Raw genomic sequence first — 64182 nt, forward strand, 5'->3', positions numbered from 1 at the left:
CTGCAGCAGGGGTGGCCTTCAGGTGCCAGCACGGACCCCAGGAGCTCCCTATAAAGATATTTCTATACTAACGGGAAATTTTGCCCACTCCATAAGCCAGCACAAGTGGGAATTTTGAAGGCATGGCCACTAGGTGAGAAATATTCAGGTGCATTGCCCATGGGATAGCAAAGGCTCCGTGGGGAGTTGCACGTGGCTCCAAAGCCAGCAGTGGCAGTGGGGTGGTGGCATCTGTGCAGGGGGTTTATGAACTTTATCCTCATGTACCAAAGATCCTGGAGCCACACACAAAACTCTTTGGGATGTGAGCAAATGTGTGTTCAGGGGCTGGAGGGGGTGCTGGCAGTGGGACCCTGCTTGAATTGGCCTGGAAGCGCTGGGGAGCTTGGCAGGAAAGGTGCGGAGAAGAGCTTGATAAATAAGATGATGTGAAACTGAATCACTGCATAGAGATGCATCAAAATTATAAAATCAATAGGTATCGATCTGTATATATCATACAAATAACTGTGCCTGAAGAGTGCCCAGATTTAACATGCTGATTATACAGCAGTCAGTAGAAATACCTTGAGATCCGAAGAGCTATTGCATTTTAGTTCTGCGCTGCAGCTGAAACTGATAATATCTTAGTCAAGTCTCTCTTAAATTTTTTCCTGCTTGAAGTTCTTGGTAACAAGTATATTTAATCAACAAACCCAAACTGAAGAACAGATTTTTGGCTTACGGAATACTCCTGAGCCATCCAAAGCTGGAGTCCAAACACTACAAAATCTTCTGAAAACATACACCTTTCATCATAGCTTCCATTCACTTTTGCTGCTGGTCTGGCTCACACAAGCCAGGATCACTGCACCTCCCGTGTGTCCAGTGGCCACTCGGCTACTAACAGGAGTTGCAACGGGACAGCACCACCCATGGCCACCAAAAACCTGACGGAATTAGAAACTGAATACAGGTGTAAGAGGCTTCAGACCAGTTACTGGTCAGACACGAGCAAGCCTCGTCTTTAACTTCTACCACATCACTTCCCATCTTTACTCACAGATGGGTAATGTTCCTTTTCCTTTGCTGGATTATATTTGCTGGGTGCATTTCTGGACATATACATGGTATTTTGGAATGAAAGCCTCAGATTTTATAAATCATTCAACCAATTTAGTTTCTTCTTTCTGTAGTAGAAGCCCTTACTGGTAGGAAGATATCTGTTTTAACACATGTGCCTCACTTTGCTTATATGGACCCCAAACCTGCAGCAGCCCCAAGCCTGTGCCCAAGCCCTGCTGCATTTTCCAGCCCCTTGCTGACACTCAGCAGGGGCTGGTGCTGGGCTGTGGGCAGGCTGCCCCCTCTCTACCCCCAGGGACTGGGGACACTGGTAACATGACATCGTGAACTCCAGCTCACGTTTTTCCCTCAAAAGAGGGAGTTTTGTGTATCCCCTTCAAACCTCCTCCTACAGGAGGAGTTTCCATTTATAGCACCAGGCAGCACAATGTGCTTATGTTCAGAGATCTGTTCCAAAGCATCAACGTCTCATTTCCAACGTTCAAATATTTTCCAGGCTAAAAAAAGGTGATAAAGTACAATTTCTGCTACAGATGAGCCATAGTAAAACACGCGGAGCTGTTTTCGCTGGCAGAGACGGAGCAGACTCCCCCTTTTTGTGCATGGGAAGCTGCGAGCACCAGGGGGGAGATGGTAGTTTCTGTTCAGTAGAGGCAAAGGGAAGAAGTAAAAAGCAGCTTCTCGGCGAAGGAAAGTTATGGGAAAGTACTGCACGAGGTTTGTTCCCAGCCTGTTGCTGATTTTCTCCATGAGCAAGTCTCCATATCCCATCTGTCCAAACACCACGCCGGTCTTCCCCTCGTCGTGCAGCCCATGCCAACTGCAGGCCGGTCAGGGCAGAGACTCATGTTTGTTATTTCTCAGCCCACAAAGGGCCCCTGTTTCAGCCAGGGCCTCTAGGTGCTGCTGTAATGCTAATAATGCTAATATTCATAATTCTGCTGGTGGCAAATTTAGCCCAACATCTTAAGCTTAAATAAGTTATATGGAAAAATGGTTATAAAGCGGCCTCCGTCCTCATTTAAATTCTGCAGGTCATTTTGCATCTGCAGGACTCAGTTTATGGATTGATATGCATCTTATATATTGTATCTTGGGAATGTTTTCTCTATGAATCTCACACAAAATCTGCAGCATGACTTGTATAAAAAAAGCCACAGGAAAAAAATGCCTGGAGCTGTACCACTCACCTCCCTCCTCCTTCACATGCACACATGCCTAACTTCTTTATTTTCCCCTTTGTTTTATCAGTATGGTGCTAAATTACCAAGTTTGAAATTTCTTCAGCAAATAAGGGATGCATGCCAGCACACAAGTGCCCTGAGGGATCTAAGTCTTAGGGGAAAAAGCCCTTAATTTCCAAGTTTATAGGTAGCAGCACTTTCCTGAAATTGGAAAATGTTCAACTCATTTATGAAAGAAATCTGCCACAAGGATATGCTGATGTTCATAGCTATTTCATTAATAACCCATTGTGATCAACACACATTTTTCTGGTTAGCAGAACAGGTTTATTTTGACACCTGTATCAAATACATCCAGCCACCCTCTCCCCCAGAGATTTTCCTGGCAAGCAAAATATCCTCGCTGCTCGTTACTGCACTCCTCAAGCAGGCAGGCAGAGGGATGCTGTGGCATGCTCTCCCTGCACCTTTGCAAGATCCCCAGCGAAATACTGTCTTCTTCACACCCCCTGCTTAGCAGGAGGAGAATTAGTGTTCCTAGGGGTTTGTTTGGGGTGGAGGGGTGGTGGGTTTTGATGGATGTGGGGGTCTTCGTAGAATCATAGAAAATCCTGAGCTGGAAGGGACCCATAAGGATCATCAAGTCCAGCTCTTGGCACCACACAGGTCTACACAGGTCTTTGGTGGACATGCTGGATTTTGGTGGATGTGGTGGGTTTTGGTGGACATGATGGGTTTTAATGGACGGGGTGGGTTTTGGTGGACATGGTAGGATTTGGTGGATGTGGTGGGTTGTGGTGGGCATGCTGGGTTTTGATGGACAAATTGGGTTTTGATGAACATGTTGGGTTTCGGTGAATGTGATGTGTCTCGTTGGACGTGTTGGGCTTTGGTGGACATGTTGGCATTTTTGCTGCTCCTCTGCTGCTCCAACCAAGATCTTTTGTGCAAACCAGGTAGCTCTCAAGCCTTTTTGAAACGAGTGCGTGACTAATTTATGTGCAGAAGCACTTGAGCTGCGCACCGAGCCCGGCAGCCACGCACCACCCGGCTGGTTAAGCATTTACTGGTCATGCGTTCACTCGGGACCCTGATTTCTGCCCCGGGGCAGGGGCACACACGTAGTCCTACCGATGCTGGGGACCCGGGCTGCCGAGCGGGCACCCCGACCCCGAGAGCTCTGTGGCCCTGTCATGGGGAGCCTGCGGGATAAGGATCAACCTTGTGAGCACGTCCCTGGGCCAAATAACTTCACATTCCTGAGTTGCAGTCCTCGGACTTATCTACAAGCGTGACTCGAATTGCTGTCGGGATTTCAGCCTATTTATAGTTTTGTAACGAGGCTGTGACAAAGGGTTGTCCGGCTCCTACCCGCAGGCAAATAACACGGGGTACTATGGGCAGGGCAGCAGGATTTCGGACCTCAGGGGGCTCCTCTCCCCTTGCTGCAGGAGGAGGATAAATTGTGGCTGCTGGAGCCCTTGCAGGAAGGGACGGTGTGCCGCTTTCCTCTGCCTTTCCCAGGGATGACGAGTTAATTCAGCCGGAACGACGCTTGTTCATCGAGTTTTGTGGTTTATCTGAAAATCGAAATCTGGTAATTTCCAACGCCAGCCGACGTAATGCCCCTTTAGTTCAGGTTTTGGACAACTCCAGTCGATTATCACAGTGGGTTTAACGTGAGACGTAGGCGGGATGAAGCTGTGTGGAGACCTTGCGGGCAGGTTTTCCTGGCGGTGTGCGTGTGTGCGAGGCCCGTCCCGCTTCCTTCGAGTTCGTGCTAGAACCATCCACACGTGCACGCTTAAAGCAGCAAATGCAAACCTGAAAATTTTAAAATGAGTGTTTGACTTTTTATTGGGTGATAAATTGCTTCTTACTCTTATAAAGTCCGCAGGTGTTTATGTCCACTCTTGTACGCCTAGTTAAAACTTTGGCTACAATAGGAATGCTTTGAAAATAGCCAGTGGTTCCTCAAATTGATTATTAAAATAGAATTACCTGCCATGCATCACATTAATCTTTGTAGTGTTAAGTTCTGCCCATTAACCCTCCCGATCCCTTTCATCCTGGCGTTTCCCCGGGCTGTTCGGTTCTTTCCCAATTTCCAACCCTTTGCTCTGGGATCGAGCAGGGCCCCGCGCTTGCCACGTGCACCAACCCCAGCCAGCGCTGAGCCGGGCCCTGGTGGGCTCCAGGCCTGCAGAGGTCTTTCAGTGCAGGCCCTGGGATTTTGGGGCGAATGAAAAGTCCTGAAAATTAAACATTTGGAGGGAGTGAAGAGTTAACGGATCCCTGTTGAATTCTTATGCACCTAGATACAAAGGAAGCCTGCAAGATCCTTGCTTGGCTTTCCACCTCCTGGGTATGGTGCCTTCTGGGGAGGCTCCTCGGCCACCTTTGGGGTCATGAGGGCATTTCCTAGAGTTCTGCTATATTTAGAGCAGCTTCTGCCAAAACGTTGTGTTTCTGGGCAGAGAAGGAGCAGCCAAATGTGACGGGAACCTCTGGCCACCCCACGTCCACCTGCCCGCAGGGTCCTACTGCTTGGCCCGAGGAGGAGCAAACCGGGGGAAGCAGCAGTAGGTACACACTCGGTGTGGGTTTGTTCAGCTGTGGTGCACCAAGTATGAGTGGCAGCATGCTAAAAAAAAACAAAAACAAAAACACATACATATCAGACTATTTTTCCATCATGGCATCACTGGTAGAGTTTCCCTGATCCTCCAGAATTTTGGCTTTCTTTCAAAATAGGAAAAGTTAAAGCACAGTAAAACCCCCAGCTCCTTGGACAGGAGGCCAGCATCCACGTTAATCAGCTGGTGCATTGAATCGTCCTGTGTCCAGTAAGTGTTAAAATGAGCAAGATATCAGGGGTGTTTTAGGCGACTTTTGGCTCAGGACACGCACGTGCCAAAGCCGGCTGGCTCGGCTGGGCATTTAGTAACCGGGAGCATGAGAAGGGTCTGAGCTCGGAGGCTTCCAGACTCTTCTGTAATGGAAGTAATGAACGTTACAACTGGGAACAGCCACAGTCCTCAGCATCCCGTGCCAGAGCACGCGCCTTGGCAGGGGAACTGCTGGGAAGGCTTGGAAAAGGGAAACTGGGAGTGCTCTGCCCTTGGGGTGCCCATTGCAGGGCCGGGGAAGGAGTGGGCGTGCAGAGGGAGGGTGGGCGAGCAGCAGCACATCCCCAGCACCTCGTCGTGGGCTGCCAGGGGCTGGGGTTGTTGGCAGCAAGGCTTTGCAACATCACTTGGCCAAGGGATTGCTGCAGTTTCCACAAAGTTTCCAAACCTTCCTCGAGTAGCAAATTGACGCACCCTCCGCTCAGGCAGCTGCACACCCATCATTGACCCATCTTTATGTCTTACTGATGGAGAAGGTAAATCCTCCTTCTCTTAGGTAACCACAGTAGCAGGGATCCTGCAACTTTTTTGGCCACCCACATATCCACCACTTTCTATATTTTATTTTATATTGGACTATGTTTTGTTAATTTTTTTTTCCGCAGAAGTAATTAGTATTTTTAAAGGGGTTGTTGCTCCATGCACACTCCCCATATCCAACCAGCCCCTCGCTGCCCAGCACTGGGGACCCCCAAAAGGGGACCCACTGCTGGGGGGAGTCCCCAAAGCCCCCAAGCACTGCACACCATGCTTGGGGAGCCCCAGGAAAGGGGTGCCAGGGGCGGCAGAGCTCCCCCACGTCCCGCCACCGGCCGGGGTGGGGGGAACCCACCCTCCAGCAGCGCCGGCAAAGCCAGCCTGACCCGAGCAAATGAAAATAATCAGAAGTAATTAGAAGCGTGCTGGACTGCTCCTCGGAGATCTGTGCGAGAGAATAAACATGCCGGAGCCCTCCGAGCCACTGCAAGGCCCATGTCGGAGCTGTTAGGTGCCCTGACCTTGTCCACATAAAGCCGTGATTTATGAAGTGCAGGGCACAGCAGCAGGGCTTCTGTCTTCTCCAGAAGAACCAAATTACCGAGGTGGAGATTAACATGCTTTCAGTTGGGCCCATTTCCAGACCAAGGGAAATTTTTTATTTACATTTTTTTTTTTTTACCTTTAATTTCCTCCTCCTCTCCCTCGCTCCAGAGCTGCCTCTGGCCGGGAGGGACGAGCGGGAGGGCAGGGGGCCGGGGAGGGTGGCAAAACCCCGGCTGCCACCGCCACCGCCGCGAGGGCTGCGCCAGCAGCAGCTCCTCGTCCTGAGACAGGCAGCCGTGCCGGTGGTTTGCTCGATTTGATTTATTTATTATCATTTTTTAAGTCAGTATCTGCAGCGCAGGGCAGGGGGGGGATTTGCATGCAGGACTTGTGCCTCTTTCCCTGCTCGGCGCTGCTTTCCTGGGTCTGTCCTGGGGCGTCTGGTCCGTCGGAGGGCTGCTGTTTGCCGTGTTTGTTTTATTTTCCTGCTCCTTGCCCCCCTCCCTAGGATTTGAAGCGCTTCACCACGGCGTTAGCCAGGATGCTCAGTGTTGTGTTTAGTCACCTTGAGGAACATAACATTAAACCCCACTTACAGATGCGGTTACCAAGCGGCTCGCTCTATAAACGCCCGGCTAACATCGAGCCGAACGTGAGCACCGACGGCCCTCTAAAAAATCACCAGCGGCTCGTCTGCTTTTCCCCCATTGTCCCCGGCAGTGTTTGTCCACAGGAAGCCCATTAAAAGCGGACAGTGCAGTTATTTCATCTGGCTTCGGCTGAGCTGCTTGGCCGTGCTTTAATGATGTGCTGGAATGCGCGATGCCCATAGGGTCTCCATTATGAGAACTTTTACTTCTGGGACGACCATGAAGTTAAAGGCTTAAAAGAGGCATCAGTTTACAGCCTGGTGGGAATTACTAGCAGACTCGAGCACTAACTCCTTACTGCCTCCACTAATATAGCGACTTATTTTAAATAAACAATCGCAAAAGGGACCCTGTGGAAATATCGGGGCCTCTCGAAGCGCCTACCGAGCCGTCCACGGGGAGGGCGGAGAGGCTGCAGATGTGTTTCAAAGGCTCTGGCTGGAAAGAAGGAAAACACGCGGGGGTGCGCGGGGCATCTGCTGGGGGGGGGCACCTTCATCCTCCTCCTCCTCCTCCTCCTCCTTCTCCTCTTCCTTCTCTGCTCCAGCCAAGCCCCCGCGAGCGGCGCGCGGACCCAAAATGGGGTTTTTCACCCCAAAACGGAGAACGGCACGGGGGGGAGGGCTGCGAGCCGCCCGCCCCCGGCCGGTTCTCGATCCCGCTGCCGGTCCCTGCCCCGCTGCCGGTGCGGGGGCTCCGTGTCCCGGCCCCGGGCACCACCTGGCGGCCGCAGGCGGGGCGGCGGCGGCGGAGCCCCGGTGCTGAGCGGCCCCGCTGCCGGTACCGGAGGCCCTTTTGTTTATCCAGCGGCGTTTCCTCCTTTTGTGGTAAAGCCGGGGGCATGGAAGGGGGGGCTCCGGCTCCTCTCCGGGGCCTCCGGCTCGGGCTATATGGGCTCGAGCAATCAGTTTCCCAGATTACTTGTATTTAATACACAATGCATCATAAAACAAATCCCTCATCCTGACAGGAAGAAAATAGAACAGCTCATAGCTCGAGCCGGTCCAATTTATGGCTAAATTAAAAAAAAAAAAAAAAAAAAAAAAAAAAAGAAAAGAGAAAGGGAGAGAGGGAGGAGAAAAGCCGGGCAGCTCCGGCAGCGGGCGGCCAGGAGCGGGGGGCGCGCCCCGGGTCCCCCGGTGCTGTGCGGTGCCAGCCCCCGGCCGGGTCCCCGTGCTGCCCGGTGGCTGTGGGGATGTGAGCGGGGCTCCTTCCCCTGCTCTGCCCCCTCCCCGCCTCGAACAATGGCCATTATCTGAAATAACAGTTCAATGTCACAGATAACAGGCCGCTGAGACGAATTAATCATCATCTCCTGGCAGCCGGCTTCTCGCCCTCCTCCTGCCCTCCCTGCCCGGCCCCCTCTCCGGGAAAGAAAAATCGACTTTTGGTCGGAGAAATGTATTTGGGGAGGAAAAAAAAAAAAAAAAAGTGGGTGGCACTTCGAGATCGCGCAATAAATGTACGGTTCTGGGTTTTTTATATTTTTGCTGCCCTCGTCCCCAAAAGGCGCCCGTGCCCGGGGGCTGCCGTGCGCAGCCCGGACGGGGCCGGGGCCGGGGGGGGTTTGGAGAGGGTCGGGGCCGCCTGGTGGGGAGGTGGGAGCGGGGCCGGTGCGGCTCCCAGCCCGGGATTCGTTACCGGCTGGGTGAAGGGGAGCTGGGTTGGGAAGGGGAGGCAAGCGGGGAATAAGCCGGGAAGCGAAAAGAAAAGAAAAAACAAAAAAAAAAGAAAAAAAAAAAAAAAGAAAGGAAAAGGAAAAAGAAAAAAGGAAGAATAAAAAAGAGGGAAAAAAAAGAGAGAAAAAAAGAATAAAAGTGGAAAAAGAGGAAAAAGAGGAAAAATAAAAGAGGAAAAAAAAAGAGAGGGAAAAAAGTGGGAAAATAGGAAAAATAAAAGAGGAACTAAAGAGAGAAAAAAAGAAAAAGAGAGGGAAAAAGAGGAAGAGGAGAAAAGAGGGAAAAAAAAAAAAGAGGCAGAAAAAAAAGAGGCAACATAAGAAGAGAGGAAAAAAAAAAAAAGAGGGAAAATAAGATGAAAAAAAAAAAAAGAGGGAAAAAAAAAAAAAAAGAGCCGTGTTTCCCGAAGCCTCCCGTGGCAGTGCCGGCGATGTCGGCAGGAGCGGGGCTGCGCTGGCCGGGAGAAGCCGTCGGGGGAGCGCGGCCCCGCTGCCGGCCTCGCCCCCGGGGCGCAGCGACCCCGACGGCGGCCGGGGGCGGCGCAGGGCCGGCGGGGGGGCCCCGAGGTACGGCGGAGCCCCGGCGATTTGGGGATTTGGGGAGGGGGGGCGGCTCCCGGGGAGCCCCCGCCGAGGGGCCGGGCGGCCGCGACCCGGCGGTGACCCGGGGGGGCTGCGGCTTGGAGCGCCGCCGTCCGGGGAAAGGGGGACGGGAGGGGACCGGGCACGGGGGGGGGACACACGCAGGGGGTGGTGGCCGCGGGGACGGGTGGGGGGGGGACACCGGGGCTGCCCCGCCGTAAGGGGCCGCCGGGGGAGCGGCGGGACCCGACGGGGTGGGCGGGGAGGGCGCTGCCCCGGGGGTGGGGAGGGGAAGAAGCGCCGCGGGCAGGCGGCGGGGGGGGGGAGGGAAGGGGAGAGCCGCCCGCCCCCCCGCCCGCCCACACTTTTCTGCCATCCCCGGCGGAGAAGTGAAAGAAGTTTGTTTGGTTGGGCGCTGCGCGGCGGCGGCGGGTTTGTTTGCTTTTTTTCCCTTTTTTTTTTTTTTTTTTTTTTTTTTTTGGGATTTTTGCTCCCTCTCGAAGAGGGCCGTGTGGTGGTGTTTTTTTTTTTTCCCCCTTTCTTTTTTTTCTTTTTTTCCTCTCCCCCCCCACTCCCCCCCCCCCCCCAACTCCTTTCTGCCGCTAACTTTCTTCGCACACACACACACTAAGGCAGCCGATAAGACCAGGAGGGGCCGAAAGGGGAAGGTGATGGCGAGCCGGCAGAAACCCGCCGAGCCCAGCCGCCGCTGACCCCTCCGGGGCCGGCAGCCCCCCCCCCAACACCCGGCCCCCCCTACCGGCACCCCAAGCCCCCCCCCATTGCCCTTTCCCCCCCCCAAATGCTGGAGCCTGCCCCCGCCGGGACCCCGACGGCCGCGTTTGACGCCGAGATGTTGCCTCCAGCCGCCTGAAGGATATTTTGCCCTCCCCCCCCCGGGCCCCCCCCCTTGCCCCCGCAGGCTCCCGGCGACACAAGGTAAGAGCAGCGAGCGCGGCGCCGCCGCTCCCCCCCCCCCCCCCCTTCCACCCCCTCCTTTCAGCCTTGCCCCGTCGGTGCCCCCCGGGCAGAGCCCCCCCGGGACATGGAGGGGGGGGGGGGGGGCGAGGGGCGACCCCCCTAAAAAAATAAATGAAAAAAAAAATAATCCAGGGGGGCATTGCAGGGGTGATGGGGAAGGGAAAATCCTCGCCATCCCCCAAAAAAATAATAGTAAAAAAGCGCAGGGCCCTTGTTGGGGGGGGGGGGGGGAACCCGCGGGGATGCGGCGTTACCGAAAGCTCGGGTTTTGGGGCCGGTTCTTTAGTTTTTATTATTATGAGGATGATTATTTATTTCTACTCTTATTTTTGTTGGCGTTGCGCTGGGTTTGGGTGGCTTTCGCCTTGCTGGAGGGAGGCGGGGGGGGGGGGGGAGGGAGGCAGCGGAGGTGGGAGCCCTGCCTGGCTGGGGCAAGCGGCGGGCGGCCCGACGGGCGGACACACGGACAGACAGCTGGGCGGACAGACAGCCGGACAGAAGGGGCCCGATCCTGCCACCCGCGGGGGCGGCGGGGCCGGGCCGGGGGCGGTGACAGCACCTGGGCAAAAAGCTCCCGGTCCCGGGGCGCATCCCCGGGGCTCTCCGCTGGGGCAGCGGCCTCCGGTTCCCCGTCCTCGCTGTGAGCCGGGGCCGGCACCTTTGGGATGTGGGTTATAGGGTGTGGGATATAGGCTATGGGATATAGGATGTGGGATATGGGGTGTGGGGCAGGCCCCCAGCAGGCAGCATCACGCCGCGATGTGTCCCGGCTGGGCAGGGAGCATCCTCGGGAGCTTGCGGCGAGCGTTTGGTGCCTGCACGATTGGAAGCGGTTCTCGCCGCCGCCACGCTTTGCCTTGTTTTCCCTTTTATTTTCGGGGATTTCGGCGTGGGGAGCTGTGGTGGTTGCTGCAGGAGGGGCAGGGGTGCGAGGGGGAGGCCAGCTGAAGGGTTCCCTGCCCAGCACGGGTCGGGGCGCAGCAGCACAGCCGGGCAGAGCCGGGGGGAGCTGCAAGCGGCGGAAACTCGGAAGCAAAAGCAGCAACCTCAGATGAAGCCACCACCGCCTCTTTTAGTAATTTCTGCGATATTCCCTGACGGATCGTGTGTCATTAAAATCGTAATTTTAACCCTAAATAATCACCGAGGAGTGCCAGGAAAATCAGACGGCTCTTACATTAACAGTGTTTCTTAGCAATAATTAGACAACACCTCGGTTACATGTAGACATTTGTCAAGCCATTTTCCAGTACATTTGTTGTCCTTGCATTAATTTCTGTGTATTCTGACCATTAAAAAAAAAAAATTCCTCACCAGAGGAGCACATTTCTGTATAACTTGCCTAGATTATTATCCATTTGTTTATCTGAAAACCTGTGATTTATCTTTTGATTAGTATGCCCGGACAGCAACAGAAAGATTTACTCTTTCGTATTCTTCCTTTTAGATCTTGGATGAGTTTTGCAATGTGAAGTTCTGCATAGATGCCAGTCAACCAGATGTAGGAAACTGGCTCAAATATATCAAGTTTGCTGGATGCTACAATCAGCACAACCTTGTTGCATGTCAGATAAGTGATCAGGTATGTGGCGTTCACTTTCTGGACTTATTTTTTAAGGAACTTTAAGGTGTCACTGGAAAAAAATAACAGCAATTCACAACAGATTTTGGCCTGTTTGCTGTTATGGCAGAAGATAAGGCACAAATGTGAAATGCAGAATAGAGTAATTTTGATTATGGGCTGCAGACAATACGAATTTTCTATTTTTCCACGTTGCTATTCAATTCATAAACAATCTCTCTCTCCCTCTCTCTTTTTCTTCTTTTTTCTAATCTTGTACCTGATAAAAATTGGGACTGCTTTCTTAGGAAGACAAAGCCAGTGTTTGCTGATTTTAAATTAGCAGCATTTTCTGTTCCAGTCCAACAGTGTTGCTAAATTAAGCCATTGTGTTAAGGAGAAACTTCAGTGTGAAGTTAATGGAAAGAGTGGAGGGGAAGATGCAAAACTGATAATCCTACCAATACAATATCGTCGCCTGCACAGGGCTTGGGATTTGAATGCACACGTGCATAATATTATTATGCCTTCTCGAACACTTTGCTCAAACTCATCATACTTCTGTGCTGAACCGGGATCTTTAATGGTTTTCTTTTTCTTTTCATTTATTGCGCTTAAATCCACTCTTTGTTAGGCTGAAACGTTATTTATCCTTGTTGTGTGGCAGAGGAAGGACTGGGATAGGGGGGAGGAAGGACGCAGTGAGGCATTTTGTTTTCAATTATGCTGATGAGTTATTAGGTGTTTCTTAAATCAAGGTTTGCTTTAGTCTGCAGATAATGTGTGTTGTTATGAAATATTTTAGTGGGTGAAGTTAGGTTAGGAAAGCTACGCTCCTTTAAACTAAAATATCTAAAGCAGCAAAGCAACAACCGATGGTGTGTTCTTGTTTCAAATTTAAACTTTGGTACCTGCGACGTAGCATTTGGTTCCTTTAATCAGTGTTTCATTTTTCACCACTTAATTAACTGCATCAGGTGAATGTTAAAGATTATCTTTAGCTGATTTAATTGCTTTGACAGTATTGAAAGAAGAATCACAACCAGACACAAAGCTTCAATTAAAAATCATTCTTTCCAATCAAATTCCTTACGTAAAGGAAATGAATGTGAGACAGTCTGCTGGTTCCAGCAGCACCACCGCATTATGCGTTTAGCTCCTACGAGACAGTTGATTTAAGCCGGTTTACATGAACTTTTTCAGGAACTATGACAGAGGATTTTTTTAATTTTCAACTTTTAAAATTCACCCCCGAACACATGTAGCACAGAATGAGCCAGCCAACCGAGATATCATTTTATTTTTGTATATATATATAGCAGCTGGTTTAGCTAAAGAAGCCATAAAGATTATTAGTAAATGAAAAATACATTTTGCAAGTTGAAATATGTTTTACGCTGGAAAACGATAAATTCTCTCAACGCAGAGCATTTATGGAACAGTGATACGAAAAGGAAACTAGAGCCTAATTGAAACAGCAAATCCAAATATTTTATGTTTAATAAGAGTTGGCATAAATAGGTAAGGTTAGAAATGGAATCACGTGAATTGGTAGGAGCGACTTACTGCGTTTGCGTCGGCATTGGTGCTCTGCTGATAACTGAAAATACACGCCAGGCTGTAACATCGGCATCTGCCGCTGAGACGCAGACACGCACAGGCGTTTTGACGTTTTTGGAATGAAAGTTATGGCGCTTGTAACTTTCTCTTTTTTAGTGTTTACATTTCTGAGATTTGGTAATGGTGGCTGTACTGCTGCCAATAATTTCTTTCATTCACTGGAGACTTGTTATTTATTTTGCACGGTATCGTGCTGTTCATAATTCCATATTTTTATGGCTTATTGTTGCCGAGATTTGAAAATTAAAAATTGGTCGTCTTTCAAGTAGCGCATTGTGAACTGCGCGCTGTCAGCAAGAGATTGTTGTTCATTTGGCCCTCTGGAAACGCTGCAAATTTACCCACAAAATTGTACACATACTCCAGCGTTTTATGACCAGAGCCTAAAAAGTTAATGCTAAAAATGTGCTCTCCATTCTTAAAGCGAAAAAGCTTTTCTAACAGCTCCTCCTTCTGCTTTCTTCTGGCACGAGCTCACGAGAGGTAATATAAAATAGAATAGGGAGGCAAACTGGGGAATGGACGTTACATGGCCAAACGTGTCCATGTGCAAGGAGTGACAAATGCAAGTCAGGGCTGAGCGTGCATGCGTGTGCGCGCGCTGTGTCAGTCTGCCCCTATAGATCCTAGACAGAAAAAAAAAAATAAGAAAAAGAAAAAAAGCATGGGAAAGGCAGAAGACGTGCACGGGTGCTTGCAGGTAGCTGGAGTGCGGAGGCGATGCAGCCCCGCAGGAGTGCGGGGTGCGGGCTGAGCTGGGGGTGCACCCCTCATCCCAGGGGGACCCTCGGCACCCCTCGAGGCACAGGGAGCATCCCTGCCTTGGGAGCCCTCTTTCGCTCCTGAGGCACGGACACTTGATCAGCAGTAATTGTTCACCTCTAATTGCTTCAATTCATCTGTAAAATTTCACAAGCAAACATTGTGCCGTACCTGAAAAGGTAAAAGATCCTGCCAGCACTCTGAGCCTTGCGCTGGCCACAAGTTTATGCTACTAAATTCAGGCTTGACTGACAGACAGGTATGATTCCCAGACTGCTTGAGGCAGGGTTTAGGTGAAGCTCAGACCGACGTGTAATCTAGTCGCTCTGCTAAGCTGTACCTTCTGCATTTAACAAAAAGAGGGAAAGAAAAACATTTTTTGTTGTTTTCTCTATTAGACTTTTTTTCAGAGACATACCACCCCACCCCCCGATTCATGTTTGAGGTTAGGTTTCATCACTTAGGATCAACTTTACAAAAGGCCTGGGCTCTTTCATATAACTGTATAAATGAGCTTTGCTGAGATGAACAGCTCGATAATGGTGGGATGCAGTCAAAACATGCACGCTGGATGCAACTCGTATTTCATTTGATTGGAGGTGGAGTAGGGTTTAAAAGCTGCATTTTTTTTTTTTTTATTTCAAACAAAGTTGATCTAGGATTTCTCTTTGCTGTCTTCCTATTATCTCCTGTCATGCCCAATCTAACCTGACCGTATGTAATTCAAGATGTATATGAATAATAAAATTCCACAAACAGCACACTCTCATTTTTTCCTTTTCCCTAAAGAGACCTTAGTGTGTGCAGAGCTGCAAAGAGTCTTGTCACTATTATTTCCCTGGAATGTGTTTTTTCAGCTCAAAGTCAGGATTCAATAGCAGTTTCTGCTAACTTGGACGACTCCCCTCTGTTATCTATCATTAAATATCTATTAGTTCAACTTTTTAATGACTTCAGAACGATTAGCACTGGTAGGCTTTCTTGCCGAGCTGTCATCCCAGCAAAAGCATTATTTTTAGATATATATGTTAATGAAAGTGTGGTTGCAAATACAGCAGTAACTATAGCAATGGTGTGTCAGGGACTGTCACACGTTCCAAGCACATTTTCAAGCTGGGACTGCAGTCACCTCCAAGCTATAATTTTTTTTCTTCTTTTTCTTTTTCTCTTTTTCTTTTTCTTTTCTTTCTTTTTTTTTTTTCTGTTTTATTTTTCTTTTTTTTTCTTTATTTTTTTTTCTTTTAGAAATGTAGTAGGTTAGTTGGTTGCAGTTTAAATCAGAGCTCCTGAAGTTGTTTCTATCTTGCTTGTTGCTTGCAAACGTCTGACACTGACATAGCCACATAGTGCTGTAAAAGTGCTCTTAGGTTCCAGGTCTCCTGGAAGATTCCCTTTGTTTTACCTATGGAAAACTGCAAGTGACTCAAGATCGACTTGTGGAGGCTGTGGTTTGTTGTGTGTGATGAAATAGGGTTTTTTTGGTGTTTTTGTGTGTGTGCGCGTTTCCCCCCCTACTCAAGTATATGCCACTGAAATGGGAGAAAAAGCAGTAGAGTAACACGCTTAACAATGTGTGCAATGTCAGAGATATAAACCGAGGCGAGTGAACCTACTGCTGTAGGTTGCACCAGATCTGATCACATCTTACAAGTTTTACAAACTTTTGTAATCTGCAGACACAGCTTCATGTTTCAGGTTTTACTGCCTGCGCCCCCCTGCCACGGCTTGCGGCTCGCAGGCAGAAAAACACCGAGACTTCTCCAGCAGCCCCAGACATAGAGCCACCTGCAAAAGTTGTGTATTTAAGGAATAGTTTTGAGGCTTTGTTGTCAGAGAGTGAAATTAAGGTTTTGGCTGTTATGGGTCAGAAGGGCATGTGCACACTGAGCTCACGCGGGGCCCTATTCCGCCGTGATTCCTCCTACGAATTATTAGTTTATTAAGAAAATAGAGCTTAATCCAGCTCCCACTGAAAACCTGTCTCCAGTGGAGCAGTGTTGTGTCAGCACAGGGCTGGTGGAATAAGGAGCTCGTCAGCTGTGTTTTTCCATTTGAGGTGATTTGGGGTGATGCTGGGCCTGAAACTCCTGCCCAGCCTTCTGTGTGCGCCTGTGCTATCTGCAGCCCGACACTCTGCCAGCGCTGCTGCTCACAGCATCGGCCTGTCCTGACGTGACCTGCGAGGAATTGTTCGGCACCAAAAATGGCAGCTAATTGTCGCCACTTCTGCGGGGCGATAAGCTTTTTATTGATGTTTAATAAAAGCAGTTGGGCACGCCGTCAGTGAGCAAGAACGCCGTTTTGTGATGAGAGCTGTCAAGTCCCACTTGCGTGGGGGGGTCCGGAGGATTACGGATGTCTGCAGAGACAGTGGGGCTGCCACTCACCGAGTGCTTGTTGGGGCTCGTGAATGAAAGCGGGACGTGGGAGGGCAGCGGCGCCGTGCCCTCTCTGCAGATCTGTGTGCAGGTGGCCATCAGCAGGACGAGTGGGACTGTGACGGCATCCGCAGGAGCTCGGCTAGACATGGCAGTTCCTAACCTGGACCCTGGGCTAATATTCACCAGAAAACTACGGTGGAGGAAGACATGAGCATCACCGGAGAGGCAGCAGCAGCTCGGGGGATGCAGAGCAAGGGTGTCTGTGCAGGGACAGCCTGGAGACAGAAAGATGGGGACTGCTGATGCCATTTCACGTGGAATCCTCGCTGTGGCATCTCCTGCTCGAGCTGCCCAGGACACTCCAGGAAGCCAGGAAGAGCTGGACCCACGGTGTCACCTGCGGTGCTCCTGTCCCTGTCCCCACAGTGCAGGCCCCGGCTGAGGTCTGCCTGCTGAAGTGTTCCTCAGGCCTAGCTTGGGGACGACTCCTCACCCCAGCCCACGAAAAAACTCCTTTTCCTTTCAATTTATCACTTGCCTGAGCATGGCCAGAGGAGCCAGGCTCAGGTTTCACAGCGCAGCCCTCCAGCCGCAGCAGTTGGGAGCCAGAACTGAACGTTCGCCGTTCGGACCTTTCCCCTCAGCTTTCCACCATCGTTTTCGGAGCTGGTTCTCCGCTCATCTTCCCACTTGCACGTGACGTGTGTACACTGCAGCTCGCATGCGGGGCCCGAAATGCCACGTTTTTCCCCCAAAGCGGTGTGGCTGTTGGTGACGGCAGGCCAGCAGCAGCGGTGGTGAACGCTGGGCCCCGACGAAGCGGCCTGGGCCCCGCCGGGGAGCTTCAAAGCGCGCGGCCCCGGGCCCAGCTCACGGGGAGCGCATTTTCGCTATTATTTCAATTATTACAACTTCCTGAATAGGTGGAAGGTCATTCATAATTCACGCCTCTGTCATCTTTACACATGCCAAACGCAGTCTATTAAGCATAAATAAAATTTCAAGTGCCTGACCAGGAAAAGTAAACTGGGATTCATAACAATGAGGCCTTATTCATCCATTTAAAAGTAAATTGTGTGTGTTCCTTTTCTCCCCTCCCCTTTCCCTTTATGGCTGGCAGTTTGGGAGCTTTTATTTCTGCTCGGTAGCACGCGCAGGGGCAGGCACGGAGGGCGGACGCGCGAGGCCGCCCCCGGCCGCTCCCCACATCAGACCCCCTGAACTCTGAAAGTGCTTCCAGATCTGGATCCGATTTTGCTCTTCCTATATAAACTGCAGTCACACACCACTGATCCCAGGGCATGTGAAAAGCGCATCTGGACTTTGCTTTTTTCTTTTCTTTTCATTTTTTTTGGTCATTTCTCTACCGTGCAGCAGCTCTTTGTGCACTTCATGGGGTGGGCTGGTGCTTTCCTAGATAAGGGAATTTCTGGGGTTTTATGTGGAAAGAATGGGGAAAAAAAAAAGTCTTCCACGTGAAGTAGAAAGGACATTTATTGAAATCAGATTAAATTTACCTGCATGATCATTTTATTTTAAAGTTCAGTTTGTTTTATTTCAGATCCTCAGTGGAAAGCAATTTGGTATATAAAATATTAGTGCAGGTGTGGGATTTTTTTTATACAGAGCCTAATTTTTTATTTTTTTTTTTTAATAATTAAAGGTGGTATTTTAACAATAAGAATGTCAAAATGCCAAATCTGGAAATCGGACACGTGAATCTTTTTTTTGTAGGGCTTTAGTTGTGAGACACCAAATAAAACACAGCACTCATCTTAATCCAGGGAGTTTTTCCAGTTAGTCCTCTGTATCTTCTCCCTGCTGGGGTACAGAGGGGCTGGACAGGCAGTTCCTGGTGGATAGCTTCATCATCTCTGATATTCAGTATTTTTGAGCACCTACACTAACAGGCTGGACAATTGGCTACAGAGTTTGCACCTTGTTAAGGATTTGTCCCACATCTGCAGCGAGGATCCTGCATCATACTGGGACTTGCAGCAGTATGGGATGCAGCACAGCACAGTGCTCCGCAAACAAGCCCCTCTTTATGTGCCTGTCAGTCCACGTGTCCTTACTCTGCAGCCAGAGGTGAAAAGGTCTATCAAAGTGTCTTTGATGGGACAGCATGAACAGAGGAGGAAGAATAGCAGGGAAAGCTGCACTGTGGTTTCTCTTCATACCTTCGTGCAGATGCACCATCGACCTTGGACCTTGGAAAAACAAGTGTTGCTTAAAGCAGATGTTTGCTGGATGCAGTGTTGACATCAGCAAGGAGCTGCAGGGCTGCAGTGTAAGCACCACCTACGTCCTCTTCTGCGTGACCCTGAAGAACATTCACTAGACACCAGTGGCATTATTTTTATTCAAGATTTGCTGGCAGGGTTTTGAATGTGCTGATTCGGTTTTGCATCCATGTAAATTAGTGAAAAACAAGATGAATGTGAATGTATTAAGAAACAAGAGGAGTGCCCTGAGTCTGACCTGTTTTGTGCAAACATGGCACTACTGACCTCAGGACGAGCCTGCAGTGGCCCGGCAGTGCCTGGAGATGCTGCTGCTGTCGGTGATGGCCAGGGAGGGTGTTGTAGGCTCGCAGTGCTGAGGGCTGCTGTACCATGTTTTGGAGGCTAGTGTACTTTTGGAAAGGAAGCAAAAAAGTCGAACCTGACAAGACAAGAGGTGTTTTGCATTGCTGAAAGAAGCCCATTGTTTTCTAAGGGGAAACAGAATTGGAGAATGAACCGTGCAGCTTTTATACATTTATCTGACTGACAGGCAAAAAATAGAGAGCCCGAGCAAGCCCCTCTGACACTGGGGGCAGGACAGTGTGGAACAGGAGGGGATTTTTGCCACAAGAAGGAGGCTGTGATGCAGTTTTGTTGTGCCCTACCTGGGCCATCAGGAGGGGGACATCGGGTTGTGGGACATCGGGTGGTGGGACATCAGGTGGTGGGACACCGGGCAGTGGGACATGCTGGCTCTAGCTGCCGCTGCTCTGCCGGCCTCTGCCAGAGCAGCTTTGGGGACAAGGCAAAGAAAAGAAAACGATTCAGAGGAAACGTGTCTTATTTAGTTATTTTTATGTGTTTAGCACGTTTCTGTGGGCAAAGGCCGCTTGGAGAGAGATAAACCATTAGGCTATACGGCCACCTCCTGGAGGACGTGGGTATCTGCTCGGCGCCGGGGCCACCCGTTGGGTGCTGTGCGTGAGAGGAATACCCACACAGCCCTCCCTGGGCACCCAGCCTGAGGCCAACACACCTGCTGGGCGTTAAACAGCAGAGTGGATTTTGTGCCTCCCTCTCACGGCACCAGAATGAGTACTGAGAGTTATTTTTTTTTGCGAATGAAACCTTTAAAAATACATTAGATGGAGAAAGCGCAAAGGCATCATTTGTATAGGGGAGGAAGCCTAGCTGTCATGTGTTTTTGTTTAACAAGGCCTGAGGAAGTTACTAATATTTATTTGAGCTGTTTCGTGGAGCTTTTTTAGTGTTCTTCACGTTTCCTGCTGAGACAGAGAGCAGCCAGATGCATTTGGGGAATTTTGTTTGGGCAGAGCCTGGCAGCGAGCACACGACAGGGGCTCGCCCCGGCTTCATGGTACCACCGGGTGCATGGCCCCTGCTCCTCCACCAGGCTAGAGCCCGATGTCACCTGGATGAGGGGACCAGGTGCCATGAGCTGACGTGCCAACAAGCTGCTGTGGGCACACCTTCATCCTGGCCTATGCGTGCCTTTGGTTCCTGTTTGGAGCTGAGGAGTAAAAGGGTCTGCTGGGTTGTGCAGGCTTCTTCCCTCGTGGCTCTCAGGACTGCTCAGGTGCTTGAAGCAGGTGGGCTCAGATGCCTTGTGTTCATCATCAGCATCTCCTCAGGTGTGATTCAGTAACTTTCCACAGTTCTTTCCCCTTCTCCAAGGGGAGAAACAGGTTACATCTTCCCTGCGCCAGTCATTCAGGGATGTATTTTATGGTTACCTTGTACATAGATCTGGTGTAATAAAGTACATGAATTGCTGGTGGTGTTTGTAGTCATCAGGCAGCTCGTTTTGCAGCAGAAGCTGTTGAAAGCAACCTCTCCTTTATCTTCATAGAGCCCAAAGCACAAGGGCTGTGGGGCTGGCAGGAGTCTCCCTGCCAAAGCCCAGCCTGGCACCACAGCAGGACTGCAGGACTCACCTCCCCTCCGCCTTTGTGGCATTCACCTGGCTTTCTCTTTTTTTCAGATATTCTACAGAGTTGTAGCAGACATTGAACCTGGAGAGGAGCTGCTACTGTTCATGAAGAGTGAAGATTATTCACATGAAACAATGGCGCCGGACATTCACGGTTAGTCACTTCTTACCTGAGATATCCAAAAAATTAGTGAGATTTCTCATCTGTTGCAATACTTACAAAATCCAGAATAGTTTGCCTGTAGGGAAGAGAGCTGGACTATGGTTGTATTTGTCTATCTTCCGCCCTTCAGTTTTTCTGAAAGCTGTTCAGTGAATAAACTGCTCCAATACAAACATAACTCCTTCAGTGCCTCTGAGGTATGGCTGTGCTCTCAAAAGCAGTGCCAGCAGTGGCATTGAAGGGTTTCTGTTTACTTTCTTTATCACACCTGGTACAAATAGCTTCCAAAAAAATTGAGTGGTGCATTCCGTACCTGCCAGTCTTCTAAACTTTACTTTGCAGAGTCGATTTTTCTCAGTGTTGCATCCCTGCAACTCTTTCAGGTCTTACCTTCGTGTACGCAAACTTTTCCTGGCAGAAGCAGAGGTCTGCAGAGGTAATCAAGGGCATCATTAAGGCTTCAGAAAAGAAACTTAATTAGTTTTTGGGTACTGCAGAAAAAGGAAGAGAGTCCATATCATTATCTCTGGACTCTGCTAGTTGCTGGTCCTTTAGGACTAAGATGTATGGACCCTGATAATGAGTGTGTTGTATTTTTTTGTCAGTTTGCCAAACAACTGCTCTTTTGAAAAGAGAAAATCTCAGGTTGTTAATGTTGCTGTCACTTTTGAGAACACAGCCATCCTTCCTCCTCGTGCTCATTCATTATTCATCCAACACACAGGCCCTGGATGTAAAACTCCTGAGCTCCTGCTGATGCTGTGCAGATTGGGATGCCTCAGAATTTGTCCCCACTTCCAAATGCTCCTCCTGCCCTGCAGGAGGAGTGGGATAGGAAGGCACAGCGGGCTGTAGGATATCAGCTGGATGCTCATTAGGTTGCAGTTTATGCCAATGTGGCCATTTTACGAATTCTGAGGGATTTGGGGACTGCATATAGGGGTCTTCCAGGGCAGGGCATGGGTGTCAAGGGCTATGCTTTCTTATACCTGCCTGTACATTTGCAGCAGTATCTTCTGCTCTCTGAATAAGAGTTTGGGGATTATTCATTTATTGTAATTTGGTGTGGGTTTTCTTTTTTTTTTTTTTTTTTTTTTTTTTTTTTGGTGGTGGCTTTAGTTGCTAAAGTTGTCACCCTTTTTAAGCATACTGTTTTCCATGCCTATTCCATCTGGTTACATCTCAGATCAGCCTGTATCAAACTCATGAGAGGAGTTCTCTGCAGTCACACACAAATATGTGTCCCACAGGACTAATTTAGGAACAGATTGGACAAAAGTATTGCTAGGGGAAAGCAGTCCTAGTGGTGATTTCTCTGGTGCAATTCAGTCCTCAAGTAGGCACCAATTATATCCATTTGAGATTTCAGCCAGACTCCTTGGCACCTGTGCATTTGTATCTGCAGGGCAGATAACCCTGGAACCAGAACAGGGCATGTGGCTACTCACATGGGCCATCAGTGGAAAATCCAACAAAAGAAAAAAATAAAAAACACACACACACAACATAGGATTCTCTTCTTCACATCTGCATTCTGGAATTTTCATCTCACTCTGGCTCACCTTGAACAGGGTTGAGTGTTGGAGGAGAACTCTAATGGAAGTGAAGAGACTTCTAAAAGTCTCTATGAACACCCTTTGGGCTATTTGAAATGCTGGTGTTTGTGTCAGGCTCCTTCAAACAGATAGGCAGAGACTGACAGCCTCCACTATGTATCCACCTTAGATCCCATGTATCCCTTTTTAAGATATTTTTAAGCACCCTGACTTTTGTACCAAACCAATTTTAGGAATCCCTATTGGTTGTCACCCAGGCAGGTAGCATTGCACTGCCATGTATATTTTAGAATTAAAGTGGTATTAGAAAGTATTACAAAGCATCATTGTTTCTTTAGTGTTCTTCGCAGTCTCACCAACCATTTTGTCTTCCAGAGGAGCGCCAGTATCGCTGCGAGGACTGCGACCAGCTCTTTGAGTCCAAGGCAGAGCTTGTAGACCACCAGAAGTTCCCCTGCAGCACACCTCACTCCGCGTTCTCCATGGTGGAGGAGGACTTCCAGAAAAAGCTTGAGAATGAGAACGACCTTCAGGATGTGCATGAAATCCAGGAGTGTAAAGAGTGCGATCAAGTCTTCCCAGATTTGCAAAGGTAGGAATGAATGCTTAAAATGTGGTTTAATAAGGCAAATTATGCAATGGCTTCAGTCAGATCATGCAGGGCATGAGCCAGGGCAGAATCTTACACCTTTTGATGAATAAAAATTCACTGCTTGTTGGTGTTTTAGAGCATGAAAATTGATGGAGTCTCAATAAATGAGAAATTCAATTTTTAATAGGGACCTTAATTTAAGAACTGGATCTTCTGATAATCAGAACTTTAGATGGCATGAGTTGGGCTGGTGGCAGTAAAATCAGAAGAGTGATTATAGTTCAGATGAAGTGAGTTCTCCTTCCCATTTTTGGGTAGAAGTTACTATGGGCATATGTCCTTGAAATATGCATAGGTAAGAATGTAAATACAAAGTAGAACTTCATATGCTGAAGTTAATTTAAGTGTTCATGTCACTGTATTTTTTGGTGGCTACTTAACACGATGTATTGCAGTGCAGCAAATTTTGCAAATTACTGAAAGGTATTGAGAGGGCACGGGAGCTTCTGCAGTACATCCCTCACAAATCCACACCTTAATGCTCTCACTTTGAGGATGCAGGAGGGTTCTAGCAGTTGTGCTGAGGTATCTCAGCAGGCAGATGCTGGGTCAGATCCTCTGCTGTGATGAGACAGAAGAATATGTCGCATGAAGACAATTGATAGCAGCAGCAGATGTGGGCCAGTATCTTTTGCTTTCAGGCAGGGTCTGTGCAGCAGAATCCATGCTCCTACAGCTTCTTCTTTCCTGTTTGCACTGCGTGGGTACAACTTAGGTAATTGTATTAATTATGCACTTTTAGGGACAATAGTGCATTTATTTGCATTGCTTAAAAATCACATGCCAAATATGGACTTGCCCACTAATAGAGTACTTTGCAAGTTCATGTTTTTTTGTAGAAATCCTTACTAATCCATGGCTCAGGATCTCTTGGTGTCTGCTGAGGTGGGATGCTAGCATGGATTTGTGCATGCACAGGGTTTGTCCCTTGGGCCATCTCGTTCTGGATGTGCCAGGTGCTGATTGTGCAAGGTGGAGCCCCCTTCCCCAAACCCCAGGCTCCTGCTGGCCGAGCAGAGGCTGCTCGCTGTTGTGCAGGCGGTCTGTGATCAGCACGTCATGCAACTTGACCGTTACACCTCCTCAAAAGTAACGACACCAAAACGAGAACACGATGTGCCAAACGTTGCTCCCATAGGTCAGCCACACCGAGTGTGAAGTTGTGCATGCGCAGTGCCTTGCTCGCTGCCTGCTGCTGGGCAGTTTCCAGCTCCACATGTCTAATTTTCAGTCCGAGTGATTGATGCAGAAGGGCTGATGTCAGTAGAGAAGTTGAAAGGGCTGCAGCAGGGTGGGTGCGGCACTAGTTGGGGCTGACATTTCTCTACATCGTGAGTTATTTGGTGTTAAAGCTCTTTTCTGCCCATGAACCAGAGGACAATATCTAACATATGGGAATCATTGAGCAAATGTAAATTTAGCTTAAAATATTAAATATTGAAGAGAAAGGGCAGAAAACAAAGAACGAATCATCATAAATAGATGGGCAGCACTGTGAGAAAGAGTGAAAAATGAGAGAGAATGCAGTCATTCTCCGAACTCTTGAATTATTGAGAGGCTAATACACCACAAAGACAGTTCACAGCAAAAAAAAAGTACAGAAGCATGCTATATACAGATTATATAAAACAAAAGGCCCGAATGAGCCATGCTGGAGGGTGTGCATAATTAAATTGAGAAGAAGCTGAGTGTGAAGATTGAGGTCTGGACATTCGTGTGGGGGCCAGGAGTGCTCTGGTGCTGATGGTGGGTTGTGTACTCACATCAGGTGTTTGGGAGAGCGGGGACAAGGGTCTCTCTAGGTCTGGCTGAGATTGGTTTACCATTGCATGGTGGAGATGCAATTGTTCTAGAAATGTTAGCAGGCAAGGCCCGAATTTTTAATTGCTGCAGATGAATACTAAAAGTCAAATTCAGAGGTGAAAATGGCTTCAAAGACATGCAAAAGAAATCAGGTAGGAATTGAATATCCTGCTAACAGACCGAACAAACTACTAAGAAAAGAACTACATAATTGAACACAGTTAATAAGCATCAAAGACAACTTTACTCTTAATGTGCTGTATTCAGAAGCTTTGTTCTGCTTGCTTTTGCTCATTCTGCCCTCCACCAGTGGAGTTATTCTGGGCTACTCCTGCTGTAAGAAAGATTGACTCCCATCGTAGGAGTGGAGCTGCATCAAGTGATAGGATCCTAGCTGACGTTAGAGTGAGAGCAATAAGGTAGAAATGATTCAGACTGCAGGGAGGAATTACCAGAGTGAAATATTGAGAGGTGGATGGAATAATCTCCTTGGGGAGTGATGGAAGCATCATCTCCTGGAGCATTTGCAAGTGGCCCGGCGAAACATCAGCTGATGTGTTCCTGTGGCACAGAGGAGATGCTCTGCCTCCCAGCAGGGTCAGGCCTGACACACAACGGGCCTGGCTCTGTCAGGGTTGGACCTTCGGGGCTCTTTCTTTTTATTCTGTGGTTATCTGATCTGCCAACTGCTGGTAACCCCTGCTCCTGTTTCTGCAGCCTGGAGAAGCACATGCTGTCCCACAGCGAGGAGCGGGAGTACAAGTGCGACCAGTGCCCCAAAGCTTTCAACTGGAAGTCCAACTTGATACGTCACCAAATGTCGCATGACAGCGGCAAGCACTACGAGTGTGAGAACTGTGCCAAGGTACAGTGAATTTGTAGGCTGCCCGGCATCTCTCGTGTCGCTGAGCCCGCAGGGGCAGCCGGGGTTGGGATACTCGAGGGCGTAGTGCTCCCGCAGTGCTTCAGCCCGTTTCCCAAGGGTTTAAATCTTCACTTTGTGTTTGTTAGCTTCCCACCCCTTTTGATTTGGAAGGACATTACTGCAATATAAAACCAAATAAGAAAAAATCCAGTTTTGGACTGCACTGAGCACAACCATCTCATCCCTAGGGCATCTGTATCACTTCCAGCACGGTGCTTGCTGCACAGATTATTTGTATAAAATTTCGTCGTACCAGATTCCCAGAGCCTGAGCTTTTTGCTTAAGGACTTTCTCACGTTTAAGTACATTTGCTGCAATAATGGGAAATTTGCATTGAGCTGACATTTGTAAGTTGCAGCAAAACCCTAGATACTGGGACTGTGAGTGAGATTTCCTGCTGCCATGTGCCCAGCAAAGTATTTCTATTGCAGTAATGTCTGGAGGTTTCACATAGCCATGGTTTGACTCGTTTTCTGTGGAGGTGTTGCTCAGGAAGTCACTGGCCTCAAAAGCTTGACTTCTAATTGCAGGGGCAAATGCTTCTGCTGTGGTGGCTGCATAGGGGTTAACAGCTCCACCAAATATTTGGCTGATCCTGGGAAACAGAGGCCCCGTCCTGCAGGCACAGCTCCCGCTGATGCCCATAGGCCGTGTTGAGGTGCAACAAGCATCCACCGTTTTTTAATCCTAAAAAGCTCCCAGTAGCTTTGAGGTCTGAATTCTGAAAGACGCTTGTGTTAACTGGCTTCTTCTGCAGTTAAGTTTCTTGGTTAATGAGTACTCATTTCCTAGCAGGTTTTCACGGACCCCAGCAACCTCCAGAGGCACATTCGTTCCCAGCATGTTGGGGCTCGTGCTCACGCTTGTCCAGAGTGTGGCAAAACGTTTGCCACTTCTTCAGGCCTCAAACAGCATAAACACATCCACAGCAGTGTCAAACCTTTTATATGTAAGTCTTCCACTAAACATCTTTGGTTAAGTGTATTTCTTTTGTCGAAAAACAGCATAATCTGCAAGCAGGAGGTTGTGTTGTTCTTCCTTGGCTTCTCCCACTGGTTTCGTGGGGGCTGTGAGTTATTAAATGAGAATTGGGTAATTCATAGTCCGATGCACAGCATTGCTTTCATATGACTTTCCTTTCAGGCAGACACTGTGTGATGTATAAATGTACCCCTTGTCCCTGGGATATTTTTCCACGCACAGATGCAAAAGAGCAAGTGGGGAGTGAGATTTGGCAAGAGGGAGCCGTGCTTTGCACCACGCTGAGCTGGCTGCTCTCCTTCCTGCTCCTCTGGAGGAGCAGCAGCCCCTATGCTGCATATCTGGCTCTGCCGAGCAGGGCAGCATTAGTGCTGGTGCTGGGGAGGGTGGACAGTGCCAGCAGGGGCAGGAAAGGTGTCCCATTCAGCTGGAGGGATGGCACGGTCTGGACGTGTTGGGTGTTAGGCAGAGCCAGCAGGACCTGAAAGCCTGCTTTGCTTTAGAAATGTAATTTTGGGCCACAGGGTCTCTCCAGCAGATAACGTGAGTTTTGCGGGAATTGGAAAATAAACCTTAAAGCCATTGTATATCAGCCAGAGGAGCTTGCCTCCCTGCTCAAGGCTCTTTTACATGCCCTGAATTTAAGTATTGGGTTTAGCTATTAGAGCTTTGCCAACAGCTGCTCCAACAATAAAACTTGCCTGATATGTGGGCCTGACTCTATACCGGGCTATAAATCAGGTCCTCAGAGTCCCAAGGGTTGTGTTTGCTACTTGGCCAGATCCTGGTGTGAGATTGGGGAATCTGGGTGCACAGTAATGTTGCAAGTTGCTTTCTCTCCCTTTCACCAGGGAAGCAGAGGCAAAAAATATTTAAGAATATTGTTCTTGCTAGCGCTAATGTCCTCCACATACTTTTCAGGCACCTGCTATGGCTTAAAAAGCACCTTATGAACACCTCCCTTCCTTGTTCTCTGAACTTCTTCACCTTTTGCTGTTCTCAGAAAGAATTTACCCAGTTTTCATCTTGATGCTTTTTTTTTTTTTTTTCCAGCTGTCTGTATTTTCCAAACTCCTATTTCACACCAAGTCTGACGGGAGAAGTGGCACCCCAGCCAGGCAGCATGTTAGGCACGGCAGGTTGCTGTCGCAGCAGAGGACAGCAAAGCTGCAGCTCCAGCCAATACTGCACGGTCCCGTTTGCTGGAGCGGGCAGCTGCAACTGGGGCATTTGCCTCCTCAGCATATAGAAACCTAGGGAGCTCTAAAATGCTGCTTTGACACATGCTTTGGGTCTTATAATGCCTCGAGGGGAGCAGCAGTGGCTTGCAAGACTAATTTATGGGAAGTCTGTGTCTCCGCCATTGGGTTAGATAGTCCTTTTGATGGGCTTCTTCAGCAAGAAGATGTATAACTAACCCGATCCAATAATAAACATCTCTAATAATTCTTAGACCTAGGATTACAGGTTAAGTAATTACACTTTAAATTTATACTTGTTAAACAACAATAGTTTCTGGCCCACGTAGGGAATCTTCAGCTAGTCCTCTTGCAGCCAGTGCTCGGCATAAAAATGCCAAAGTGGCACCTCTCTCAAATGAAATAATCCTAAAATGTTTTTGTTGCTATTTATTCTGATAAATCAAACCAGCAACCAGTGTTCGTGAAATGCACAGTACGAGAGATGAAAACCCATTGAGCAATCCCTGAATAATAGCCATGTAATTACAGAACAAAAGGGTTTGGAGACCACATGTTGGTAGGCTTTGCTGAGCAATGGGAGGGAGGTAGGGTCACCTCAAGGAGATATCTGTTTTCCACCAGAAGGCCACACACCATGATTTACTCTACCAGTCTGTTTATGGCAACTGTCTCTTATTACAGTACACCGCCCAAGCTTGAGTGAAAACTCACCAACACTAAGGTAATTACTCACTGCCTTCGCAAAATCTCCAGCCTCTCCAAATAGAAACCACATGCCATAATAGACCGAACATATTCAAAATAGTACTTACAGTAATTTTTTTTAATAAGCAGAAAATATGCAAACTTAACTGCTGGCTAATTTGGGGTCCAGAGACGATCGCGGTACGGAGCGTGCTTAAGCACGAGATGAATTTCTGCAATCTGGGAGACAGGCTGGGAGTTTGCGTTAAACCTGGGTCTGTGCAGCAATAAAAGCTGCGAGGAGGGAAGCTTCCCTTACAAGTTAGTTGCTTAAAAGCATGGTGCTAAGATTTAAAGGATGTAATAAGGTGTAACAGGAGAAATCAAACCCAGCTTCTGTTGCTTTGATACGTGGAAGCAATTAAAGTTGATAACCGTCCCCCATCCACTACATTTTAAGCAAAGCTTTACTTGGAAATAAAAGTCATGTGGTGAAAAAGAGGTAGATCTTGTAACAGGGACCTGCCTGAGTAGTCCTGGCTCCTGGGACTCCTGTGGAGGTCGGGGCAGCGCAGGGGATCTGCACAGCTGCTCTCCTGCAGAACCAGAGGGCATTGGGTGAGCAGCTCGCTGCTGCCACATCCCACCCAGCTTCAGGGGACAGTCCCCGAGAGGGAGACTCCTCTGGGGACTAAGGACTTTGGACCTGTCCCCGACATTTCTTTGTCGACCTTGAAAGCCCATGTTTTTAATAGGCTGTTAAATGCAAGAGGCACCTCATTAAATAGCTTTAAATAACTGTCAGCCTCGGAAAGGTGAACTCCTCGGTACAACAGCTAATTGTTTCATCAATATAATAATAAAAAAAAAAAGTATATTTTAATGCTTTTACCATTATCAATTTGATTTTGTTTTAAAGCTGAGATCAGATGCATTAGTCAAATGAATATTTTGCAACTCTCTTTAACAGTTTATAAGGATCTCTCTTTGCATTTCTCCAGGAGTAGAACATACCTCAGTTCTGTTGACTTTTGAGTAGTTTAATGGAGACTAATAAATGGATAATGTATCAAGGCTCTATAAAGGAGAACTTACCAACTCTAGGACAACTACATCTGTGCCAAGAAGCCCCTTTTCCCCCAGTTGCTATTCCGACTGCAGCATTACATTTAATATAATCCTGTAGATAAGGAGCAGGCCCTTAGCACAACCTGGTAGAAAATCAAAAGCCCATAAAATATGATTTGTTTTAAATCATGCACTAACCTAGTTTTGTAAAAGCATGTATTTTTAAAAGGGAAGAGGGGGATTTTCTTTTTTTTGAAGAAAAATACTTTGCCTGATGCTCTACTGTAATGTATTGGGCATAACTCCATCAGTGCAGATGGAGTTTTCCTGCTTGGATGTGATGGGAACTGGCCCGTAATATCCAAGATGAAGGTTGTGCAAGCCTGTGGATGTGCTCACTCAAGTTGTACCGTTGTGGTCAGTTTAATTTTGGTTTCTGTGATCAGCAACGAAATGGGAGGAACTTTTTGTGCAAGAGCTCAGCAGTGATGGTGAGGGCTGCACAAAGCTTCCGTAAGCTTAACCGTGGGGTCCTGATACTGTACCTGAGGTATGGCAATGAGTTTCTTCGGTGTTAGAAGAGATCTTATGCCTGGGATGAGGCTAAAAATAGGAGAAAATAGCAGAAAATGAGGGATTTATATTGCAGCAAATCAACAACAAATAGTTCTATACTAAATAAAAAATAGTTTCATATCAAACAGGCAAATAAAATATTTTCCTAAAAGAGAAACAGAAGGCACTTATTAAGAGAAAATCAAACATTTTAAAGGAACAAGAGCAGCTCTACTCTACTCTACTCTACTCTTTTTTTATTCTTCTTTTTCGTTTTTTTTTTTCCTTTCTCTTCTGTTTCTTTCCTTGTGAATGAAGATTTCCAACAGGAACACTAACTGATATACAGCAACAAACATTCTTCCTGAATTACCGCATAGCAAATTTCCTGTGCTTGGGCCCAATTCTGCGCTCTTTACCCCACGAATTGTCCCAGGGCTGTCAATGGGGCGTGAATAGGGAAAAGGGGTGGGTGCAGCGTGGGCAGGATCAGGCCCTCGAACAATGGGAGCATTGTTGCTGAGATATGGAGCAGCCTACTGAAGAGGTAAACAGTCGAGACATGACAACAAGTGGTCAAGTTTCTCAAGGGCAGCGATCTGGACGAGCAGGAAGGTTAGCGCAGGCCCCGGTGCGAGTGGAAGTCAGGGGACGTGATTGCAGTTCATGGGAACCAACAGTGCAGGATGGGATACATTCAATTCAGTTTCCTTTGCAGGCTGAAAATAGAGCCATTGTAAATTATGTCAGTCTGTCTCAAATCATGAAAATGATTGTTAAAAAGGCCTCAGAATACACAATGTGCATTGTTGTGTGGCTTTGATGTGTGAAAGATGAGAGCCTATGATATAACGCAAATTAAATAAAAATACAGTGGCAACATGCTTTTTCCTGGCTGGGAAAAAAAGGGGGGGGGGATTTATTACAGAGGGATAACACTGCTTACTGATAATGTTGTTGCCTTGTTTTTAAACAAAGCTGGAGCTGATACCAGTAGAAGCAAGTTAGTCCAGAGGCACGGACAAATATTAGCGCGTTGAAGAGCACAGCACATAGCGCAGCTGGGGACTTGCCTGCTGTCCCTGCTAGTCCAAAGGGTGGGAAAAGAGGCCAGAAAAAAATCATAAAAATGGTAACCTACGCTAAATGTAAGAAGGGAAAAAAATCGATGTGAAGATTTTATTGGGAACTAAAAAAATTCCATTGGCTTCATCAACATGATTCAATCTCCGCAGTGGTGCATCTTGCTCTGTGCTGGTGATGGGGTGACTTTCAGCCTCCTGATACCAAAGTTGCTATCTGGAAGCTGTGCTGCAGCACGATGAGTGTCACAGGCCAGCTCAGGCCCAGGAGATCAAGGCAGATCTCCCCTTGGCTTTCTCCAAGTGCTTCTTTTGTGAGGCTGAAGTTACTCTCATCCCAGAGGAGCTTGAAAGGAAATCCATTGAGCTGTTCTGAGCATCGGACACGCAAACAAATACAGCTGCATTTTTAAAGGAAATTGTTGTTGAAATACGGTGTATTTTTTTCGTGTGTAAGAAACAAATAAGCAATATTAAGACTAGTAAAGTTATTAAAACATGGATTTATAGTTATGGCTTCTAAGGCACCTGTAGGGACCGTATGCATTACACGTATAGAAATGCTTTGGGCTTGCAAGAGTACCAGACTGAGGTTACTCGAGAAGCTGTAGCCTGGGCTTTCATGAGATTAACTTCTTAATTGTAAATCAAAAATAATGTCTGTTAATAATAGTATGCCCTTGGGAATACCTGGTTGTCTTCTCCTTTGCCTCTTTCATTTCCTTGGGTCTTGCAGGCTGAGAGCTCTGCCAGGCAGCTCTGTCTGTCTCCTGCCTGGCCCTGCAAATGTTTCTGGCTAACTCACACGTATGCACAGTGATGCTGACGGAGGCATTTGGGGACATGAGTGCCTGCTCATCAGGAGCACCGTGGGTTCATCCGTGTCACAGCACCAAGCCATGGCTCATGGCAGGGCTCTGGGTGCTAATGCAATGCAAAATAATGGTATCGAATGTGCAATGCAAAGAGCAAACAAGGAACCAAAAGCATTATCTTTTAGTGATTTCAGACCTGCTCTGGTTTGTTGGAGGGGGTTTTTTGGTGCTGTCTTTAGACATTTGTCTGCTTGGATGCCTTGCTTTGGAACAGTACAATAGCTTTTGTGCACCCAGACTTCTCCTTAACGGCTTCCTAATTGACATTTGGAGGGTAAAAATGGTTTTATTTGCAAAATTTTGAGGGTGGGGGCAATTACCATAAAGCCTGAGATTTGTTGTTGTTGTTGTTTACATACAGGTGAGGTCTGCCATAAATCCTATACTCAGTTTTCAAACCTTTGTCGACATAAGCGCATGCATGCTGATTGCAGAACCCAAATCAAGTGCAAAGACTGTGGACAAATGTTCAGCACTACGTCTTCCTTAAATAAACACAGGAGATTTTGTGAGGGCAAGAACCATTTTGCAGCAGGAGGATTTTTTGGCCAAGGCATTTCACTTCCTGGAACCCCAGCTATGGATAAAACGTCCATGGTTAATATGAATCATGCAAATCCGGGCCTTGCTGACTATTTTGGAGCCAATAGGCATCCTGCTGGTCTTACCTTTCCAACAGCTCCTGGATTTTCTTTTAGCTTCCCCGGTCTGTTTCCTTCAGGCTTGTACCACAGGCCACCTTTGCTACCTACTAGTTCTCCTGTTAAAGGACTACCGAGCGCAGATCAGACAAACAAAAGTCAAAGTCCCCTCATGACCAGTCCTCAGATACTGCCAGCCACCCAGGATATTTTGAAGGCACTAAATAAGCAACCATCTGTAGGGGAAAATAAGCCAGTGGAGCTTCAACCAGAGAGGTCCTCTGAAGAGAGGCCGCATGAGAAACTCAGTGACCAGTCAGAGAGTAGTGACCTTGACGATGTCAGTACCCCCAGTGGCAGTGACCTGGAAACCACCTCTGGCTCTGATCTGGAAAGTGACATTGAAAGTGAGAAAGAGAAATTTAAAGAAAATGGTAAAATGTTCAAAGACAAAGTAAGCTCTCTGCAGAGTTTGGCTTCAATAAATAATAAGAAAGACCACAGCAATCATTCCATTTTCTCACCATCTTTAGAGGAGCAGACTGCGGTGTCAGGAGCGGTGAATGATTCTATAAAGGCTATTGCTTCTATTGCTGAGAAATACTTTGGTTCAACAGGACTTGTGGGGCTGCAAGACAAAAAAGTTGGAGCTTTACCTTACCCTTCCATGTTTCCCCTCCCATTTTTTCCAGCATTCTCTCAATCAATGTATCCATTTCCTGATAGAGACTTGAGACCGTTACCCTTGAAAGTGGAACCCCAATCACCCAGTGAACTCAAGAAGATCCCAAAGGGAAGCTCTGAGTCTCCCTTTGACCTCACCACTAAGCGTAAGGAGGAGAAGCCCGTTACTCCCATACCCTCAAAGCCAGCAGCTCCGCCTGCGGCAAGCCAGGACCAGCCTCTAGATCTGAGCATGGGCAGCAGAAGTCGAGCCAGTGGCACAAAACAGGCCGAGCCTCGGAAAAACCACGTCTTTGGTGAAAAGAAAGGAGGCGACCTCGAGCAAAGGAAAGCGTCCGAGTCCTCTTTGCAGCACGCCCGACCGACTCCCTTCTTTATGGATCCCATTTACAGGTAACGCTGCTCTCTGGCACCCTTTGGTACAGCAGTTAGGTCTGCATGGGACAACCCCGTCCCCCTCCTGCTGACCCTACAGCGGTCACTGCAGGGGGAAAGGGGCAGGCTGCTTGCCAACCTGCACACCCTGGGTGCGGTAATGCCGTAATTAGCAAATTGTCATTACTGCCCTACTTGCACTGAGTTGTCGGTTTAACCTGTGCAGCCTGATGTGCAGGACTGTAGCTCATAGATGCATTGGCATCAGTAGTAAGTGGTTTTATATTTACTGTGTGTTTGACAGCACTGGTTTGCCACAAATTACTTTTCTTCCAAAATGCTTCCAACCTGGCTTTACTGCCTCCTGCATCTTCTCTTCCCTGGAAATCAGAGTGCATCCCAAAAGGCTGCCAGTTGTGCACCACCCACTTTGTTCTTCCTGAATTAAATGGCAAGATCTCATAAGTACAACAAGAAGCAAATTTATCCGGAGGTGTACAAAAAGTATGGAAATTGAGAGTGATTTCTGCCCCTTTTAGCTTTGATTTGAGTAATGGCTGGATTTATCTAGGCATTTCATTAGTATAATTGAAGGCACAATGTCCCTGTGTGTACAAAGCCTAACCATGGGTTAGTTAATCTGATCTACCTTATGAATCAATGGGAGCCTTTGTGTTGGCTTTGACGGGCACACAAGCAGACACTGTCAGTCAAGCGAGGTTTTGAAAACCAGTTGTAAAATCCCGACCCCTCGGTGTCTTCCAGTAGAGCTGACACCAATCTCCCTGGGATCTGGATTTCACCTACATCCTGTGTACGTCAGCCCCCGTTTGTGCCCTTTGCCTTTCTGCTTCCATATCTGCAATCAGCTGAAGTCATGCATCTAAATTAGTCTAGGGGAATATCAGCCAAAAAAAAATGTTTGTTTATAATCTAAATGACCAATTTTACAGCCTATTGTTAAAAAAGCTATGTCCATGAAAACGATTTTAATTTATTACTTTATCTAAAAAGAAATGCTATGGGCATAGTTCTTGCACAGTGCTCTCACCTAAGACAACAGGTATTCATTGTGAAGAAACATGGTCTGATGCTATTTATTGAGATGATTTTATTTATGTCAGATTGATATCTGTATTAGACCATAGGTGTTTGTGTCACGGTGATTTTAAATGCCCGAAGCAGTGGAAATAATGATTCGTGTTTTGTGGTCCTGCATTACAAACAAACAAAGCCTATAGAAATTCTGGCAACATAGTACAAGGGTGCTTGTTACTGAGCCTTCCTTTGCCACGAATTACATCTATGTAAGGACAACAGGATCTGTCCCTTAAACCGTACACATCAGTGACAGGAAAAGCAAAAAGACCTCAAATTTCCACACTGCTTTCAATCACCCACACTGTGCTTCACAGCCTAAATGCACACATTCATTGATCACAGTCTTGCTTGGTGGAAGGTCAGCTCCAGTGCCTTCCTGCAAGCCTACATTTCTCGTACAGCCCCCCTTAGGGCCACCTTGGCATGCACAGAGAATGGTCTCCAGGATGGTGACGGCGAGGTCTCGCATGGGCAGGCGAGAAGGCACCTCTTGCTCACAGCTCCTGTTGCCCTGAATTCCACTCCTCTGAGTGGAGAGCATACTTGGTCACCTTATTTCTTCATAAAAATCCTCGGTAGTTAGTCACTGGTTTTTGCTATCATTATTGCTGGTCTTTTGAAGTGGGATTACTTCCTATGTAAAGGGCACGATCGCCCTTCAACGGCGGTCCTCAGCCCCCGCCCGTCATAAAGAGCCGTGTGCGGGAACCCGGGGCTGACTGTACTTCCTTATCTCTTACCATTACCTCTGAGAAACAAACTGCTTGATGTATAATCGACTGTTTTAAACATGAGTAGCTGTATAATTATTAATATCTGAGACTGATTCATCATAAGCAAATCTAATTTTAACATTTACAGAGTAGAGAAAAGAAAGTTAACTGACCCACTCGAAGCTTTAAAAGAGAAATACTTGAGACCTTCCCCGGGATTCTTGTTTCATCCACAAGTAAGTATTTTTGGAATTTTGATGTTGTAAACAAGCCTATTGGTGCTTCAAAGCAGGTGCAGAGAAATGAATGCGGTCTTAGTCATTTTTGGATTTCCTAAAACACACAGTTTTTGCTTCACCATTGTGGTGGAAAAGCGTAAGCATTGTTCTGGGCTTCTTGATGTTTTGCAGATGAAACAACATGTTTTGATTATAGAGGAAGCCAGATTCGAACTACATGTATGTTTTAGAAGCGTGTTCCTCCATAACCATAGCGTCGCCACCAACGGTCGCAGCTGCCCATCTTTTTCAGGGCCGCTGCAGTGGAGGCAGTATTGCCTTCAGGGAGTCGGTGTAGATCCAAAGTTGGGCAAGCAAAACTGAGCATCCCAGTTACTTGCTTACTTTTATACAATCAATTGTTTTGCTTAATATTAAAGGACTCCCAGAAAAGAGAGAAAACCTTCTACCCAATACATTCAACCCTCCTAATGCAAACGTCCCATCTAGCAGTCATGGGTGATAGCGTGTGTAGTGACGCTGTAGGGTCCTTTCTCCATGCCTGAAGCCATGCTATATGAGAGGGCTGCTGTGTTGTTCATAGACCAAAATCCTGCTTCTTACTTGCTGAACAACAATTTATGAGGGTGTCCTTGAAGCAGAACAACAAGCACAGTGTGTATGCACTATAGAAAGAGTACATGTGTGCAGTCTGCACGTTTCTTTTCTTCAGCAGCACTGCACATTCATTCTGTTCTCCTCTTCTTTGCTCGAGGCAGTTTTGCAAAAAAAAAAAAAAAAAGTGTGCAAAATAAATAAATATTTTTGCAAAAAAAATATCTTACTCTTGAAATAAAATGCTATGTGTTATTTGCAAATTTAAACCCCTTGCTGACTATGGGCAGTTTCACCCTAATAGTGACACCCACATGGGTCTTGTGCAGCCACGAGCTCCTGTCTCTGGTGCAGCTTCCTCTGAATTCCTGGGCAGACCACATCACCAGTCTGCCACAATTTGCCTTTTTTTTTTTTTTCCCAGTTTACCCAGATTGTACAGAATACATTCTGAAGCATGGGACTGGTGGAGATGTGGGAAGGAGAGCTGATGGTGTGTCTTGTTGCAGATACACTGCCGTAATGCTCTTGCACAGGTGGAGAGTGCAGAAGCACCACAGGTCTTCCCAGTTCCAATGCCTGTAGGAAGTGAAGGGTCTATTAAGTATTAAAATTGTTGAGGATTTATGTACAAGGTTTAATAGCAGCTCAGCACCTCTTGCTGAGTTATCCTATTTGCCAGAGTTCTGAAGTGACAAGTAGAAATTCCCAGTCCGTAGCAGGTAGTATTAATGCACCGATGCACAACTGGGAGCTGAATCCTCTTTGTCTCCCCTGGTGTAAAACTGGCCGGTTCATCAAGTAACTGATCCTGTTAGAACAAAATAAAGGGCTGTACATTAATGGTAAATCATTCAAATTAGGCTATTTAAGGTGCTGTATCAATGGAAGAATTAATAACATTTTGCTGAGTCCTTGCTGGATTTTCAGGTGTAAATCCTTGTTGAGTTAGTTGAAGGGACTGCAGGCTTCAGCACAAGTTGGTCTGATGCCATCAGCAGGTGTGGAAGGAGGTTCTTGGTATAAAATTGCACTATTAGGAGGTTGTTTGGGATGGGAAGGAACTGGATACTTTTCTACAAAGCTTTGTGTGAGTGGGTTGCATGCCAGGGGGAAACCTGGAGGAAGATCTGTAGGGTGCTAGGAGAGGGTGACGTGGGCGTTCAGGTGAACTGGAAACAAGGGGAGTTCTGCTACTAGTGGGCAGGATCTGCCCCCTCCTGCACTGCTTAGACCTCTCCTTGGTGCCTGTGGAAAGTCCCAGCACCGTCACCACACCAGATGCCACCTCTGTGCTGCTGGGGCTGGCCGGGGGCAGAGTCCTCTCCCCGCGGTGCTGGGGCTGTGCCCTGCCAGCCGCAGTGCAGGGCAGGGGGATGGCTGCAGGCTGCTTGTGCTGCTGCAAGTGGCTGCAGGGTTTTCCTGCCGTGTTTCCAGCCGCATTCTGCCTTTTTTGCCCATCCCTCCACATTGCTCATTTGCAATAGAAAAAAAAAATCCAGGGTAAAGACTGGCTTTCTTTTTGCCACTTACCTGTCCGCTTGGTTAAAGTGTGTAACTTGTGAGTTGGGAAGATAGAAAAGTCATCGGCGTGACATGCACTCATAATACACTGTAAAAAAAAAAAGGAAACCACCATCACATGTCCTGTCAAAAAAGTAAATGTCCAAATTTGCTTTCTTGCTGACATGGATAGAACGGAGCCTCCTGTTTGCAAAGGCAGAGTTTGGCGCGGCGTTTATAGAGGACTGGGGAACGGCTCGCAGAAAAGTGTTGTTGTTTTATAGTCCCGTTCGCCCCTGTAAAAGCGCAGGTGTGGACTGCACCACAAGTTTTCATTTTCTGCTGGCAGGCCCTGTCTCTGTAAAACAGGAGCAAAATATTTGTCATTGTTTGCATCCTACAAATTTGTATTTCTATAGGTGAATTTATTTCTGAAACTTTCCATTTGATTAAACAAGAGCTTAATTTTTTAAACTTGCTAATAGGACCACTAACAAGCAGATCTTTAAAATAGGTTTTGGACTAGAGATTAAAGGCATAAACCCTGCAGTCCCTGCAAAACTCCTCCCAGTGCCAGTGGCCAAAAGCTGCGAAAGATTAGGTCACGTAATTGTATTTCACAGTAATTTGCTGTTACAAGTGTTTTTAGAGGGAGAATGCCCCGATGCAACAAATCATCCAGGATAATGTCTTAATTAGTATCTTTAAATAAAATCTTAATTAGTTTGATTGCAATGAGGGTTCCAATGCAGGAATAATGTGTTGTTTTTGTTTCAATTTTGCTCCCAGTTCCAATTGCCTGATCAAAGAATTTGGGTAAGTTCATTGCTTATATTTTTGATTTAATCATTGTGAAATAAATTGCGTAAGAAAAATATAATATGAAAGATAGCTTACCACACAATCACGGAGCATGCCACTCTTTCCTACAGTGTGTTGTAGCTGTAGCGGATAAATATCTGTTATGTCCAATTGGCTTTATTTTCACTCATCTAAGCCTGCAGTTTTTATCTGGTGAAGGCAATGGGAGCTTTACCTAAGTAAGGGTTTCAAAATGAAGTCTTTGTTTATATTTAACTGAAATCATTCCAAGGCGTTTCCTTCAGAGATTGCAGTGAAAATTTTCAGGCTGAAATCTTGTTAGATTGCAATAGTTATAAATATTTAATCTGCATTCTAGACATTAAAATATAGAGCCTCGGAGGGCTGCACGTTTCTGTCTCATATTGGCTTCAGTGGGAGTTAGTCACTTTAATAGCGTTGAAGTTTTGAGCTTAATTGCTCATTGCTGTACTTAAAGCCCAAATAAAACACCCATTTATTTGCGGTGCTTGTGTCAAATTTGTCCTGTATGTGCAGTTACATAGAGTCCTCCTTATGTGAACAGGAATTGTGCTTTCTGTATCTGTGGGATAAACTTGAGCATGCTCTTCTATTTTTATAAAATGTTATTTTTAATATGTCTAAATCGCTCTAGAAAAAAAAAATAAAAAGAGCCACAGCAACTGCTTTTGCAGATGCAAGTGAAATAACACCGTGTTGTGCTCTCCCATTGCTGGCCCTCGCTGCACGGCGATCCCATAAATACTTGTCCCAGATTTTTCCCAACCTCGCAGCTTCGGGTCTCGGAGGGGAGAGCTGGAGCCGGGTGGCTGTGGCTCTAGGCCTGACTCATGCTCGCTCATCACTTGCAGTGAGACATGGACTAATTGCACAAGGTGTAGCCAGGATTTCATAAAACATGGGCTGAGGAGGCAATATGCTCCCTCCCATGTGCATCCCAGCATGGGGTGCCCAGGAAGGGCGCTGTCCCAGCTCTCTTCCACATGCCTGCAGTCCACGAGCAGCCATGGAGCTCTGCTTTGTGTCCACATGGCTTTAAAGCCCTGTTTTCTATCTGTAAAATGATGGCTGCTAGGATCCTGAGGTGGAACGAGGTCAGCAGGCTCCAAAAGGCTCCTGTGAGCACCCACAGGATCTGACTGAGCTTGATCACAGAGAGGTGTCTGGGTCCGTAGGAAGGTCTCTACCCAAAACCTGTTCCACTGACACTGGCCTTAGTGCCCCACTGAGAGCCTCTGCCCCAATAAAACAACGAAAGGGAAGGCTGCAATTATCTTTCATGAATCCTAAGCAAGCCTCAGATGATAAGAAGCTGGGACACAGGGTTAGATGCTGGGCTTGGAGAGCACAAGAGGTGGTACCCAATTTCTTTGTACCAAAGTGAATTTAACGTAGCAATATCTGGGGCCTGTGGTAGGATTTGTGATTTGGCCCGTGCACACTGACTCTCAGAAAAGAGGCTTTGGAGGTGTTTCGCAAGCTGAAAGCCCCAATGCAGTCAGTTTCTTCTGTCTACTTTCCTTGGTCCTCAAATTTTGGTCATCTTTTTTTTTTTTTTTTTTTTTTTTTTTGCCATGCTGGTGCTTGAGCATCAGCAGCCGCAATCAGTATGGAAAGTGCCTAGGGCAGGATGCAGATTCATGGGTGAATCTTCATCTTGGGAGATTTGACTATGTCACATGTGCCTTTCTATCTCAATTCAGAGGTGCATGTGCCACATATTTCAAGATTATTTCACGTTGTTTGTTTGGCAGGGAGGCTGTAGTCCAGCTCAATGGGAATCACCCTCTCTTGGATGGATCCCAATTTATTTACCTTGTGAACTTTTTCATTCCCTTCTGGTCCCATCAAGAGAAGGTTGCTATAAAGAGATTCTGTAATTAGATTTAAATTTTGTTTGCAATACCTTTGTGGAGAATCATTGTAAACAATTAAAATAAATTTTAAAATACGTGAAATGTTATGAGTATATTAACAAAGCTTCATTTTACTGGGCGCATTGTAGGACACAATCCATTCTGTTAGATTAGCTAAATCCCCACCAATGGCATCAACCCAAATCGAGTTTTTCTGGATCTGTGCTGGGGATCAGCTGGAGTTTCTTGCTACTGCTTCATAAATTCAGCCACGTGTGCTGGGTCCTTTGGACATGAATATAGCTCAGCCAAGTTCCGTGGCTGGATGGCCAAATGCATTACAACAAATTCACAAGTCATAATTTTTAGAGAAAGCAGCATAACTTGAACTGGGAAGGAAGAAATCCTGAACTTCAGTAGTTGGATTTTCAAGATTTCTCTAAATAACACTAGTAAAAATAGAAGGCAAACATTTGAACCTTTCTTTTCCCATGAGTTATAGCTATAAAGTCAGTTGTTTTTACGATAATAGCATCGAAGGAGTCTAGCTTCTAAAACACGAGGTCACGTAATTCATGACATTGTCTGCTAGATTATTTCATATCATCAGGTTATTCTTAAAAAGCAGCAACAACAAACCTTGCTTTATTTATGCCATTTTCTCTTCTGCTGGTTAATAAATTTTAAGACAAATATCCAGGGCCCCTGCTGATGGTATCTTGCCCGTTGAAATGTTTATAAATACTTGTTTTAGCCGATTATGGTAATGTCTGCATTTTTGAGCCCGAGCTGGGGAATTGTGACTACATGTTAGTTTGCGTCAGTAGGAGGTTAATAGCCTCTCAGGGAGCGGGAGGGAGGTGGGGGAAAGCTGCTTCCTTTTCCAGACATCTGGACGCAGATAGAATCAACAACGCATCGATGTAAATCAAAAGTTCCTGCTCTCTGTAAAACACCGTCAGTCACCGATCTCAGGTCGGGAGCAGACGCGACCTGTCCATAAGGCAGGAACTTGATGTAAATACAGAATAATATCTCCTCAGTCCCCTGCCTCCCAGGAGAGCTTTCACCTGGGACACAACAATTAAACTAATCCCATCCCTGGGGCCAAGTGGTGCCTTCCTCCCCAGGTCCCGCTGCGGGATGGCTGTGGCATTTGGGTGCTTGCTGGGGTGCAGAGCTTTCCCAACAGATTTTAATTCCTGGTGGTCCTCAGGGACCATCCCTGGAGCGATGGGGTGGCCATGGACACCCACCAGACCTCCCAGCACTGATTCTATAGCAGCAGCATCCTCCGGGAGCTCGGTGGCTTGCTCACCACAGTAACATCTTAATGGTCAGCACAGCTCCTATGGAAGCAAATCTTGCTTTAACAGTGCTTTGAAGCATTGGGTCGTGCTTCGGCTGAAAGGGGGATCCTCACTGAGAGCTCCTAAAGAGGCTGGGCAGAATAGGAAAGCCTTCTGGATTAAAAACCATCTTAATAAATAAATAAATAAAAGGGGAAAAATGGATAAGAATACATAAGCAATTTTTGCAGTAGTTGGAGTTTATCACCAGCTTCACCCAGAGGTGTCACTGGGATCTGGATGATTAAAAATGTTTGTAAACAGCATGGGATGGAGGGTAAACAGGCAAAGAACAAAGAGCCAACAGTTTATTGAGATCAGCTAAATCCAAAGCTGACTGTGAAGATTTTGCAGAGGTTTCACAGAAAGCTGAGTCACCAGGAATTCAAATAAGAATAAAACTCAGTGTCGATAAGTATCACGTAATGCTGAGGGGAAAGTGTAACTCTTAACTCTCATCATTCAGGACAAGGGTCTTGAAGTCAATAGTTTTATGAAAATATCTGAGTGCTTAGCAAAAAGCAATTGAAAGCATCATTACGTGTTATATTGCTCTTGGATCTTGAATACAGCTGAAGCCCCTCTCAAAAAGGACACAGTAGAATTAGAGAAGACACAGAAAAGTGCAACAGCGACAATCAGAGACAGGGAACAGCTTCCACACAAAAAGAGCCTAAGTAGGTTTTGATTTTGCAGCTTGGAAAAGAAATGCCCGAGGGAGCTGTGCCAGAGCTCTGTAAAACCGTGAATGGTGAGCAGAACCTGAATGAGAAATGGTTATTCATTAGTTTCTACAAGACAAAAAATGAGGGGCACCCAGCTGAATTATCAGGCAAAAGGCTTAAAAGGAACAAAAGCCGGCATCTTTTCATATGCACCTAATTAAATTGGTGAACTTCTTGACAAAAATATAAACGGATTCAAAAAGGGCTTAGATTGGAGCCAAAGCCAGCCCTGTTCAGTGCAGTAATCGAGAGGCAACCTCCAGGTAAAGCTCTCACACCTCTCATTTCTTATGTTTGATGCAAGACACCAGGCAGAAGGTCTGCTCTTTGGATGCCCACCTGTGTGTCCTTGGGGCCACGGCAGTGGATGTTGGCCTAAATTTGAAGCCCTACGCTGTGGGGCAGGGATGGCAGGGCTTTCGTGAGCTGCAGCAAGCCTGTGCTGCCCCCATGGCAAATCCTGTGCCGGGTGCTCTGCAGCACTGAGGGCACCCCAAACATGCCGGGGAAAGGAAGCAGAGGATGAGGAGTGAGGAAGCAGCTGGGAGGCAACAGGGAGAGCATCCTGAAGGCCCTGAGCACCGGCCACGTGGAGCCAAGTGCCAGCAGCCGTCCCTCCTCCCAGACCTTCAGTGCTTTGCAATTCACTCCATTTCCTACGCTTTCCAAACCTCTGTGCAACGTTTCCTTTTCCCATCACTGGTATTTTAGCTTTTAGCCTCAGTTGCACCAGGAGAAAGTTTTCTGTGGAGGAGCATCAGTTCCTGCACGGAGCTGGTGACCTTCACGGTGGAGCACAGTCTGGGCTGGGAAGGCTGACGTGGAGCAAACTCACCTCTCATCCTCACCACACCTTCACCGGGGCTGGCTTCTGTGAAGTTGTGACCTTTCTAAAAAAGAAGAATTTATTGCTCTCATTATTCTTAGGAAAACGCCCCGGCATTGTGAGCTGTACCCCCAGCAGCCAGTAACTGCTGTAATTACACCGACAGCAGTGGGGTGATGCTGATTTTTATCAGCAAAGACGTCGGGCCAAGCACTTCCCTTTGTTGCCTTTCGTGAAAAATATAAATCATACCAGGTAACTACATGGATCAGTCTTAAAAAAAACACCACAATAGTCATTCCTATGGTGAGAAATGTATTTTTGGAAATCTTGTAATACTTTAAAATAATTGGAAGTGCTTGGATTTCCTCTGAATGAGGGCTTTAAGATTAGATCCTGATTTCATACCTATTTTGGGACTGATGTAATCCTGGAGGCAGTACGGAGTTAGTGCTGACCTACACCAGTGTACATTAGAGAAGAATCGGTATCAATTTCTCCTCTGCAAAATCCTGAAAACAATAAAAAAAAAAAAAAAAAAAAAAAAAAAAAAAAAGCATGACTAAGCCATTTTAACTGTAAAGGGGAAAATAGTTTCTTTAATATATTACTGTAGGGAGCCACGTACGTGAGGAATGGTGATCCAAAAATGATTTAAAATCACTAGATAATGAAACTGACTTGAATATTAAATATACATAAATAAAACATTTATTATACTTCTCAGTGCCCTTATTATTCTTCACCGTAAATATGTGCTATCATAACCCACGCACTGTCTTGTCACCGCTAATCAGCCCGAAGGCCAAAGGGCGTTTTTCATTCAAACCATTTATTTCCCACGATTGCAAAATTGACAAATGATTTCTTGCAGGGAACAATTAGAAGGAATTAAAGGCAGGGGAAAGACTATTATAAAAGCTTTAAGAATCAATTCTTCCTATAGAAAAATATGGAGTCATATAAATATATGGTAATGTTGAGTTGTATGGGTTGATAATGACATCTCTCTGCCGAGATAGAATTACCTCCTCTCCCAGCAGCATCATCATTACATATCTCACGCCTGTGATCAGTACATGTCAAAATCCTTCATATTGACAAATGTGCTGTCCACTTGCATCTGTGGAGAATGTTTTAGCAGCTGAGTGATTATGAATCAAACCCCAGAGCTTACAGCCCCTACTGCCTCGCAATGCTTTCCCATTTGTTGCCTGACAAGTAAATGTATCTTGACTTCCCTCTGAGATTTTTTTTTTTCTTTCACCATGTTTGATGAAAGACATTTGGCAAATTGGCAGTGGTACCCTGTACATTGCAATTTGTACTCAGCATTAGGAGTCTGAGCATGAAATGAGAGGGCAGGCTACAGGCTAAAGGGAAAAAAAAACAAAACTACACCACCACAAAGCCAGAGCTAACCAGCACGTGAGCAGTCATTTCAGAGACAAGCATGGAATTCTTTCCATTAAAATAAAATTAAAAATAAAAATAAAAATCAAAGCAGTCTCCTATGGATGAATGGGCTGCAAAGGTGTTCTCCCAGCTGGCACTTGGTTGATGCAGGTTTATGACCGATCCGTGTGCCCAGGCAGGGGGATGGTTAGTGAGCACTTGGGAAGTGCTGCAGCACCCAGCACTGCTATAGCTAAGGAGCATTCAGCTTCTTGTCTTCAATGACATTTCCTCCTTCGTTTAACCAAAGCATTTTGCAGGGCTTATGCTGTTGTGGTCTTTAGGAGCCTATCTTGGGTTTCTGTGTTGTTTTTTTTTTGTTTGTTTGTTTGTTTTGTTTTTAAAATTTATTGTATTATTGTTATTATTTTATTTTTTCCATATGTTTTCAGTGACAGGAGGAGGCAGGTGGCTATTCTCACCTCTCAGGAGGCTCAGCAGCGATCTTGAGCTCTCCAAGTGACAATGTTGGTGGTTTTGGAGCAGTTTTTTGTGGTCAGTTCCACTTTAAAGGCAGCCAATCTTCAGGAATGGTTTAATGCCCAGTCCCTGAAAATTAAAGACAGCTACACCGAGAGGTGGCATCCCAAAGTGAGTAGGGCCTGCAAACAACTGAGAGTAGAGCAGAAGTATAAAGACTTTGTAGGAAAACCCAACAGGCATCTAAGTGGTAATGTGAACAAACACATAGCACCAAGCCCACCAAAGCTTTATTTCTTATGGATTTCTCTCATGGTTTGACTTTGATGTATAAGAAGACTTTACTGAATGCTTGGATGTGGCTGGGACAATGACAGAGCCTCTCTGGTGTGTTTCAGTGTTTGGTTGAGCTAGAGTGTTTATAAGGTGTCCTCTATGGTATTTTTCCCCTGCAAGTACTTTATTTAAAATAAATAAATAAATAAATAAATAAATAAATAAATAAATAAATAAAATAAATCAGGAATTCAGTTATTGGGATCTCTGTATTTTCTGTTGATTTGGTCTAAAATGACAAGAGTTCAATAGGTGGTTTGCTCAGACTCATAGACACCCACCCAAAGAACATGACTGCACAAGCTGTATTTCTGTAGATGCTGAGAAGTAAGAAGAAAATAAGAAGAAATACGAAAAAATGAACTCTGGCTAACTTAGATCTTGTATGGAAGCAGCTTTCCATTTTGGTGATTAGGACAGGAGTTGTGCTGTGCACTGGCCTTGCCGAGGAATGCACCCAGTCCAGCAGTTACAGAAGTTACTCCAAGAGGGACAAGGTCATGGCCACCAAGGTGCCTAATTTGCCCGGTAATTTTTGTGACTGCAGCTCTGCATTTGTTTTTTTTTTGTTTGTTTGCTTGTTTCTTGGGAGCATGTGTGCTTTATACCTAGGTTTTTCAAAGCAGGCAGAGCGGTATTCACCGTGACGGGTGTTGTGCCATCTTCTGTTGCAGATGTCAGCCATCGAGAACATGGCCGAGAAGCTGGAGAGCTTTAGCGCCTTGAAGCCAGAGGCCAACGAGCTGATCCAGTCGGTGCCATCCATGTTCAACTTCCGAGCCCCCCCGAGCGCCCTGCCCGAGACCCTCCTGCGCAAGGGCAAGGAGCGCTACACCTGCAGGTAGCCCCATGACAGCTCGATGAATGGGGTGGAAGCTATTAGATAAACAACGCCTTTTCCAAATGTTCTCCTCCCTTTCATATTCACAAGTGTGCTTCGTCATTGAGTTTTTTGATTGTAAACTACAGACCCATTTTTCTCTTGTTTTGCTCTCTTTAATAATCCAAAGAATCAGTGATAAAATACATGATTTACTAGGACATAAGTATACAGACCTAAAAAAAACATACATCCAACCCAAATGTATAAGAGTTTTGCCAACGGGAGCAGAATTAGCTGCACAGCTATTTTGAAGGCTTGCACGTCATGTTGTGAAAAAAAAAAATAAATGGGATGTTACAAGTAAAGGGATGCAACCTTCAAAGTTGTCATGCGAAACAACCACCAGCCTCATTCTCTAGAGAGCTGTGCATGCTCTGTCCTCATGCAAAAATGGGCTCAATGTGATTAACAGAACTGGACAGATTATAACCTGAATATTAATGTGCTACTCAAATGAGTGGGGAGGGCTAACGAGGTATATATTGTTTATATGTAACATATATGTGTGTGTATATAGATATTGCCATTATTGGTCCTATGACATGTTGCAGAGTTTGGAGAATGGTTTTTAAATTGCATTGTTTGGGTCTCTATATCATCTCCAGAATGCGCAGGCGTTTGACACTGGCATATCAGTTTATCTGATCTTTTTGAAAACATGTCACCTTCTTTCAAGACATGTTGTTATAGAAACATACCTTGATGGATTAGGTCTTTGAGTCTTGTCTGGTCTGATCCTATTCAATGCACAGAATGATGTCACATTTGCTGACACTTAGAGTTGGTTGAAAGGTTTGAAATTCGCTTACATCGAGGCTGAAATACAAGGCTTTAATAATAGACTCTCATAATTCCGAATCTGAATGTGACAGATAAGCACTTAGTGAGCTTAGAAATTTGGGGTGATCTTTAAAACTAGCGTGTTTTTATGTATTGCTTGTGTATGCACTAGAAAAGCCACTCAGTGCCAGCAATTCCAATTCCATTCTTCTGTGTGTACGTGTGTGTCTCAATTGCTTCTGTTTACTGCATGCTTTTATTGAAGTGTCTTTACACCAAAGTAATGCCAATAGTACCCTATATCAGTGAGGCTATGCCTCTAGCAGCTGAAACTGGAACGAGGCCAGTGAATGTTGCATTGCCTTATGGAGCCTTTTCTCATCGCAGATACTGTGGCAAGATTTTCCCAAGATCTGCAAACCTAACCCGTCACCTGAGGACGCACACTGGAGAGCAGCCCTACAGGTACAGCAGCCCCTTAATACATGTCGGTGGTCATTTGTGTGGTCAGGTGAATAAAGCAGAGGTCCACATGTTCAACAGCCTTGCTCGTTAACAGCCCATGGACGTTAACAATGGTTTTGGCTCTGACCTCAGGGAGTTTTGGGGTGAGACACCACTGCCATTGCGATGGGCATGTCCCCATGTTGCTTTTTGGTTTCCTACCTGAGAGCAGGCAGTGCTTTCCAAACAGCTTGTGGTCACACAGGTCACTGTCAGTAGAGGTTGGGTGGATTTTTGTCTTGCTGTTAGAAATGTGGTGCCCTTATTGGCAGAACTCTTCTCCCACTTAAACTCACCATAAAATTTCTATTCTTCACGGGAACGTAAAGCTGTGTCTTGGAGTCCTGCTCCAGTGACGCTGGAGAACGTGAACATTTGCCTTTGTTTTGAACAAGGCTTTTTGTGCTCCTCCAGACAAGGGTGGCTGTACATGATGCTGCGATTCAGTGTTCGAGCTGCAGAGATGGGGGAAGGTTTTGGTCATAGCTTGTGAAATTCTTTTGCCTCAAGCAGCCACCCAGGCGCCATTCGCGAGTCCTGCCTTTGCCTTGCGGGATAGCTGGCATTTCTGAATGAGCAGGGATGAAGTGATTTTCAGTAAGGCTCATGGTCACATTTTCCCTTACAAAAATCAATTTTTTTTTTTTTTTTTTTTTTAAATATAAGAACTCTGTGGTGTTATTTGCAGCCCAAAGTTGGGTGTTTTGTCAATCATCTGATTTCTGAAAGGTCCCAGTTGCAGAGACATTACTATATTTATTAATTTCCTGCCTAATCTGGATCTTTTTTTAGGTCTGATTAACCAAAACCCATGTGAGCTTACTCTCTTGTTGATAAGGATATGTATGTGATATTTTATCCAGGACAGTTACACACAGCAATGTGTATGGAAGCTTTACCTTATTGAAAATGAAAGATTAATTTAAATCAGCTGGAAAGAAGCCAGCACGTGTTCCAGCAAAACAAATGCACAAATTTCTGCATTTTATGACCTGTAAAGAGCAGACTAAGCTCATTGTTTGAGAGGAAACAATATGTTTTTTTTTTGCCTCTAGTCTCTTTGGGAAATGAGATTCACATCTAATTTTATTGAAGAAAGGTCTTGATGCATGTAATACTTGTCTGCTACATAAAAGCCAGGAACAATTAGTAGCATAATGGGCGATTTCAGCACTAAAAAAATTGACATCATTGACAAGCGTAAAAGACACGCAGAGACGCACAGGAGAAGTGAAAGATTGAAAAACTAAAGTGGTGAAGCCTGTTGGCTGGTTGCCAGCAAGAGAATTTGGAATAGTTATAGTATGACTTAGTAATGGCTTAAAGAGCAATACAGTAAAGGCTTTAGGGACTCCAAATCACTGCAGAGTATGAAAATTGATGCCTCTGGTACCAGAGTGATAGACTAAACTACTCACATTGGCACGGTATTAAAGGTTGGGATTGTTTATTGCTGGTTTTTGCAAGATAACCAAATTTCCTCTGGGATTAGCAATCGAGTAAGCTAATTCCTCAAGAAGAGATTTAATCACACAGTATAATTTAGAATAGGAAAAGAAATGGCCCTTTTTACCTTATTTGAGCATTAGAAGAGATCTGTTTCATGTTTTTTTCCAAAAGTGTTTAATTGTATTGTATTGGCAGCACATGAAACAATGGAGTTATTGCTCTACTGTTTTCAAACTTCCCAACTTTGTGTGCAACAGTTTTAAAAACATGGGAATCAATTACCCAAGCTAATTTGATGCCATAAACTCTGAAATATTACGCTCTTTCCTAAGTGTAGTATTTAAGAGATAAAGACTAATGTGAATTAAAGCTAAAAACCAACTGCAGAAGTGACGTCTCCATTCCAAGAGCACGACTCCCCAGTCACTCAGCCAACACACTTCTTCAGTTCAGGGAAGGTCTTGCCACAGTAGGGACCAAGGAACTGAGTTTGGGTACTGAGGCTGATATTGGAAGGTATTTCATGTCTCCTAGGGCAAAGCTTACATGTTAAGCTACTAACAAATGGTTTTCTACCCACCTGTTTTGTTTTGTTTGTTTTTTTTTTAGATGCAAATACTGTGACAGGTCCTTTAGCATATCTTCCAACCTGCAGAGACATGTCCGTAACATCCACAATAAAGAGAAGCCATTCAAGTGTCACTTATGTGACAGGTGTTTTGGTCAGCAAACCAATCTTGACAGACATCTAAAAAAGCATGAGAACGGCAACATGTCTGGTATGTATGCCTTTTCCCTTCCATTGCACCCTGCATGCAGCCCATGCTCACATACCGGGGCTTCACGTTCCCTTTCAATACTGACTTTGAGCACCGAGTGTCAATCGGCACAAGTTACTCAGCACCAAAGATTTTTGGAAAATGTTTAAGTGCCTAAGCCCTGCAGACATTTAAAGTGCTTTGAAAATCCCATCATAAACTCTACCCTTGTATAACTTAATACCACTGGATGATGTCTTTTCTTTTGTTTTTAATTAAGCCAACCTGAACATTTTGAGAACAGACTGGGAAAATTGGTTTAATCCCAATCACTTGGCTGTCAATAGATGTCCTAGCTTTAGAGTCTCAAGGGGTATCCTGAAAGATTTTATTGGCACTCTGTAAAATATTCCCACTGTCAGGAGCTGAAAAGCCCTATCTGTAGAGGAGGTAATGGTGCCTCAAAAACCTGGGAGCAAAGTGGTCACCTCACAACAGCAACAAAGGCAGGGGGAGGTACTGAGTATCATTGGTCTGGTTTAGGTATTTGCAGGGTTTAATAAAAAACCCTTCAGTTTTTCCAGTCTACTTTTTGCTCCAGTGGAAATACCAAGCACGTTTGTTGAAAGCAGAGCTGTCTTCTCCCAGGTGCACAAAGATGTCTGTCACTGGTCACCCAGTGCTAATGAACCTGGTTGATTATGTCAATGGTTGGTTCATATTTTATGGAAACCTATATAATTGGTAGCTAAAATTAAGTTCCATTTGCTCAGTTCAGCTGTTTGTCTGGCACAGTTATTGAGTGACCACTGAAGTTTGAAAGTAACAGGGAGGAGGTGTTGAAATAGCAATTTTGGCTGGAAACCACCTTAGCCCATGGATAATAACTCTTCCCTTCTAATTGCCAGTTTTACAGCTAAAAGCTGATAGAGCATGATGAACAGCTCTCACTTGGTCTCACCCATTTTAAACACCATTTCAATTTCGATCTGATTTAGAAGGTTAAATATAGAAAATGTAAATGAGCAACAACAAAAGTCCTGTATTTCTCCTATTAAGGTACTGCAACGTCTTCACCTCACTCAGAACTGGAAAGCACAGGGGCAATCCTAGATGACAAAGAAGATTCTTACTTTACAGAAATTAGGAATTTTATTGGAAACAGCAACCACAACAATCAGTCCCCCCGGAACTCAGAGGAGAGGTAAGTTTCAACTGGTCTGCCTTCAAAAGGTGCCACTGTTCTTTTTCCAGTTTTGTTTGCTTATTAAACCTGATTTTTCACTTTTAATGATGTGTGGAGCCAGAGTTATTTTAGCAATCTGGTTGCTTCAGGTTTCACCTAAGTGTCTTATGAAGAGAAACATGCTGATTCCCTCCCCGCTGTGCATAAACGTATTCCCGGTGGCAGATGCTGGCCAGAAGTGTACATCTACTTAGACATTTCTCCTTGTATCAGTACCTTTCTTGTTCAAGTTGCTGTGCACCATTTGTCATTGCTCATTTAAGTCTGTTAAAAAATTCCTTCATTTTACATTCATGGCAGAGCAGGTGAACATTCAGTGGCTGAATGTGGAAGGATCAGATTGCTTAAATATACTTTAAATGTATAGCTTGTAAAGTAGACTAAGCTAGATTCTTAAATGAAATGGAAGATTATAACTTAGAAGTCCTGTCTTGCAAGGAACTCAGTGCCAAGAAGGGTGCTTACTAGCAAAAAGTCAGTGAAGTTGTAGGTAGGTGTTGTTAGTGCACAGTGCTCTAGTATGTGACAGATTTTTTCCTATTAAGATTTATTAATTATATGTGTTTTAAGCTAGCAGAATATAGACCATTTCTAAAAATTCTCAACTAGTAAAAATATAGCTAAGCAAAAAAAAAAAAAGGCTGTAACAGGGATACGCATATCAACTATGTATTTCTTTGAGACTGGTTTTGCATTATGCATTACTTGTGCTTTTGAATTGGCATTACATTAGCAACATCAAAAATTTCTTACTGTTGGTGACAAACTTCACTGTCTCCTCAATTTCCAGATGTCTTTGTGAGGGAATAAAAATGGTGGACATAACACAATTTCCCTGAAAGTATTGGATTAAGTGATTACATGCATATTCAAATTCCATTCCATCTTGATTGGCAATGAGTGCTTGGGATTTTTTTTTTGCACATCTGGTCTCAACATGTCCTCCAACAGGAAGTCAGCAAAGTGAAAAGGTTGCTGGGTTATGCAGTGTTTCCTTTCTAAATTTGGCACTTCAGACTGCTTTTGATGGATATTTTATCCCTGGCAAATTGCTGCATTTGAAAGCATAATTAGAGAATCTGTTTTCTTAATCACATGGCTTTTTTTACTTTGGTTGTAGTCCATCTCCCTTTCATTTCTAGCAGCCTCAATTGAGCATAGCAAGCAAGTTGGCAGCCCAGACTGTGCTCAGCAATTTCTTATATCTGCGTATTTAAATAAAAGATGATAAAGAGATACTGCTCTGATTAATTTGGAGAGGGGGTGGTTGCTTCAGCTCTCCCGACTCTGCACACCCTCAGATTTTTTGATACTGTGATATAAACACACCATTCCCTAGCTTTCTTTAATGCAGTAAGTACTAAAGTTGTGACAATTGGCTGGAATTTGCTCAGAAAATAGATGAAACTGTTGTGTTTAGGAAAACTACGCTATCGCCGTATAACAAATTAGATTTCACTTGTGTATTCTCCATAAGAAAGGACATCTGTTATAACAGCAAGTCTAACATTAAATATGAAATTTGCTGGTAGGACTCATCCTTATCTAGCGAAAACTTTTGGTATATTCCATATTGTCCCGCACAGTTTGAAGCACATGCGGTCTAAAGCAAACTGCAGGCGGACAATAAGGTTTCCATTTTTATAACTGTATTCCTGGAAGAGTAGGGACCTTTTGCACAATTAGAACAATAGATGAATCAAGGTCTCCATGCTACGTAAAACAGTGGGGCAGATAGGCTGGTAGCTTGCGCTCACGTGGCTCCACTGAGTTCAGCCCTGGCATGTCCCGGGCACGTCTTGCCACGCATTTCCAAGTGCAGTGGCTGTGCTGAGTATCGTTAGCTCTCATTTAATGCAGTGGACGCGATGCATCTCCAGTAGTCACAATCCTGCAGGACTGAGGCCATTAGCAAATAAGCCTCTACTTCAGCATGAATACTATGCCCTTGATAAAATCCCATAGGAAGTAGTTAAGAGAAGTCATTGTCTGAAAGTAAGAGACGATGTAATAGCAGCGTTTGGACCAAAAGGTTCTCCACATGCTCATTTTTAAAAATAAAGACACCTCACTTAAAATGCTTTGTGCCCTTTCTTTTAATTACTTCTTCAAATCAGTCACTAGTCAGAGTTCAGTGTGGAGGCAATATTGCAGACAACTCTTCATGTCTTCAGCTGAAGTCACTTAGGTTCCCATGTATGTAATCCATACGTTCACTTAAGTAGTATGGCTTCCAAATGGATGATGGTGTGCAAAATTAATTATGCATGTAATTTTGACTTTAAAACTCCTAATGCAGTATTGGATGTCATTCTTGAAAATGCCAGAGCTCATTTTCAGAGTTTCTCGTCCCCTACAGCTTCTGCTAAAAGTCAGAGTTGTTTTGCCTAGACTACAGACATGGTTGGAAATATGAGATGAAATAATGCGTGAGAAAATTTGGAATGGATATCTGAACATCTCTTCTCTTGAACAGTAGTTCTAGGCTCCCAGGATAACAGGAAAATCCCATGCCGATTGCGCTGTAATGTCCCACTGATTTTTGAGTGGATCTTTCTACAATATCGCTTAAATGTCTGGAGCTCAAAAAGATAAATTACACTTTTTTTTTTTTTCCCAGGAAATTATGTTTTTCTACTGAGACATTCTTTTCAGATCCATCTCCAACAATTCACTGGTGTGGAGCTTTCATGAGTCATTTTTGATTATTGCATGTTTTTATTTTGGTACTTTCAGAATGAATGGCAGCCACTTTAAGGATGAAAAAGCCATGGTAACCAGCCAGAACTCAGATTTGCTGGATGACGAAGAGGCAGAAGATGAAGTAATGATGGACGAAGAAGACGAAGAAAGCGAAATTGCAGGGAAAGCAGTCAAAGAGCCTGTTACAAGCGACATACACGAGGGGACTCCAGAGGAGGATTACGAGGAAACGAGTACTTTGGACATGAACTGCAAAGCTTCCCCTGGCAGGTTGGTTCCTTCCTAGTATTGGTTCGCTCAATACACAAAATAAAAACAATAAACCATACAAGAGTGCCAGCACCAAACTGTGTGCCGTGGGAACCCGTTCGAGGTAGCCAACTTCCCAGTTACAATAGCAACATGCATCCGTGTTTTGGTCAATACCAGCCCTGTTTTCAGCCTCTTCATACAAAATGGGGCCGCTAAGAGGAAAAATAAGTTCACTAAGGGAACTATTGTCAGGTTTTGGGTGAGACGGGAAATGTTCTTGGGAGATACGTTATCTGCTCCTTAAACCTACCCTAATCTCCCATAATGGTCTGGTGAAAGGCTGTGGAGACACCAGAAGAGAGACAGACTCTCCCACCTCTGCTCCCACTGCCCACCCTCTCCTCTTTAGAACAAAAAGTATGATGCCTTTTGTTTCATGATTATGGTCCCACAGTGCAAGGTGGGTTATGAGCCTATAAAAAAGGGGTATTCATAGGTGTAAATTTGAGAGGAAGAAGGAACGCAGTGAGGATCAGCCTTAAACTCCAAGTTGGTGGTGGGCAGCACTAGATGTGACTGAGGGTGGTTTGTCTGATGTGACCGTGCACTGCAGGACAGGAGCCATACACCAAGGGGGCTCTGGGGACTCCTTCAACCCTGCTGCTTATTGGGTAGCTCTGCAGCATGTGTGATTTTTGGTGCAGGTAGTTCAAAAGCTTGGAGTGGATGTGAATGCCTGAGAAGGTTGGGCAACAGCCATTCTGAGCAGCCTGCAGTTAACAGATGTTAAAACTCCCTCTAACCTCTGTGGTGTTTTTGTAGGTATAAAGAGGAGGAGTATAGTAAGACTGGACTTTCTGCTTTGGACCACATAAGGCACTTCACAGATAGCCTCAAAATGAGGAAAATGGAAGAAAATCAATATAGTGAAGCTGAATTGGCAGCTTTCAATACTTCCCAGCTGCCAGAGGACCTAAAACAACCATTATACAGGAAATCCAAATCCCAGGTAAAAGTTTTAACTAAGTTAAAATGTTATTGTCACCAGATACCCAAAGGATTAAGCTGTTAGTGTGCGGCGGGCAATGTCGTTTCAACTTGGTCAGGAAGGGCTGCACTCCACCTCTGTAAATCTGAGCGTGCCCCAATTTCCCCCTGCATTTCTACCACACAGGGAAACATCACATGGTTCTCTGGTCCCTGGTGCCAGAGGATTTTTTTTCCTTCCTTGCTGGTTTTGTTCCTGTCTGTGAGCCACAGAAATGCCATGATAATTGTGAAATTGTCACAGTGCTTTCAGACAGCCGGTGCACTCCGGTGGATGCTGTGCAGTTTAGCTGCAGCCTTGCAAGGATGAGATTTGGTCTTCTGGCTGGTTTGGCTTTTTGGTGTTTCTTTTTTAAAGTCTGTTGGATGTTATCGCATCCAGGTCAGTGGTGTGTTTTAGAAACAGTAATAATTGGACTGATGCCCAAGTGCCATTTCTTGAATTATTTTAAACATTAATTAAAAAGGGTCTTTTTAGCCCCTGTAAAGATTCCCGTTTTAAAAAATGCAGAATATCCCCATAGAGAAGGTCACAGCAAAGTCTCTTGTGCCAAGAATCTGAAGGCAAATGAGACTCTGGGACCTTGCCTATTATCAAAGTTTTTTCAGAGCTTCATGAAGCCAGAGGAAAGCACAAATAATTACTGCTATTAGTGAGTCAAAAATGTCAGTGAAAAGGTTGACAGTGGTTTAACCTAATGCACTTGGATTTTTTTCATTAAGCTCAGAGGACCAGTTGTGGTCTAAAAGATGCCTGGACCACATAGCAGTAGCATGGTTTGAACCTCAGATAACCTGAAGCATGACCTCTTTTTCTTCTTTCCCTGTCCAGGCATATGCTATGATGCTCTCTCTCTCCGACAAGGACTCCCTTCATTCTGCATCCCACAATTCTCCCAATATGTGGCACAGTATGGCGAGAGCTGCTGCAGAATCCAGCGCCATCCAATCCATCAGTCACGTATGACATTGTGAAGTCTTACCAAGAATGGGACCAAGTCCAAACCAGTAGCATGGCTCTTTCATATATGACTGTTTAAAAGACTGCTGAGCAGAATGCCTTATAAATCTGCAGGGTCACTCATTTAAAGTCTGGTGACCTTAAACTGAATAATTTTAAAAAGAAAGAAACTATTTATTCTCAATATTTTGTTTTGCACAGCAAAGGCAGCTGCTGACTTCTGGAGGATCAATGCGACTTAAAAAAAAAAAAAAGTTTCAGTGGATTATGTAAACTGGGGCCGGGAAAAAGTGTCTTCCAGTTCACCCGGCTTTGAGGGGCAGGGGCAAAAGGGTTAAGACTGCATTGATACACACATGGGCACTCCTTTAAAGTAGTAACTGAATTCATTTTCTTTTTGTATAAGATAGTTTGACACAGGATTGGGAACAGTTGCTTTTATGTACAAATCTCTTCATTAAAGCTTTATGCATTTTAGCCCTTCAAAGAAAGAAAATAGTTCTATCAAATGCACACTATCCATCGTAAATGTAGAAAGAAGTAACAGGGAATATTTTGTTCTCTCCGTAATTCTTTTGCCTTCTCAACTGCATTGTTAAAAAAAAAAAGGAAAATCAAGAAAAAAAAAAAAAGAAAAAAAAGAACTATGAGAAACAATACATAAGAGGCTTGTGTATATTGTAAACTATGAATGTTCACTACTCCAAGAAGCTAAATCATCCAGATAATTCCGTGAAAGCACCACGTCCATCGACAGCACCACTAGTTCAAATCATTGTAATGAGATTTTAATTTTAGACAATCATGTCACTATTTTGTTGTATTGTTTCCTTTCCCCCTTCCCTCTAATTTCTTCTTTGTGTTGTGTGTACCATGTATTTATTTGTTGGCAAACAATTGTTTGTTGATTAAAATAGCACTGTTCCTGTAACAAACAGCACTGCTCCAGTCCCCCACTGCGTTACAATGTAGGCACCCATGTACTTAAAAAAAAGTGAGGTGAACTGATCTGTGTATATGGGAGTGCAAAACAGTGTTTGAAATTTTCTTACATTCCTCTTTTATTTTATTTTTTTTCCTTTTAATGAACTAAATAACTAATAGATGCGACTTAGTTTTTTTTTGTAATACAGTAAATTGATTCAATTGTATAAACAGTTATAATTTCTTCATGAAAGCATGATTCTTCTGATTAAAAACTGTACCCAATATTTTATGCTGGTTGTCTGCGAGCTTGTGTGATGTTATGTTCATGTTAATCCTATTTGTAAGATGAAGTGTTCCAAATTTATGTTTAAAAAAATAAATAAATAACGGAAGGTATTCAGTTATTTTTGGGGTATTTTTTTTGGCCTTTAGTGAGGGACCAGATTTATTTTTCCTTTTGTTTATAATCTCATTTTGAAATAATCGGCAAGTTGAGGTACTTTCTTTAAATGCTTTGTACAATGTAACTGTTACGCATTTCAGTACATTACTATGGGAGGATCAACTTAAAAAAAAAAAAATAAAGGACTACAAAACTGAAGGGATCCTTTTCCTTATTGCTTGCTTTTTGTCTGGGTCAGGTCAAAAATTTCATTTTTCATCTGCAGTTTGGGAAGTGAAGAGAGCTGCTCTGCATGTCTGCGGGGCCACAGCATGAGGGCAGCCATGGCATGAGGCGAAGCACCTGGGACTTGGTCATGCGACTGCAGGCCCGACCCCGAGTCTCTGTGTCCCTCTGTCTCCTGAGCCTCTCTGGCATGCTTGAGATGGGTCCTTTAAGCTTCAAAATGCCTCTTTGAGAGAAACACTTCCCTCGTTTTGCAGGAGTGGCTTGTAGAAAGTCATCTTCTGATGCTCTTGTAGAGCCTTGAGCTCGAGCTGGTGAGGCGCCCGCCTGCCTGCTCGTGAGGTGATGTTACGGAGCGGTGAGTAACCATGAAACATTACTGACTCACCAGAATGATAGAAATCCATAATTAGGAAGCTAAATTGGCCTCCAAGTGCATGAAATGAGCCCTTAGGGTCTATCTAAAAGGAAAAAAAGTTTTAGTTTGAGTGTTCCCTTTGCAGTCAGGTCCAAAGCCCCGCTTCTCCTGGACACGCTGCAGAGCGGCAGGAGGTGGCATGTCCAGGAAAAGCCTCCTTTTGCCCAGGAAATGCACATTTTCTGCTCCTCCTGTCAAGAGAGAGGGACTGAGGCAGCTCCAAAGAGGACCCTCAAGATGTCCCTGCCAGCCACACACGGCTGTCCTCCAAGTTGAAGTGTCTCAAACGAGTAGATCTGACACACTGTAGGTTTTTTATTCACAATAGGACCAAGGATTGCTATCACCAGATGCAAACAAGCTGGTGTGAGCCAGCAACACTCAGTATCAGTAACCACATAAAAAATGCACCGCTGCTCAGGGAGAAAGACACATTCAGGGGCCATGGTTTGTGGGAGGTTTAGTTAAATCTGGCTCCAGTGAAGCAAAATGTGCTTTCAGAGATGGAGGCCTTGTCTCCAGCTCAAAGGTACGGGGAAGTCCTGCCGGCCAGACACCTCTCCCAGCAGCATGACTGCATTTACCTGATCAATAAATAAAGGTTCTCAGAGCTCATCAGGTGCCATTTCAGGCTACCATAGAGGTAATTCTTGTCTTCAGCCCAGCTGTGGTCTGACTCATTTTATACCCAGCTGGTAGCAATGGGGACATCGGCAGGGCTGACTGCAGCACGGACAGACAGGTCAGTGTTAGGCTGTGACCTCAGGGCCTATGGTCTTCACCTAAAACATACCTGGAAAAAAAAAAAAGAAAAAAAAAAAAAACAACCATGTGCATGTTATTGTCCTCGCTTCATTGGCCTGAGCCAATGGCCAGATACCTGCGGATAATTGCAGAAATAGCCTATTATTTTTCATGCAGTTACAGTCACCCTGGAACCTGGTTTTAAGTTACTGCCAAATAAAGGGAACAAATAGATTAATCAGTCAAGTTTTATCTGCAAACAACTTTCCAGATCATTTTCTCCTTTAATTCATTGCAATGACAGTTCTTATCAGCTCTGCCCTCACCTGCCCTAGATGAAAGGGTTTTTTTTGGAGGTGGAGAAAGGGTGGGACAGCTTCCCTTGGGTTTAATGTTCTGGGTTACAGTAGCAGCCTCCCATCATATAACTGTCAAGGAAAGGCCTCCTTTGGCCCAGTCACAGGGCTGGTTTAACTTCTGCGTGCCCAGGTCTGTTGATGTCCAGGCAGTGGTTGTGCAGGGCTAGCACCTACCCTCCAAATCCACAAGGAAGCCACAGGCTCTGCATGCAGGGTGTGATGAACTTGGGGGGGAGATCAGAGGGCTCAAAACGTGTTGAGAAAGGCCACTCGGGCCAGTCAAAACACCAGGATTTCAAGGAAGGGGAAGGAAAAAAGCCAACATGTTGATCAGCTTGATGTATGACCATTATTCACATAGACTTACTTGTGAAGGATTTTTTTCCCCTTAATTTATTATGATCTCTGTAGGGCAGTAAAAAATATTTTGCAATGTACCGAGAAACAAATGAGTTTGTGGTAAGGAAAAGAGCAGTAACACTGTCTTGCAGTCCTCTAGTGCTGGTGAGATACTTTGAAATGAAAACACAAAGCTTGCGACAATAGGAGACTGATTTATCTCTAGGGGTCCTTCAACTTCATTTAGATACCTTACCACGACCTTGACTTGCATTGCCTTTTCTCAACAGCATTGTTATTCACAGAGAGGAACAACTGAAAAGCAGACCCAGACTCCATTAGCTACCTCATCCCCCAAATAAATGAAGAAAACTGGGCAGTTTTTGTGTTTGTGTCCTAACTTCCCTAAGCCTCCCCGCACAGAAATGCACTTGTCCAGATGCAGATTGCTAACTGAGGACCATGGTTTCTGGCTTTCTGCTGCAGTGCTATTTTTTAAAGAAAAGAATTATTGGAGTACTTTTAGAAAACAAACCTTTAGCTTGTTTCAGCATCATCCTACTGTTCAACCCGCTGTAGTAGTTTTCCATAAGTCAACAAATCATTCCCATGTGATACAGCAGACTTACTACATGACAGAGCAGCATATTACCACCTCAATTTCTATCTACAGACTATAACAAAGCACCAGCATGACAAGATGATTAATCAATATTTCACCGTGGCCCAGACCCTCGCTAGCACTGCAGGTCCGAGTCTCTGCTCCTGTGTCAGCCCTGCTGCCTCGCTGTGTTAATAGCCACATTTGCGGCATAATGGGAGGGGAAGTTATTATAAAAACATTTGAGAGGCTGCTTTTGCTCAGAGGTTCAGCCTGGCCTGTTGCTGCGTGCATGTCTTGAACTTTAAAACTTTCTGTCAGCTCCCCCTTTTCCAGGCACACGCAGAATTGCTGTGAGCTCCTGGATCCTTTCCCCGCACTGCGCCGCCGTCCAGCCACATTAAATCTCATTTGCGGTTTTGCTGGTCAGTCACGGAGTGGTGCAGAAAAGCTACTTTGGTTTAAAGATGCTTCCAGTAATGATTTAAACAAAACAAATCCATCCAGCTCTAAACAGAAGACCCTTTCTCCATGTCAAAGACCGCGTACCTTGCCAGGACTCCGGTTATAAGAAAAATGTATTCTGAATCCTGGCCAAAACCATCCTTTTCCCATCCTATTGAAAGTCTGTGTAAGTTTTTGAGTATACCTAGTATGTGGCTTCCACTAGCACTATTAATTCATCTTTTGTTTCGATATAGAAAATGGTGCCAACATTAGGAAAGGCTTAGCTACATAGTTCAGATTCACTTAACAAAGTCTGGGAAGCAGAAGAAGGGGAGAACATCAAGTAACACAAACTAAAGAAAAAAAAAAAAAAAAAAAAAAGCTATATGCCTCATCCTCTTTTCTCTCCCCCCCCCCCCCCCAACTTAGATTCATTTGTTGCTAGAGGAGAACAATTTTCAGCAAAGTTTTCTATTTCCCTAGAATTGAGATTTTAATCAGAATAACATTCAAATAATCCTTGAAGAGAGGCCCCACAGACAGGAACTTGTGGTACGTCTTTCAGGACCAGAGTCTTTTTCCCAAAGCTGCCCCAAAGCTGCCTCTTGAATTTTGTTTGGGACCAGCTGCCCCTGGGTACAACCATAAACCGGACTAACACAGAGCTCTGTGTCACAGCATGCTACAAGCAGAGGCTCCTTTTTTTATTATTATTTTTGTTAATCCAGGAGTGACTGTGTTTTAATGGCAATTGAAGCTATTTACGTCTATAAATCCACTTGGGGAAGGTTTTGGAACCTTTTATTGTGACGGACGCTGTGCAAATATAAAAGCACTCTGCTGCAACCAGCTGGGTAGGTAGGAGCTGCAGCAGGATCTGCTCTGCTTGTCTGACTGGAGGGTCTGCAAGAGGGCACCTTCTGAAGGGACCCTCCTTTTTCCTGCTGTATTTTAATACTAATTAATTCCAGAAAGGCTAAAGAAATGTGATGAAATGCTACACTTCTAAGAAAAAGTTTTGCCTGAGAGTCTGGAAGCAGGCCTCCCAGCGCGGGAGGGCCTGGTGGGAGAAATGGGTTAGTGGTCATTTTGATGCTAAATTATCAGTAATTAAGAAGTTGATTTTCTGGGATTGAAGAAAATTTTAAACAGCTGCTTCTTTCAGGCCTTTATTCTTCATTTTCATTAGCATGTGCTAAGGCAATCTGGAAAATATATTTCAATCTGTATTATGCTATGTCAAGACCCCAGCATCTGTACCTTGGGGCAGATACATATGAGATAGCCGAGGGTACATTTGCCAGCACGCACATGTGGAAATGTTCAATTTGTAATATGATTATAGCCCCAAAACAAAGCCCGCTTGATACCTGTGGCATATTTGTTTCATGGTAAGTGCAGAAAATTCTCAAAATCGTGTCATGTTTCGCATCACCAGCCAACTCAAACTATAGAAGTAGCGCTTTAATTCCTGGGGAATCTCTTTAAACAGGCACGTGTCAGGCCCAATTAGGGTCCGGGCAGCCCCGCACTAATTGGGTTGAGGCGTGCAGCAGCAGGACGTGGTCAGTCAGCACAGCAGCCCCGTGGCCAGGCCAGAGCTGTGGTACTCCCCCAACATGGCTATTCCTCAGGGCTGTAAGCCGCCACTTGGGAATCCAGGCTCAAAAATCACCTGGAAAAGGTTAAATCGAGTGAGTGAGAGGTTTTAGCAGTGGTGGATAAAGCAGCTCAGGGTGGTAAGCCGCCAGCCAGCCGCATGGTCCCAAGTCCAAACAAGCCCTTTGGCACCTGCGCTCAGGCTGGGCCTAAGGCCCAACTCGCAGCTCACACAGCCAAGCTGGGGCTCACACACGAAAGGCAAATTTTGGGACACAACGCTCTGCACCAGGGCTAGTGTGGGGTTTCCCCTTGGCTCTGCTCCTTGTCCCCATTCCTGCTGGGAGCAGTGTGGGGTCGGGCACTGTGCCCCCACCTTGCCGTGTCTGCATTCCCTCAGGGGCAGGGCCTGGCTTGAGAGTACCCGGGTGTGATCACAACCACAAGGAGAAAAGGAAGAAAAAAAAATCAAAAGAAAGAAAAGAAAGAAAAGAGAAGAGATGTGGATATGAATTGGATATGAATTGAAGCCTATTGAGGCTTTCGACCCTGAAATTCAGCATGAATTGTGTGAAAAGCCCAGCAATGGACTCCATTTCACATTGTCTTTGATCAACATAAAACTGAAACATTGGAGGGCAGAGACTCATGATCTTCATTTAAAAGTGACTCTTGCAAACCTTTTAATGATTCAGACCTTCCTAATTATGGAGCCCTGTTTTACTGTACCCAGACCTTTCTCCTGTTGCTGCCAGGCCTTTTAAGAACCCATCTGCTGAATCAGCTTGATAATTTGCCTGTAGACGGAGCACGGATGGCCTTTTCTGAGCACGGATCTTTTCTAGCCCCCATCGTCTCCTGGCTGACTCTGACCAGACAAAGCGCGGCCGGCTCCTTCCCTAGCGTCCCCTCAGCCCCCAGGGGGACACGGCATGCCTTTGTCCTGCTCTCCTGGAGGAGGAAAACGTCAGCAACAAAAAAGCAAGGACCTCGTACAGCAATACATTGTTCCCTAGCAAAAATTGATCTTTTTTTTTTTTTTAAAAAAAACAGCTTCAGTATTTTTAAAAATTGAATAGGACAGTAGTCCAATGTTAAATTTAGAAGACTTGTCCTATTGCAGCTCCTTCCTTATAATTTACTGAATAGACTGGGAAGAAAGCAAAATATTTAGAAAAAGACACAGCAGATTTTCCTGTAAATAAAAGCACATACTCGTGCCATACTCATGTCTTAAAGGAGGATAATCTTTGCAACTCTGGGAGCAACGTGAAGTCTGTGTGGGCTGCACTGGCAGCATGAGGTGTGCTGACCCTTCCTCAGGAGAGGACTACGGGAGATGTGAAGTCCAGTCGGCTGCAGTCACTTGGAACTGTGCAATTAAAAATTCATTCTGAAGGATCCCCAGAACCTCTGCTCTGCGTAACCACAAGCCACAAAACCCTTCGCAATCCACTCTAACAAAGTAAAGACCTTTATTACATTTAGACTTGATTCCCTGGTACTCTTTTTGGAAGCCGTTATGCTGTTTTTATTACTTAAGAGCTATTAAAACCTTAACCACTGCATGGAGCAGCTCACTCCAGCTTTACACTCATCCATAAAAATCCTGAATGGGAGATCAAGAACTAGTTTTTGGACCTGACAGCCTGTCAGCTGAGGAATGCCAGAATCAGGTCAGATTTTGTCCCTGTCCCCTCTGAGAGTACAGACCAGGGTGAAAAGCTGAAGTGGGGGAGCAGGACTTGTAACTGGATTT

General features: G+C 45.4%; 1 protein-coding gene across 5 annotated transcripts; it reads left to right on the forward strand.

Annotated features, from left to right (window-relative positions):
- The first annotated feature begins 11530 nt into the window (after nt 1-11530).
- On the forward strand, nt 11531-57794 carry MECOM (MDS1 and EVI1 complex locus). 5 transcript variants are annotated; one of them, XM_084292176.1, is made up of 15 exons: nt 11531-11654; nt 20624-20726; nt 22667-22883; nt 25464-25611; nt 26464-26620; nt 32480-33836; nt 35781-35868; nt 38758-38784; nt 46453-46619; nt 47829-47906; nt 50004-50173; nt 51212-51356; nt 54135-54371; nt 55176-55362; nt 56233-57794. In XM_084292176.1, the coding sequence occupies exons 2-15, from the start codon at nt 20678-20680 to the stop codon at nt 56365-56367; spliced, it is 3162 nt and encodes a 1053-aa protein (XP_084148302.1). In that variant the 5' UTR covers nt 11531-11654; nt 20624-20677; the 3' UTR covers nt 56368-57794. The 5 variants fall into 5 exon arrangements, with proteins under 5 accessions (XP_084148302.1, XP_084148299.1, XP_084148300.1 ...); XM_084292173.1 differs by lacking the exon at nt 38758-38784; XM_084292174.1 differs by lacking the exon at nt 38758-38784 and having other exon boundaries at nt 11554-11654; nt 33452-33836.
- The last annotated feature ends 6388 nt before the right edge of the window (nt 57795-64182 follow it).

This window comes from Netta rufina (genome assembly GCF_964035555.1).
Source record: "Netta rufina genome assembly, chromosome: 9".
NCBI classification, from domain to species: Eukaryota; Metazoa; Chordata; class Aves; order Anseriformes; family Anatidae; genus Netta; species Netta rufina.

Coding starts and splice junctions, on each gene's coding strand:
- MECOM (XM_084292176.1), top strand. CDS start 20,678: ATGAAGAGTGAAGATTATTCACATGAAACAATGGCGCCGGACATTCAC. Junction 26,621..32,479: donor CAGTGTCAAACCTTTTATAT/GTAAGTCTTCCA, acceptor GTTTACATACAG/GTGAGGTCTGCCATAAATCC. Junction 33,837..35,780: donor TTTATGGATCCCATTTACAG/GTAACGCTGCTC, acceptor TAACATTTACAG/AGTAGAGAAAAGAAAGTTAA.